The sequence below is a fragment of the Arachis hypogaea genome, chromosome 16, assembly GCF_003086295.3.
Source record: "Arachis hypogaea cultivar Tifrunner chromosome 16, arahy.Tifrunner.gnm2.J5K5, whole genome shotgun sequence".
NCBI classification, from domain to species: Eukaryota; Viridiplantae; Streptophyta; class Magnoliopsida; order Fabales; family Fabaceae; genus Arachis; species Arachis hypogaea.
The window spans coordinates 23,506,607-23,576,782 of NC_092051.1; the positions used below are offsets into that span (position 1 = coordinate 23,506,607).

General features: G+C 35.1%; 7 protein-coding genes and 1 long non-coding RNA gene across 23 annotated transcripts in view; 1 reads left to right on the top strand and 7 right to left on the bottom strand.

The window, feature by feature from the left end:
* Positions 1 to 3,409: 3,409 nt before the first annotated feature.
* Positions 3,410 to 7,221, bottom strand: LOC112758517 (SKP1-like protein 11). Of its 6 annotated transcripts, none has more exons than XM_029294054.2 (6): positions 6,769 to 7,063; positions 6,300 to 6,360; positions 6,117 to 6,182; positions 5,614 to 5,689; positions 4,731 to 5,029; positions 3,410 to 3,871 (listed from the first exon to the last, which is right to left on the bottom strand). In XM_029294054.2, the coding sequence occupies exons 3-6, from the start codon at positions 6,147 to 6,149 to the stop codon at positions 3,698 to 3,700; spliced, it is 582 nt and encodes a 193-aa protein (XP_029149887.1). In that variant the 5' UTR covers positions 6,150 to 6,182; positions 6,300 to 6,360; positions 6,769 to 7,063; the 3' UTR covers positions 3,410 to 3,697. The 6 variants fall into 6 exon arrangements, with proteins under 6 accessions (XP_029149887.1, XP_072076154.1, XP_025663000.1 ...); XM_072220053.1 differs by having other exon boundaries at positions 5,614 to 5,694; positions 6,769 to 7,055; XM_025807215.3 differs by having other exon boundaries at positions 6,304 to 6,360; positions 6,769 to 7,046.
* A 544-nt stretch (positions 7,222 to 7,765) lies between these two features.
* On the top strand, positions 7,766 to 14,543 carry LOC112758520 (pentatricopeptide repeat-containing protein At5g04780, mitochondrial). Of its 6 annotated transcripts, none has more exons than XR_011874037.1 (5): positions 7,766 to 8,143; positions 9,402 to 9,587; positions 9,797 to 12,955; positions 13,261 to 13,340; positions 13,437 to 13,939. XR_011874037.1 is itself a non-coding variant. In XM_072220051.1 (3 exons), exon 3 carries the CDS (start codon positions 10,040 to 10,042, stop codon positions 12,833 to 12,835), a length of 2,796 nt encoding a protein of 931 aa, XP_072076152.1. In that variant the 5' UTR covers positions 7,766 to 8,143; positions 9,402 to 9,587; positions 9,797 to 10,039; the 3' UTR covers positions 12,836 to 13,939. The 6 variants fall into 6 exon arrangements, 1 of the variants encoding a protein (XP_072076152.1); XR_011874039.1 differs by lacking the exon at positions 13,261 to 13,340 and adding an exon at positions 13,341 to 13,382 and having other exon boundaries at positions 13,518 to 13,649; XR_011874040.1 differs by lacking the exons at positions 13,261 to 13,340; positions 13,437 to 13,939 and adding an exon at positions 14,178 to 14,543.
* Positions 14,544 to 19,135: 4,592 nt separating this feature from the next.
* LOC140180061 (uncharacterized) lies at positions 19,136 to 20,191 on the bottom strand. The gene is made up of 2 exons (XM_072220452.1): positions 20,086 to 20,191; positions 19,136 to 19,536 (listed from the first exon to the last, which is right to left on the bottom strand). The coding sequence occupies exons 1-2, from the start codon at positions 20,189 to 20,191 to the stop codon at positions 19,136 to 19,138; spliced, it is 507 nt and encodes a 168-aa protein (XP_072076553.1).
* Positions 20,192 to 22,849: 2,658 nt separating this feature from the next.
* LOC140180062 (uncharacterized) lies at positions 22,850 to 24,235 on the bottom strand. Its single transcript, XM_072220453.1, has 2 exons — positions 23,848 to 24,235; positions 22,850 to 23,730 (listed from the first exon to the last, which is right to left on the bottom strand). The coding sequence occupies exons 1-2, from the start codon at positions 24,233 to 24,235 to the stop codon at positions 22,850 to 22,852; spliced, it is 1,269 nt and encodes a 422-aa protein (XP_072076554.1).
* A 10,291-nt stretch (positions 24,236 to 34,526) lies between these two features.
* On the bottom strand, positions 34,527 to 38,028 carry LOC112754067 (uncharacterized). Of its 5 annotated transcripts, none has more exons than XR_011874032.1 (9): positions 37,715 to 37,982; positions 36,818 to 36,969; positions 36,578 to 36,666; positions 36,421 to 36,494; positions 36,296 to 36,346; positions 35,990 to 36,195; positions 35,538 to 35,633; positions 35,047 to 35,137; positions 34,527 to 34,777 (listed from the first exon to the last, which is right to left on the bottom strand). It is a non-coding gene; the product is annotated as an uncharacterized lncRNA (long non-coding RNA). The 5 variants fall into 5 exon arrangements; XR_011874033.1 differs by having other exon boundaries at positions 35,538 to 35,659; XR_003178355.3 differs by lacking the exons at positions 34,527 to 34,777; positions 35,047 to 35,137 and having other exon boundaries at positions 35,312 to 35,633; positions 36,879 to 36,969; positions 37,715 to 38,028.
* Positions 38,029 to 45,134: 7,106 nt separating this feature from the next.
* Positions 45,135 to 46,665, bottom strand: LOC112756869 (SKP1-like protein 11). Its single transcript, XM_025805480.2, has 2 exons — positions 46,305 to 46,665; positions 45,135 to 45,369 (listed from the first exon to the last, which is right to left on the bottom strand). The coding sequence occupies exons 1-2, from the start codon at positions 46,599 to 46,601 to the stop codon at positions 45,196 to 45,198; spliced, it is 471 nt and encodes a 156-aa protein (XP_025661265.1). The 5' UTR covers positions 46,602 to 46,665; the 3' UTR covers positions 45,135 to 45,195.
* A 6,594-nt stretch (positions 46,666 to 53,259) lies between these two features.
* Positions 53,260 to 56,388, bottom strand: LOC112758790 (uncharacterized). Of its 2 annotated transcripts, none has more exons than XM_025807546.3 (4): positions 55,842 to 56,388; positions 54,959 to 55,076; positions 54,583 to 54,857; positions 53,260 to 53,624 (listed from the first exon to the last, which is right to left on the bottom strand). In XM_025807546.3, exons 1-4 carry the CDS (start codon positions 55,991 to 55,993, stop codon positions 53,603 to 53,605), a joined length of 567 nt encoding a protein of 188 aa, XP_025663331.1. In that variant the 5' UTR covers positions 55,994 to 56,388; the 3' UTR covers positions 53,260 to 53,602. The 2 variants fall into 2 exon arrangements, with proteins under 2 accessions (XP_025663331.1, XP_025663332.1); XM_025807547.3 differs by having other exon boundaries at positions 54,626 to 54,857; positions 55,842 to 56,325.
* A 13,563-nt stretch (positions 56,389 to 69,951) lies between these two features.
* LOC112758235 (uncharacterized) overlaps positions 69,952 to 70,176 on the bottom strand; it is a 1,241-nt gene continuing 1,016 nt past the window's right edge. The window contains exon 3 of the mRNA XM_025806848.3: positions 69,952 to 70,176. This exon is cut by the window's right edge and continues 448 nt beyond it. Within this exon, the coding sequence (XP_025662633.1) occupies positions 70,157 to 70,176 (20 nt within the window). The 3' untranslated portion in view covers positions 69,952 to 70,156.

The window sequence follows — 70,176 nt, forward strand, 5'->3', positions numbered from 1 at the left end:
AAGGACATAGATCCAATCTCTCAAGAAGGCCATCGAAGCAATGAAATCAACACAATAAGCAAAACCATCAGAGTTCAGCCAGCTAAGCGTGGTGGACAAATCAGGTGAAGAAAAAATTTCAGAAAATAAAACAATTGCTGAAATCATTAAAAAATCCACCCAAGATAAAAAATATTATGTAATTTATAATGGCCCCATGAAAGGAGTATATGATGCCTGGGAAAAAACAGCACCATTCACACATCAATCAAGGATAATTCATAAAGGAGGGTTTCTAACACTGGAAGAGGCAAATGAATCCTTCAAGGAATATGAAGCTCTCCATCCAGAGCAAACCTTAAAAAGAGCAGATAAAGTTCCAGTTCAAACCCAGAGAACAGGGATAGTAAGAAACATTCCTACAAGGGCTGAAATCAAGGAAAAGAAAAGGGTCTGTAGATCAAATCTCAGAGAAACCCTTAACATAGTCCTGAATTGGACTGAAGAAAAAATGGCAATTTTGGGATATTATCCTATTGCCAAAGAACAGCTAACAAAGCTGGTTATATTCCCAGATGCTTCCCCATCTGACACTTATCAGTTTTTCCAATATGGATTAATTGATACAATTTTAATTTTCAATGATCTAAAAATTATTAGTGAGTTTCCTGCAGGATTCATTGATGCAGTAAAGAGATTTAAAAATATGATTGACAATGTAAATCCAAGGGATATATCCCTAAAATTTACAAACAGTCAACCTATTTTTAATGAAGAAGAAGAATGCTTGGTTCCAGCACACCAAGTAATATTCATGTCCGTCTTCCCAGGAAATTTTCAACCAATTGATCAGATTCAAGATTTAACAATTTACAGCCATGAAGGAAGGTTAGCCAGCACATTAGCAAGGGTCTTTGAAAGAACTCAAAAAATAACGAAGGAATCTCACACAAGGATTAATTATAAAAGTAGAAATACTCTGCTTGTGTCCAGTAAAAGAAATGAAATTGAAGAAAGAGAGATGAGACTCTTGGTGGAATTTGAATCAGCATTCTACAACTTATCTGGACTTTTAGAAAAGCTCCCCGAAGAGATAAAGAGGAATCTCTGCTATTTGATAAAAGACAGAGAATACCACAAGTGCCAGCTATGTGCCTCAGAGATATCTGAAGAAAGCAATAATGAAACGGAATCAACTCACATGATGAAGGAAGGAGACAATGCATCAGAGGGTCACATGATAAAAGAGGTGGACAGTGCATCTGAAGCATCTCTCAACATTGTTGCATAGTGACGTAAGCACTTAGGTCATAGAGTACCAACAATGTAGCTGGTGCAAAAGAACAAACAATGACGTAAGCAATAATGACGTCATAAGAAGGGTAAAGATGGGAATTGTCCATCAAACCCAACTATTATAAATAGGTTGCTTAGGCAATTGTAGAAGCATCAGACAATAGAAAGCAGGAGGCTAAGAGTACTCATATGATAGGAGGAAGCTGCCAAGGCGATTCTATAGTCTGAGGAAGAATTCCCTTAGGGAAAAATAATTCTAAACTCCCCTCTGGAGTTAGCATCTACAATCTCCTCTCTGGAGATAAAAACACCTTATGTAAAATATACTAAATAAATGAAGTTTTTCTCCAGAAAGGTACATCTTCATCTTAATCTTTAAATTATGAATTATTTAGAATGTTTAGAATTAACAGAAGAATCTGATTATTATAGATTAACTGCTTTATTAGATAATGAAAAACAGGCTGTTCTAAAAACAGAATTAAATCTCAAATCAAATGAAAACTTTAATAAACAAAATCTCTTAAAAGAAGTTTTTAATAGAAAAAATATAATATACTATGGAAAAATTCAACTTGAAGCCCCTATAAAGATAAAATCCGCCAATGGAGAACTTGAAATAGCTTTGATAAATGATGAAGAATTGAGTAAACAGATTGAGAAAATTAAGGATCAACAAAAAAGATCTAAAATTGGATGGATTCATATTAGTACTATACAAGTCTTAATCAAATCTACATATATGAAAGGAATTAATTCACCAATAAGCTTAGCAATCTGTGACAAAAGAATTACTGATGATCCAATAGATCAAATAATTGAAATTGTTCATGGAAACTTGGCAAACGTAAATGTTAAATTCAATGCTCATCTTGGATATGCTATACCTTTATCAACTGAAAATCTTGGAAGATCTATAAGTTTAGCTTATAAATTTCACAGAAAGAATCTAATGGAACAAGACGATGAACCATTTTCAATTACATATACAATAAATTATGCTTTAACAAATAGCCATCATAGTATAATATTTAAAAACAGAGAAAGAATTTATGTCGATGAATTATTTCAGAAAATTGTAAAAACAGAAATACCAAAATATAAAGCTATTGAAAACCCAATTCTATTATTAAAAGAACCATAAGGAAAATTAGTTTCATCGAATTTCCAAATAAGAGAATCTAAAATTAATAGTCCTTTAAGTTTATCTAAGTTAAAAATTAAAGAAGAAAATTCTGAAATAAAAGAATTAACAAAAAAGGTCGAAAAGTTAAATGAAACCCTAAACACTAAATTATGACAATAAATAAAGAAGAAATATATGTAACTTATCAAGACAAGAAACAAGAATTCTTTGAAAGAGAAAATCGTTTAAATTATTTACAGTTTTCTGGAATAAATCAAAGGGCATTTGAAGCTCTAAAAATAATTTATGACAAGTTGAAAAGAGAAGTTAAAGAGCTAGAGAAATTAATAGAATCTCTGGAAAATAGTGATGAATCGATGATAGAGTTTGCAGAAATTCTAAAATAAATAATGAAGCATAAAAAAATTGAAAAACCAGAAAATAAAATAAAAAGAAAAAGGGCGGAAAAATTAAAAAGTAAAATAAAGGAATATAAAAGGGAATTAAATAATCTTCAGATCGAAATTGATGACCTTATAATAAAAATGATAGAAATAAGAATAAATATAAACAAGTTGGAATTAAACTTAAAAAATTTATAAATGCCTGGAAAACCATATTATGACTTAAAAGAATTAAAACTGTTGAAAGAAAAAATGGAGAATGAAGTTGAAAAATTAAAAAGATATTTAGAAACAACAGAAAGTGTAGAAATAAAAGAAGTTCTTGAAGATTTGAGAAATTATATTAAAGAAAAAGACAAACAGATAAAAGATTTTATATACAATAATCCATGCAAAAAAAAATATTATAAACTAAAACAAGATTGAAAAAACTATAAAAATAAGAATCAAGGACTAATAATAAATAATCACACAAGAGAAATAATAGAAATGGTCAATACTTTAGATTATAAATTTACACCACCAATTGAATCTATACAAATTATAATCTTATTTGAAGTAAAATATGAAGAATTAATTTCGAAAAAGAAAGAAAAGTCAAATGTTAAAAATTGGTATCAGAGCCAAGTTAACGATTAAGGGTAACACTTTCTCTTTAAGTAACACTTTTAGTGACACGCTTTTAAATCAATAAACAACCAAATAAAAACAAAAATCTGTAAATCTGTACCAAACTACATCTGTACACTAGATGGACCCTTTAACTAAATATACAATTGAAAAGAAAATGGTACGATATCAAAAGAGCCAAAACACTTTCTTACATCCCCATGTTGAATACTAGGTGTTGATCATCATATAGAATAAAATTAAAGAGTAGACAAGATTTGTTCTAATAAAAATGTGGGTACTCCTTGCGATTTTGTTCTTCCTCTTCAGGAGTGAAGCCATGATCTTTGATGTTGAAGATTCTGCGTATCTCATCTATTTTCTTTCCCTTTATCATATTTTTTATAGTTCCGTATATCAGATCCAAGAGATTTCTAATCTCAAGATAATTTGCTGCCTAAATTTACAATAAAGAAATCAATACAAATATACCAAAATTAATTTACAATGGGTACTAATTAATGCTATTTTATGTTTGTTCTACAAATGCTGCCAATAAATCTAAGAGGGTAATGTGATCAACATTAACATTAACAATAAAGGAAAGAGCAAAATATAGTAGAAGACTAGAACTCTAGAAGTATATACTATTATATATAAGAAACTTTTTTAAAAGTTAGTATATGATGAAAACCAATCAATTAAAAAATTTTTTATTTTAAATTCTAAATTTTAAATTCTAAATTCTAATAAAAATTAATTAAAAATATAATATTACTATTAAAAAATTTGGTAATATCAAATAATAAAAAATTAATCTCTATACTTATTAAAAAATCTAAAAGTTTTAAAAATTAACTACGAACATAAGATGTGAAATTTTTTTTTTCTTAAATTCTAACCAAAAACGCTAAATTCTAAAAAATTGAGATTTATTTTAAAATTACTACTAACTAAAAATTAATTTTTTACCCTAATTCTAAATACCACAATCCACTCACATTACACACTCACCCATACAACAATAAAAGGCTATATTCAACACTTGACACATTTATCAAAGTTTGAACCCAGAAAGCGGTTTTGTTCAGAAAGACCAAAAGCTGTGGGAAAAAGAATATTTTTTCTTTTTTGTTTTTAATTAATTTTCAGTGGAAAGACAAAAAAAAATGGCGATTATAAAAATTGAAGAGAGATCAAAAGCAGTTTTTATTTTTTTTTCAGTCATCTTCGTCAATATATCATAGTATATCTATATTCATAACATGCATGTGCAGTAGTGTATGAGAAAAAAAGAGAATAAGAGGATTAATCACCATCAACAAATCATAAAGGCCGTTAGAATCAACATTGAGAAATTGAGCATCCCAAGCCTCAAGATCTTCTTGGTTGTCGTTGTGGTGGTGAGTGTGATGTGTACAATAATCGATGACCTTCTTGAGAGTCTTGGAGTCAACGCAATCCAATGGAATCTTGCTCTCTTCATGGTTGTACGACCCATCTTCGATCATGTTGTTTATGATCACCGAATGTTGCACCATCACTTGTTCTTCCACACTGAAAATCTCCTTTTCCGAACTGCATAGCATGATCTTCTTCACCGGCGAACCCATCACTAACAATAATAATAATGTATTGCTTCAACTATTTGATTAATCAGAAAACCAAAAATGTTTGGAGTTCAAAGACTATGTGTATAGTGTATACACTGACTCGTGAGTTTGTGTTGTATTTATATGATGTAGATAACAGCCACGACTCTCTTATTTTTTGGTTTATATCTCTTATTTACAAATTATAAATATAATAATTTCGGGTATTATCTTATCTTATCTTATTCAAGAGATATAATCTTTGAAGATCTTTATAAATCTTTTACTACTATGAAATCTTTGCGGCCAAAGTAACCGATTCTGTTAATTTGTTATATTTTTAAATTTAAAAGTACCACTTTTTTTTTTAAAAGAAAAATATAGTGTTTTCTGAAAATTGGACCGATCTAGTCACTAGTTTACTGGTTTAATCAGTCTAACTATGGTTCAACAGAAAAAAATTGTTCCATAATAAAATAAAATAACAATAAGAATAAAATAAATAAATAACAATAAGAATCTGTTTAAAATTCTATTTCTTTTGAAAAAAATAAAATAAAATGAAAAATTAATATTCTGAAATTGAAATTTAGACTCATGTACTTACAGGCTAATAAGAAATATTCTGGTTCCTGCCTAACAAGTGCTCCACCAACAGGTTTTATGCACCATGCACTAAGCCACTTTTCTTTAATTGACATAATTTCAATTAGTAAATCAAGAATTAGAATGCAGAAAAATAGGGCTAATGTCACATATGATGTACACTTAAAAGAATAATTCAATATAGCTCCTCTATCATCTTAAACCAGAGTTAGTTGGTGGTATACAGTTACCAAAGTTCTTAAACACACCAACGCAAGATGTACTTCAAAATTAAGCAATTTCAAGTGGAAAAACAATTTTTATGAAGAGATAATTCAAGCTTACATTAATTATTGTATATATCTAACTATGAAATTTTCTGTTTGTCATTTATATATTTACAGTCTGTATATGAAATCAACAAAGAGGTCAGCATCCAATTCATTATAAATCAATCCATTATTTCTGGAAAAAAAAATACAGTAATAATTTTCAATATAAGTTGTAAATTATAATTCCTCTTACATGGTAGACAGAGAGATGGTCCAACTGGGTCATAGTTAATCATCAAAGCAGCTTTTAAAGAATAGCCTAGAAGATGCAAGAGCCATATAAATTACTTAGTGAATAATCTGTATTATGAATCAATTATTTGATTTATTTCAATATAATAAAATAGAATAACAGCTTTAAACAATTTAAACTCACTCACGGTTGGAAGAAGGCCACTTATCCATTGTTTGATGCACAAAAGCTCCATCCGTTTTCCCTGGCAAGGAATATACACCAACATATCAACACATTTACGTTTAAATTTCATTGCAATTTATACGTGATAAAAACACATATCAAAATCATAGTTGATGATGATATGCAGAATATTGTAATTATATTAAAACAGGATAGAGAATCGTTTATAGTTTCTATTGTTTATTGGAAATTTCGCTATTAATCGTTTATGATTTCAACAAAAACACAAAGCAGCAGCAGCACAGCGGAGCCACAAAACACATAACAGCACACCAGAACCCACAGCAGCAAGCCAAAGCCAGAGCAAATCAATGATTTCAACAAAAACACAAAACCCTATAATCATTCAATGATTTGTTGATTTCAGAACAGAGAGTCAGAGAATAAAACGAAAAATGAAGAACAAGTGCACACCAAAGCCACTGACCTTTGAGAGGGCGACGAGACGACGACGACGGTGACAGGACGACCGCGAGCAGGACGAATCCGATGGAGGATGGGCCGAGCGAGGAAGAAGACAGCGAACAAGGGGTTTGACTTGGATAACGCCGACAGTACGAAGAAAGACTCCTCGGACAGCCACGAACGTCGGCAGTGGATCACCGCATTCGGCGGTGGTGAAGGCTAGCTAGGGTTTTTCCATTTTGTTTTCTTTGAGTGAAGGAATGAATGAAAGTAACGAAGACCAGCAACGCGTTCTTCTTCTTCTTCCCCCCTTTCTCTCTCTCTCTCGAAACTACGTCGCATTAGGAAAACCGGCCGGTTTAACGGTTTTCCTCCGGTTCTGTCATGAGCGGTTTTTAATAATGAACCGAATCACTTATACTACCGGTTCCCATCTTAAATGACACCGTTTTGATATTTAATTAAAAAAAAAAAAGGAAAAGGGTTCTGCCGTTCTGAGTTTCAGTCTTTCACTCTCCTCTCCCTCACGCAGCTCTTCCAAGTTCCAAAGGTCTTCCATCGCGCCGCTGTTCGTCTCACCCTAGCCGCCCGTCGCGCCGCCCTCCTGTCTCACCTGGTCGTTCGCTAATCCTCTTGGTTCGTCGTGCTCGAAGATCCCCCCTTAGTTCGCCAACGCGAGCATCTCCAGGTCCTGCTCCGCAGCTCTTGCCCGTCGTCCGTCCGTCGTGTGCCTTGGCAGCTCGCCAGTGTTCTTCGCCAGCTCGCCGTCGTCGTCACCAGCTCTTAGTTTTTATAATTTTGGTTTTTCTATATATTTTTTTGAGTATATACTATAGTTCTAAAAACCAGATCAGACCGATTAGTCGGACCGTGAACCGATGGTATTACCCCATTCGGTCTTCCAAAAGAAACCGTCAATGAAAAAACCATGCTAAAACTGTTGACCTGGATGGTTCTCGGTCGGTTGAACCGAACCGATACCCATCTTAAATGACACCGTTTTGATATTTAATTAAAAAAAAAAGGGAAAGGGTTTGCCGTTCTGAGTTCAGTCTTTCACTCTCCTCTCCCTCACGCAGCTCTTCCAAGTTCCAAAGGTCTTCCATCGCGCCGCCGTTCGTCTCACCCTAGCCGCCCGTCGCGCCGCCCTCCTGTCTCACCCGGTCATTCGCTAATCCTCTTGGTTCGTCGTGCTCGAAGATCCTCCCTTAGTTCGCCAACGTGAGCATCTCCAGGTCCTGCTCCGCAGCTCTTGCCCGTCGTCCGTCCGTCGTGTGCGTTGGCAGCTTGCCAGTGTTCGTCGCCAGCTCCCCATCGTCCGTCGCCAGCTCGCCAGTGTTTATCGCCAGCTTCCCGACGTCCGGCGCTCTCCCTCAAACCTACTACCCACTCCGGAGGTAATGCCTCGAATGCTCAGTCAGTGGCTCAGTTCTCAGTGTTTGTTCTTGGTTGATTGGCTTTGCTGAGTTTGCTCCCTGATGATATTTTATTCGATAACTCTGTTACTGTCTTGATGCTTGATGATAATTTGATAACTTTGTTACTGATTCACTTCTCAATCTTGATTTTTTTTTTCTTTCGTTGTTAAATTTTCTTGATGATCAATTTTGTCCTCGTTCAGACATTCAGTGCTTTTTTCTGTTCTTAATCATTGTGCTGAGTTTGTTAAAATTGGGAAACTTTGTTAATTGTTGTACTTGCCTTGTTAAAAACTTAAAATTATGTTAAAAACTTTGTTAATCTATGTTAAATCTTGTCAGTTTTTGTCAAAGTTGTTAATTGTTGTGCTAACATAAATTGGCCAGTTTTGAAGTTAATTCAATAAAGAAAAGCATAAATTGAATTAGTTAGTTAATTCAATGAATTTTTCTTTCAATCATGGATGATAGGGTCAACCAAAAAACACTCATTTGTGCATCTTTTGATTCTTCTGTATAAGTTTTTGCGGATTTTTTATGATTGATGAGAAATTTTCACGTTGACATTTTATATTTGGATATTTTCTTTTGTTATTTGACTTTTGAGTTTGTACTTTGATAACATCATAAGACATTGGTTGTTATAATACTTTAAATTTGAATGATATTTTAAGATTTATGTTAGACTATAATTATATTTTAATGTATTTATTTATATTCTATTTATTATTTTATTATAAAATAGTTATACCAGTTGAATTACGGCTGAACTAATAAACCGATAAATTAATAACAAAAACGGTTCAATTTTGAGAACCTTGGTATATACCCAAATAAGTCCCTAAAGAATTTTGTGTTGGATTTTGTTGTCTCTAAAATTTTTTTATTGCATTGAGATCTCTTAACTTTAGAAAAGTAAAATACATAAGTCTCATCTTAATTTTTATTTGGACAAATAAATTCTTAAAAGAATATTGAAAGAACCTATATATCTTACTTTTATAAACTTCAAGAACCTCACTTCAACGTAACGACCTAAAACTTTTTAGGATCTATTTGGGTAAATGCTCTTTTTTTCCCCCTCTCCATAGTCCATAGAAACGAAGCGTCCCCTCCCTCCCGGCCTGAGCAGTCACACTCACTCAGTCTGAGGCTGAGTCTCCCTTCCCTCCTTGCAGCCGCCCATCTCTCAACCTTTAGCTTCCTTTTTTTCCTGACTTTTGCTTCTCTTTAACAGTGACGCCCGTCTGCCAGTGTTTTGCTGCCCTGAACTGCATCAACATAATTAGCATGCCCATTGTTGCGTGTTCTGCTACTTTGCCGATACCCTTGAACTTGGTGGTGCTCTTCAATCTGGAAAACAAAATAAAAAATAAAAATAAAGTGGCCAGGCCGCACCTCAAGTTTTCATCTTTGCTTTCCTGTAAGCCAATTTACCCAATATTTGATATTGAAGTTCGTGTTTGGCATTCATTCATACTGTTTTATCTGAAAGTGATTCGTTTTCTGACCCAACCCAACATTTGATTTTTCTTTTTGTTAAAACCATATCAATTCTATTAATACACAGGGTTGAGGATTGGAATTGTGGTTTTTGTGTGCATCTTGATGAATGTGATTGTGTTGGTGTAGGATAAGGAAGAAGAAGAATTATAATTCAGAAGAGGAATTTGAGAAGAAAATAGTTCATTTCATCACTTTTCGTGAAATTGTAACGCTAGTGTTTACTCTTATTTATACTATGTTTACTTAGAGGTAATCTTATTGTTGTAACTAGGCCTTGCCCAATTATACTAATTACACCATCACCATTTTGGTTAGTTAGACACCAACAACTACCTTGTAGGTTTACAACATTCATGGAACAGTGTTACTATGGTGTCAATGAACAGAACCCGTCTAAGGCTTTGGTATATTAAATTTTTGCCTCACTCAATTTTCCAACGCTTGTACCTCCCGTTCAAGAACCCAACCATTCAAACCTTTGTTTCACAAGCCGCTGTAGATTTAACATCTCAATACTCCACACAACCCTCAATATCCTACTCCAACCTGTTGTCTCAATGTGTTGCCACTAAGTCCCTCCATTTAGGCATGGTGGTCCATGCCCATATGATCAAATTTGGGTTTTCCAACAACCAAAGCCTAAAGAACCACCTTGTGACAATGTATTCCAAGTGTCACCATTTTGGGGTTGCCCGTAAGTTGGTTGATCAAAGTGCTGAACCAGATTTGGTTTCTTGGTCTGCTTTAATATCTGGGTTTGTGCAGAATGGGCTTGTTAATGAAGCTCTTTCAGCCTTGAGTGACATGTGCATGTTGGGTGTTAAGTGCAATGAGTTCACATTCCCTAGCGTCCTTAAGGCATGCTCCATCAAGAAGGACTTGAACATGGGCAAGAAGGTTCATGGGATGACTGTGGTGACAGGTTTTGATTCTGATGGCTTTGTTGCTAATGCTTTGGTTGTTATGTATGCCAAGTGTGGGCAGCTAGGTGAGTCTAGGAGATTATTTGGCACAATAGAGGAAAGAAATGTTGTTTTGTGGAATGCCTTGTTCTCCTGTTATATGCAGAGTGATTTCTATGTCGAAGCAGTGGATTTGTTCAGGGACATGGTTCAGAGAGGAGTGAGGCCTAATGAATTTAGCCTTTCGATCATATTGAATGCCTGTGCTGGACTGCGGGATGGTGGTCTAGGAAGGATGCTTCATGGGATTTTGCTGAAGTTGGGACACGATTCAGATCAATTTTCCAAAAATGCATTAGTTGACATGTATGCAAAAGCTGGGGAGAGTAAAGATGCTGTTGCTGTTTTTCGAGAAATTAAGCACCCTGATATTGTGTCTTGGAATGCAGTTATTGCTGGTTGTGTTCTTCATGAGTGTAATGATTTAGCTTTGATGCTTTTGGATGAGATGAAAAGCTCTGGAACTTGTCCTAATTTGTTTACCTTCTCGAGTGCTCTAAAGTGCTGTGCTGCAATGGGGTTGAAGGATTTGGGCAGGCAGTTACATTCTAGTTTGTTAAAGATAGATACTAATTCAGATTTATTTTCTGCAGTTGGGCTAATAGACATGTATTCAAAATGTGAAATGATGGATGATGCTAGAAGAGCTTTTGAACTGATGCCAAAGAAGGATATCATTGCATGGAATGCTTTGATTTCTGGTTACTCACTTTGTGGTGATGACTTAGAAGCAGTCTCCCTTTTTGCTAAATTGCATCATGAGGATACAGATTTCAACCAAACTACTTTATCAACTGTTCTCAAATCCGTTGCCAGCTTGATGGCAATTAAGATGTGCAAGCAACTTCATGCACTTTCCATCAAATATGGAATTTATTCTGATTTCTATGTAATAAACAGCCTACTAGATGGATACGGAAAGTGTAACTACATAGGTGAAGCTTCAAAAATATTTGAAGAACGAACTTGGGAAGATTTGGTGGCTTACACATCAATGATAACAGCATATTCTCAATATGGGGATGGAGAGGAGGCTTTGAAGCTATATCTGCAAATGCAACATGCAGATATCAAGCCAGATGCATTTGTCTGCAGTTCTCTTTTAAATGCTTGTTCAAATCTGTCTGCGTATGAACAAGGGAAACAATTACATGTCCATACCATCAAGTTTGGATTTATGTCTGATATTTTTGCAAGCAATTCCCTGGTTAATATGTATGCAAAATGTGGAAGCATAGAGGATGCTGGTCGCGCCTTTTCTGAGATACCAAAGAGAGGAATAGTCTCATGGTCTGCAATGATTGGGGGGTTGGCTCAACATGGCCAAGGTAAACAGGCTCTTCAGTTGTTCAGTCAAATGCTTGAAGATGGTGTGCCGCCCAATCATATTACTTTAGTAAGTGTTCTTTATGCATGTAATCATTGTGGGTTGGTAAATGAGGGAAAGCAGTATTTTGAAACAATGGAAGAAAAATTTGGTATTAAACCTACACAAGAGCATTATGCTTGTATGATTGATCTACTTGGACGATCAGGGAAATTGAATGAAGCAATGGAACTCGTAAATTCCATTTCATTTGAAGCTGATGCCTCAGTTTGGGGGGCGCTTCTTGGAGCAGCAAGAATCCATAAAAACGTAGAAGTTGGTCAGAAAGCTGCAGAGATGCTTTTTGGTCTTGAGCCAGAGAAATCCGGTACCCATGTTCTCCTTGCAAATATATATGCATCAGCAGGAATGTGGGAAAATGTTGCAAAGGTTAGAAAACTTATGAAGGAGAGCAATGTAAAGAAGGAGCCTGGAATGAGTTGGCTTGAGGTCAAAGACAAGGTATATACGTTCATTGTTGGAGACAGAAGTCATTCTAGAAGTGATGAAATATATGAAAAACTAGATGAATTGAGTGATCTTCTAAGTAAAGTTGGATATAGGCCCATCATAGACATCGATTTACATAACGTGAACCAAAGTGAAAAGGAGAAGCTATTATATCACCATAGTGAGAAACTTGCTGTAGCCTTTGGTTTAATTGCTACATCACCTGGAGCCCCGATAAGGGTGAAGAAGAATCTACGAGTTTGTGTTGATTGCCACACCTTTTTCAAATTTGTATGCAAAATTGTGTCGCGGGAAATTATTGTCAGAGATATTAATAGATTCCACCATTTTAAAGATGGATCATGTTCTTGTGGTGATTATTGGTAATATCACTAAAACGACTCATTCTTCCATTGTCACAAGATTCACGGATTCTTTACATACGCTTCTGCTATTGTTTTATAACCAAGATAGATGCGCCAATTGAAACAGCAGAGATGATATAAGGTATCTTATTCTCATCATATCCTTCTTAATTTTAGGATTAGTGTTTTCCATAGTTTTAGCTAATCACCTACTGTAATGCCTCTATGAAGAGGAGGAATCCCTGTATATTTGTAGCAAATCGATCATATTTTTCATTATTCCATCTCATATTGATTAATGACTTGACTTTCATCCTTGTTTCTGTTGTTCACATGGAAGCAACTTAGACATTTTTTTTTTCTTTTTTTATTTCTGCTAAATTGATTCTCTATGTTATTCAAATTACTTAATTTTCAGTGTTCAATGAACTTGACACCATTTTGCAGCTTGAATTTTTGAGCGTGTTCGGTTGCCTTGCTAGAATTGCTTTGCTGGTCTTAATAGTTCATTATTTGCTTATGGACAGGTTTCCCTCCATTAACATTCTTCTCCCTTGTTTTCTGTTCTGGTTCGTTTTTTTGCCCGCTATAGTTATGATTTTGTTTTGCATTAAACTTATTAGACATATCATAGGAAGACCTGTACATTATACAATATGGCATCCTGCTGCCCAAGTGAAACCTCATGCATTTTACCATCATAGAGAGAAGACCCACCTGACAAGACCAAAGGGCCAATTTTTATCTAGGAGCTGCATCAAAAACCAAATGTCGATGTGGTCATGACTCATGAAAAGGGGCTGCGTTGGTGCAAAGGCTGGCTATGGGTTCACACATCAAGGAATTGTGGCAGTGAGAAGTGGCTATGATGGAGGTGAGATTGAAGGAGGTGGAGGCCAGAAAGCCACTGGCAAAATGCTCTCATGATGAGGATATGTGAGCATTGGCCTGTTTTTCCGTTTTGGGGGGTTATTTTACTAATTATAATGTTGGATATGAGACGATCAAAATTTCAAAAACAGTTGTGGGCCATGATGAATGTCTACAAGGATTGTTGGTTTCTTTTTTTATTTTGTTCCTTAAAAAAGTATACTTATGATAAAATGAAAACACAAGTAATTCCTCATCTGTCTTAGTTGGAACTCTATTCTGAAAATATAGCATTGGTTTATTCAGGAAAAATGGCTTCTTTCTTCGGTTGCTAGTGGCTTGTCGTATTTCATTTGGAGTTACCGAGTTAGAGAGATCAGGAAGGGGGAACCCAAAATCTTACTTTTGAAATATTTAGAATGTGTTTTAGTGAGGATTCAAGTAGGAGGGAGAAATGCTAACTGATTGTGGTGTTGTCAAACATATGTTTTCAGGTTGGATATGCTACGCAGAGAAGCTTGGGTCGTTTCTTTTACCAAATATTTCAGAATGATTCCTCCAGTTATGAGACCTGGATTTATGATCCGAGATGTAGACTTCAGATGAGTGACATAAATAGAATAGAAGAGCAATGGGGAAGCCTACATTGAATACAAAAAATCATCTAATATGCAAAGTTAATTTGGAAAACAAAAAGCAAAATTTACAGATATATCTTAGACCATCTCCAATAAGGAACTTATTTCAGTTCCTATTTATGGCCTGTCATAAAAAATAACTTTACATCACCTTTTACGTCATAAACAGTAAATAAGAATTCAAAAAAACTTTCTCTTCTCCATTAGGAGGAACTAATTTTAGTCTCTGTTATGGTCCTACTTAATTAATTAATTAAAATATTTAAAATTAATGTAATTATTTGTTTTCAAAAATATTATTTAAATTTATAAATTTAAAAATAATTCACTATTAAAAGATATTAATATTAAAAAAATTCATATATAACAATGATATACAATATATAATTTGGAATTATACTAATTTGTAAAATTACTTAATACAAAGAAAAACATAACTAAGGTCTATAATTGATGACAAGAATTGTAAAATTGGCATGTGTTCAATCAATTCCTCTTTCAACTGTCTATGGTGATGTCTATTTTAAAGTTGGGCATTTTTTAAAAAAAATTAATGGTATAGTACAAAATCTCTCTTCTAGTTGAGGTTGTGATAAAAATATTAATTATAATTTAATATTTCTTCGTTAGGTGTAAAAATATTAATTTATTTTTTATGTAAATAAAAATAATTAATTATAATTTAATATAATAATATACATAATATTTAGAATAATTACCCAAATCAGTCCCCAAGAATTTTAGAATCGGACATTTTAGTCCCCAAGAAAAATTAATACACAGATGACAGATCAATCCCCAAGGTTTTACTTCGACAGACAGTCCCAGTTCATTTTTTGGCAGAGTAATTACCCAGATCAGTTCCCAAAGATTTTAAAAACGGACATTTTAGTCCACAAGAAAAACTAATGTACAAATCAATCCTCAACGTTTCTCTCTGTTAGACATAATAGTGATTCGTCCAAAAATAAAATAAAATAATAATTATTATTAATTACACAATAATATTGTACATATTTTTTGTATTTTTTTGACAAAAATAATGATAAATTTATTCATTAAATATATATATATATATATAGTCACTCAATAATAATAATAATAATAATAATAATAATAATAATAATAATAATAATAATAATAATAATAATAATAAAGATTATTTTACAAAAGATTCAAGGTTAAAACCATTTGATATTTTTGTATTTAATATAATCAAAAGATGTCATATGTAAAAAAAATATATATGTTTGTATTAAAAAATATGTATTAAAAGAAAATATTTTAATTTAGATTTATATTAAATACATATTTTTTAAAATAGTATATCTTTTGATTATATTAAATACAAAAATATCAAATAGTTTTAACCTTAAATTTCTTGTAAAATAATCTCTAATAATTTTATTTATTATTATTATTATTATTATTATTATTATTATTATTAATTACATAATAATACTGTACTATAATTTTTTGTATTTTTTAAATAAAAATAATAATAAATTTATTCATTAGATTCTTATATATATATATATATAGTCACTTAATAATAATAATAATAATAATAATTGATTCGTCCTTGTACTGGAGTGGCCGAGGTTTAGCGATTCTAAGCAGGCGACTGTCGGAGAGGAAGGGCTACACGTCGGCTGGATCGAACACCGCGGCAGGAATACCTGCAAAAGATACTCCGACGCTCAAGTCAATAATGATCTTCAGTGAATCAGTTAAGTAAAGAATAGAAGATTGAGAATGGAACCTGTCCTTTAGCCGAGAATATTAGTTCGGCTTTATAGAAGTTGTTTTACCCGTTTACTGTGGATAAGTCCGAGTTTGTAGGTTGGTTATCATATTCTGTTTTGGTGATTAGGTTTGTTGAGCACGTTTCCTATTTTCAAATGAGTGAGGCCGATCTTATCTGTTCACGTGCCGAGCTTTCCGGGCGGCCGAGGATAGTGGTGATGTATCATAGCCCCCAAGCTTGCCTTGGTTTGGACAGGACTAAGGCGAGCTTTCGAATCAGGGATGTCACAAGCCTCGGCCGCTGAATCGTTGCCGTGTATGTTCCTTACAGCCCCCAAGCTCGACCTGGTTCTGTGCAGAATGTAAAACGTTTTCGTATGTAGTAATGGCTTCGTTCTTCGCGCCATTATGACACGATTGATGTGAAACGTGCTCCGTTTTCCGAGGCACCCCTGTCCGTTGGATTTCTCAGTGAGTTAATGCTTCTCTTTTTTAACAATCTGGATTGAATGCAAGGGGTTTAATAACCGTTTGTTTTATAGAGGTTATCTTTTGTTGTACTTCTCTTTTCTTTCAAACTGCTGGGTTTTGGAAAAAAGTTTATTTCTCTTCCTGTCTGAAAATGAGTAAGCAAGGTCAGTGTTGATTCTTCCCTGCTTTTCTTCTTTGCTTTCTTGCTTTCTCTTTCGTTGCCCTTGATGGAGAACTGTAATGTGGGTGACCCATATGGTTGGGTTGATGCTAGGGTAAAAGAGCGTGTGTCTCAGTTCGATGATGAGGAGTCGGTGAGGCTGTTGGGGTCGAATATTTGGGTCAGAGATGGTAGTAACGTTAGGATAGAGTTATTACCTTGCGGGAGGGATGACCGGGTCTGTGACCGATTAAATGATTGGTCCTTCTTCTACATGTATAGCTGTCTGTTCACTGAGCTGGGCGTGAAGCTTCCCTTTACCGAGTTTGAGTGTGGGGTTTTGTATTGGTTAAATTGCGCCCCAACCCAGCTCCACCCTAATTCTTGGGGTTTCGTTCGGGCGTTCGAGATATTGATGGAACTGTTAGATCAGCCGCCGTCTTTCAGGCTATTTTTCTCTTTATTTCAAGCGAAAAGGGTGAGTCGGGGTTTGTGGATGAACCTTAGTAGCTATCCTCGTCGGGCTATATTCGGTTTATATAAATCTTCGTTTAAAGATTTCAAATCCATGTTTGTAAAGGTTAGAAGTGTTCCTGAGGAATTCCCCTTTTATTTGAACGAGCACTTAGTCGAAAGGTTCCCTTTATTTTGGTGTCCCGAGCCATATCAAGCACTGGACGTAGATGATAGGCTTCTTGACGATGATATCGTGATGGATTTCTTGTTTAAGTCTTTGGGTCCAAAAGGTTTGTTGTCGGTTGCTGAAATGTTGAAATGGGATACTGATAGGCAGGCTGTGTATGAGCACATAGGTAATTTGTTTTACTATGTTTGTTTTACTTTTTTATTTTGACATGTCCCTCCTGATTTGATTATTATTGATTTGCAGCCGAGAAAGCTCCTGCTGTTACCACTGCGGGTTTGAAGTCTTACTTCAACCAACACAAGAAAAGTGAGAAGGAAGTTTAGGTCCTACTGCTGCGATGGTTCAATATGGCCCCGTGCAGAAGTCTAAACGGAAGAGAGGACAGGTGAAAGGTGGTCTCGCCGAGGTATTGGACAGTAAAAGAGAGTCTTCAATGATACTGCAAATGGTTGAGTCTACGTATGAATCGCAGAAAAGGCTTTATGGATATGATGAAAATGAGCATGCTAGATCTTTATGGGCAAAGATTTACCCTTTTAGTACTATGGCTGACGAGCTTTGCTATTTTCCGGATGACATGAAGATGATTGATGAAGTGGGTCGAGCTGGTGTTAGCCGGTTTCTTCAGGTATAACTAACTGTTGCAGTGTTGTGCATGGTGTTCTTGTGATGTTGTTATTAATTGTTTTCTTTTTGTAGGTGATTGGTGCTCGTATTGTGGCTATTGGTAGGGCACAGGAGCTCGCTTTGGGTTGGGAAGAGAAGGAAGCTTCCCGTGTTGAGGAGCTGTCTGGAATCATCCAGGAAAAGGAGGGAAAAATTGCTGAGCTATCTTCTTCCATAGAGAAGAAATAGCTGGAATTGGCTGAGGAGAGGCGGCTGCATCAGGCGTCTTCTGAACGATTGAAGACTATGGGGTCTGAGAATGATCAACTTTCTGCTCGGATTAAAGAGTTAGAGAGTGGAATTTATGAGGCTTTTGCTCAAGGTTTTGAGCGTGCTGTTTCTCAGGTTAAGGTGCTCTACTCGGAAGCCGATGCTTCGAGGCTTGATGTTATGAAGGTGGTCGTGAATGGCCAGCTTGTGGATGACGAGGCTGCTGCTGGAAGTGATAGTGAGGAGTCCAGCATTGGTGATAAGGCAGATTAGGCCTTTATTTATGCTTTATTTTGTAAGCTCTATATATGGCACTTTGGCCTTAGAACTTGTATTTAACTTGTTTGTTTTGCATTTTGGATAATTCCGAGTATTATTCTCGGTTGTGATTTTTTGGTTTCCGAGTATGGAGCTCGGTTTTATGGTGACTGTTTAGCCTTTTATAAGATATGATATTTTGGCAAAGTTATGATAACAGTAAGGTTTTGTTTTGCAATAGCAATGGTGTTTACGTAATGAAGATGGTCGTCGACGGCCATTTTTTTGATGATGAGGTTATCAATAAGGAGAGTGGTGGCTCTAGTATAGGTGATAAGGCGGAGTAAGCCCTTACAATTTGTTGTAAAAACTTGATTTGCTTTTGTTGTTTGGATTTTTCCGAGTACTATGCTCGGCGTACATTTTTTTTAGTTTCCGAGTATGAAGCTCGGATTATTTTGACTGTTATTGACTGAAATATCTGCTAGCTATTATGATAACATAAATGTTTTGCTTGCAATATAAGTGACATTTATATAATGATTTGTGGCGTCCGGCCTCGTTAAAACCCTCTCCGAGTAAAACCCATGTGTTTTGGGAAAAAACCTTCGAAGGGAAAAAAGAGTACCATCATTCGCGGATTTACAGCATGTGTCATTATTGATATTCCCTTAGTGAGGAGACATTCCATGTTCCTGGAAGTTGATCTCCTTTAAGAGTTTCTAGTTTGTAAGCCCCCTTTCCGAGATTCTGGAGAACTCGGAAAGGTCCCTCCCAATTTGCTGCTAATTTGCCATGTGCTGGAGTTTTCCGAACTTCTTCTGTTCGCCTGAGTACAAGGTCTCCTTTATTGAAGGACCTATGAACTACTCTTTTGTTTTGTCTTCGCTCTATGAACTGTTTCCTGGCTCGTTGCTTTATGGCTGAGATGTCTCTTTCTTCTTCCACAAGATCCAGCTCGGCTGTTCGAGCTTGCAAGTCGTTCGATTGATCATAAAGCTCGGCCCTTAAAGTTGGGACGCTGACCTCTACCGGGATCAGTGCTTCTGCACCATATACTAGTTTGAAGGGAGTTTCTCATGTAGCAGATTGGATGCTGGTATTATGACTCCATAGGATTTCTGGAATGAGGTCAGCTCATTCTCCTTTGGCCTCGCCGAGCTTTTTCTTTAAGCCTTGTAAGATAATTCTGTTAGCTGATTCAACTTGCTCGTTAGTTTACGGGTGCTTGACTGAGCTGAAATGATGTTTAATGCTAAAATTTGTTAAAAAGGCAGCAAATTTATGGTCTGTAAATTGTCTTCCATTATCCGAGATTATCTCTCTTGGGATACCATATCTACATATAATGTTTTTCCATAGGAAAGATCGCACTTTTTCTGCCGTTATATGTGCTAGTGGTTGTGCTTCTATTCACTTAGAGAAATAGTCTATTGATACTAAAAGGAACTTTACCTGGCCTGGCGCTTTCGGAAAAGGTCCGAGGATATCCAATCCCCACCTATCAAAAGGCCAGCTTACCTCTATGGTGTGGAGTTCTTCGACCGGGATCTCTGAGAGGGTGGCGTGCTTTTAACAATTATCACATGCCTTGACTTTCGAAATACAGTCCATTTTTATCGTCGGCCAATAGTATCCTGTTCGCAATATCTTCGCTGCCAGTGCTTGGCCGCCGATGTGGTTTCCACAAACCCCTTCGTGCATTTCTGCCATAACGTCTTTGGCCTCATCGTTGCTGATGCATTTGAGAAGTGGTTGGGAGTGTCTTCGCCTGTACAGGGTATTTTCGAGTACTGTGTAGAAGCTTGCTCTTCTTCGGAAGAGCGCTAAGTTCGACTCCTCGTTTGGTATAGCACCTGTGTTGATGTAATTGAGAAAAGGTGTTCTCTAGTCTGGTTCCTGCATGATGCTTAATATTGTGTCCTGCTCAAATCTTGGCTTGTTAAGTGTTAGTTGGGACAAGGCCGGTGTGTTTTCCGCCTGCCTTGTTGTGGCTAGCTTGGATAACACATCGGCTCTGGTGTTTTGTTCTCGGTTTACATGAATAATATCAAATTTACTAAACTTTGAGATAAGATCCTTTGTTATGAGCCAATATTTCTCTAGCAAAGGATCTTTTACCTGGTACTCGCCCTTGATTTGATGTACTACCAGTGAGGAGTCGCAGTAGACTGTTATTTGAGGTATCCTGAGTTGTTGGGCGAGCTTCAGTCCTGCTAGCAGAGCTTCATATTCCGCTTGGTTGTTACTCGCATTGAAGCGAAACTGTAGTGATTGCTCGGCTATCACTTTCTCTCCCTCTTTTAGCAGTACCCCAGCTCTGCTTCCTTCTATGTTTGATGCTCCATCTACATGTATACTCCAATTGGCTTCTGTGTGTTGTGTTTCATTAGTCATTTCTGATACGAAGCCGGTGAGTACTTGTGACTTCAGGATTTTTCTCGACTCGTACTGAATGTCGAACTCGGAGAGTTCGATTGACCACTTTATTAATCGTCCGACAAGCTCGGGTCTGGTTAATATCTGCCTTAATGGTTGGTCTGTTCGTACTATGATTGTGTGGCTTTGAAAGTAATGTCGCAGTCTTCTTGCCGTAGTGATAAGTGCCAATGCTAGCTGCTCTATCTTCGGATACCTTGTTTCTGTTGGTTGTAGTACCTTACTAATGAAGTATACTGGATTTTGCTTTTTTCCTATTTCCATCACTAGGACCAAGCTTATGGCATGGTTAGATACTGATAAATACAAATACAACGGCTTACCTGCCTTTGGTCTCTGGAGTATTGGTGGTGATGTTAAGAGCTGTTTGAGTTCCATAAAGGAGTTTTCACATTCCTCCGTCCATGTGAATTTCTTGCCCTTAGAGAATGTCTAGAAGAAATGATAAGATCGGTTTGCCACTGTAGGTAGGAAACGTGATAGGGCGGCTACCCTCCCTGCTAATTGCTGGATTTCTTTTACTATCTTTGGGCTTGTCATGCTCAGGACTGCATTGCATTTCTCTGGGTTGGCTTCTATACCTCGTGAGGTTAGTATGAAGCCGAGGAATTTCCCCCCGTGAACTCCAAAGGCACATTTGTCCGGGTTGAGCCGCATGTTATAAGCTCGGATCTGGTTGAAGACTTCTACCAGGTCGTCACAATGTGATCCTTGTGCAGGTGTTTTTGCCACCATATCATCGACGTAAATTTCCATATTCCGACCTATTTGATGTTGGAATACTTTGTCTATTAGCCTTTGGTAAGTTGCTCCTGCATTCTTTAAAACAAAAGGCATCACCTTGTAACAAAAATTTCCATGTTGTGTTATAAAGGCTGTTTTGCTTTGGTCGTCTGGGTGCATTAGAATCTGGTTGTAGCCAGAATATGCATCCATAAAACTCAAACTTTTGAAACCGGAAGCATTATCAACTAATTTATCAATGCAAGGTAAAGGGTAAGCATATTTAGGGCAAGCTTTGTTTAGATTTGTAAAGTCGACGCACATACACCATTTACCTGAGTTTTTCCTTACCATTACCACATTTGAGAGCCATGTGGTGAAGCGGATTTCTCTTATGAAACCTGCGCTGAGGAGTTTCTTGGTTTCTTCTAGTGCTGCTTGTTTTTTCTCTTCTCCGAGGTTTCTTTTCTTTTGTGCCACTGGTCGGACTGCCTTGTCAATTGCTAAGTTGTGGTAGATGACTTCTGGGCTTATTCCAGGCATGTCGTCCGGTGTCCATGCAAATAGGTCGGCATTCTGGCACAGTAAACTTATAAGCTTTGTGCGCTCCTCTCCTTCTAGTGCTTCACCAATGTGTGTATATTGTTTGTCATCCGATGTTAATATTACTCGGTGGAGGTTATCCATTGGCTGGGGTCTCTCGCCGAGGTCTTCTCTTGGGTCGAGCTCGGCCAACGTGAGGATCTCTGCAGTGTCGTGTATTGCTTGAACTTGTGGCCGAGCTGTCATGTTTGCTGGGCTTTGTTTCAGACTGACATTGTAGCACTGCCGAGCTTCCTGGTGGTCGGCGTACACTGTTGCTATCCTATTTTCCTGTACTGGAAACTTAACACACAAGTGTAACATGGACACTACCGCTTTGAATATATTCAAGGCGGGTCTCCCAATAATAATATTATAAGGGCTATAACAGTCTACTATTAGGTACTGAATACCAATAGATTTTGACATAGGGATCTCTCCCATCGTGGTCGTTAGCCATATGTATCCCATGATGGGGACCCTTTCTCCGGAGAACCCAATTAGCTCTCCAAAAGAAGGCTGTATTGTTTTTTCTGATAACTTCATCTTTTTAAAGGTAGAATAAAACAAAACATCAGCACTACTACCTGGGTTTAGTAGTGTTTTTCTTACCAATAGCTCTCCAACCTATATGGAGATTACTACTGGGTCGTCGAGGTTAGGGCTTGCTGATCTGAAGTCTAATTGATTGAAGGATATTGTGACATCTGGGTCCTTCTCCTTCTTTGGCTGCAATATTCCCTCGATTGCCAGCATCGCCCTATAGCTTCGTTTTCTGGCCGAGTTTGTTTCACCTCCGCCTGCGTATCCTCCTGAGATGTGGCTGATGATTCCTCTTGGCGGATCAGGAGTTGTCTGATCTTTTTTGTTCTTATCTGTCACTGCTTGTTTGTGCTCGTTCCTGTCCGAGTTTGTCCTTCTGGCTTTCTGACCTTCGATATATTTGTCTAAGAGCCCTTGGCGTGCCAGTCTTTCGAGCAGGTCTTTTGCCACGATGCAGTCATCCGTGGTATGGCCAAACTTCTGGTGGAAGGCGCAATGCTTGCTTCTATCCACGAACCTTTGGTCTTGGTAGTTCCCTGTTCGAGCTAGTGGCTTCACGATTTTGGCATTTAGAATCACTTTGATGATGTTTTCTCTCTTGGTATTGAATCTGGTATACGTGTTATATTTTGATGTGAGCTTGAAGGGCCTCTTTGTATCCTTGTTGCCTGGTGATCTGAAAGCTTTTTCCTCATCTTTCCGCTGTGGTTTTTTGTCCGGCTTTTGGGCCTCGCGGAGTTCTTCAATCTCCATTTGACCTGCAGCCCTTTCTCGGAACTCCTCTAGTATTTTTGGTTTTGTTATCGTAATGGTCTCCTGGAATTTGCCAGGTCTGAGGCCAGCTTTGAGGGCATGCAAGTGGACAGCTGGATCCAAGTCTTGGATCTCCATAGTAGCCTCAGCGAACCTGGTCATGTAGTCCTTTAAGCTCTCATATTGGCCTTGCTTGATTGTTCCCAGGTAGTCTGATCCATGGACATATATTCTCGATGTCGCAAATTAATCAATAAAAGATCTCGCCAGCTCCTCAAAAGAGGAAATGAAACTTGCAGATATTTTAGAAAATCACACTAATGTAGTACCATCAAGATAAGTGGAAAAAGCTCGGCAAATCACTGGTTCGTTATTAGCGTCATTAAAGAACATCATGGATTGAAATTTCTTGACGTGAGCTCGGGGGTCACCGAACCCCTTATATGGTTCCAGTGCCGTGGGTAGCACAAAATTTTTTGGCATCTGAAACTTAATGATCTCTTCAGAAAAGGAGTTTTCAAGGGTGAGCTTCTCCTTAGGTGGAGTGATGTTCAGGGGATCTATGTTGCCCTGTGCCGAGCTTTTGGAGGTTTCTCCTTCATGCTTTCCATTGTTCTGTGCGGACAGTTCAGCTATCCTCCGCACCTCTGCCTGGAGTTCGGCTATTTGAGCTAGGAGCTTTGCCTGTGTGGGTTGAGGGTTCTCATTGTCAGCCATGTCCGAGGATCGAGAATCCTGCAAAACAAGGTAAGAAACTAAATAAAATGGATGGTGAGATTAGATATATTCCGGGCCCGCGGTGAGCGCCAAGTGATTCGTCCTGGTACTGGGGTGGCCAAGGTTTAGCAATTCTGAGCAGGCGGTTGTCGGAGAGGAAGGGCTACACGTCGGCCTGGATCGAACACCGCGGCGGGAATACCTGCAAAAGATACTCCGACGCTCAAGTCAATAATGATCTTCAATGAATCAGTTAAGTAAAAAATAGAAGACTGAGAATGGAACATGTCCTTTAGCCGAGAATATGAGTTCGGCTTTATAGAAGTTGTTTTACCCGTTTACTATGGATAAGTCCGAGTTTGTAGGTTGGTTATCATATTCTGTTTTGGTAATTAGATTTGTTGAGCACGTTTCCTATTTTCAAATGAGTGAGGCCGATCTTATCTGTTCACGTGCCGAACTTTTCGGGCGGCCGAGGACATTGGTGACGTATCAACAACAACAACAACAACAACAATAATAATAATAATAATAATAATAATTGTTCCTGTCTAGTAATATAAATCGAGGTACAACTCCTTCTTCCGTGTGTATGGAGCTTTTTAGACGCCGAGCTATACTTCAGCCGTCAAGGAACACCGGAGGAGGTTGGGACCTGCAAAGAAACTCCAACGCTCAAGTTAATAAGAGTAGAAGATGAATATTAAATTACTCAGAATGAATAGTGTACCTCTTTCATGTCAGGAGTGGATGTATTTATAGAATTGTTGTGTGGTTACTTAGTGGGTCTAATATTGTGGTAATTGCTCTTTAGTGAGCTTGTTTAGAGAGATTTACGGAGAGATTCTGTGCCAATTTGGGTTGGCACATAGTTGTTTAATTTGATAGGATAAAGACCAAAATACGTACTTTCCACGTACTCCCCATAAAACACGTGTTTATTTAGTTTTGATCATATTTCGATTTATAATTTTACCTGAGTCGAGTTATAGCTACCGGACAGATCAATAATAATAATAATAATAATAATAATAATAATAATAATAATAATAATAATAATAATAATAATAATAATCAATAAAATTATTAGAGATTATTTTACAAGAAATTCAAGGTTAAAACCATTTGATATTTTTATATTTAATATAATAAAAAAATGTCCTATTTTAAAAAATATGTTTGTATTAAAAAAAAGTATGTATTTAATATAAATCTAAATTAAAATATTTTCTTTTAATACATATTTTTTAATACAAACATTTTTTTTACATAGCACATCTTTTAATTGTATTAAATACAAAAATATCAAATAATTTTAACATTGAATTTCTTGTAGAATGATCTCTAATAATTTTTTTTGTTATTATTATTATTATTATTGAGTGACTATATATATAAGAATCTAATGAATAAATTTATTATTATTTTGTCAAAAAAATACAAAAAAATATAGTACAGTATTATTGTACAATTAATAATAATAATAATAATAATAATAATAATAATAATAATAATAATAATAATAATAATAATAATAATAATAATAATAATAATACTTGTTGTTGTTGTTGTTGTTGTTGTTGTTGTTGTTGTTGTTGTTGTTGTTGTTGTTGTTGGATGGATGGAGGATTGCTATGTCTAATAGAGAGAAATGTTGGGGATTAATTTGTACATTAATTTTTTGGGACCAAAATGTCTATTTTTTATATCTTTGGGGACTGATCTGGGTAATTATTTTGCCGAAAAATAAACTGGGGACTAATTTGTTTGCCGGAGTAAAACCTTGAAAATTGATATGTGTATTAATTTTTCTTGTGGACTAAAATATCTGATTTTAAAATCTTTGGAAACTGATTTAGATAATTACTCTAATATTTAATAATGATTTAATATAATTATTTATATTAATTATGATTTAAATAAAAATATAATTATTTAATTAATTATAATTTAATATAATCATTATTTTAAAGATATACAGAGTCCTGAGGAGAAACTAAGGTTTCTCGAAAGGGAAAGTATGAGGAGCCAATAGAAGTTTTGTATAGGATGTACAATGGAGGTTTAGAGAGTATTAGAGATATAACCATTAGTGTTACCTTTTCTCATCAGCTAAAACTTTTGGGATGAGTGGTATCATGACATGATATTAGAACTCTAGATTCAAAAAGTCAAGAGTTTGATTCTTGGTGAACCCCAAAATCAATTTAAATTTTTGGGAAGATGTTTATTATCCTTAGTATGGGGATGTTCATTTTGTAACTCAATAACTCATTGTACGCATAAATCCTTCTGGCACTACACAGGGCTTCAAATTTTCTCTCATTGGAGATGCTCTTACAACTTGAGCCATTAGAGCATCTCCAACCGGAGAAAATTTGAAGCGCATTTACTGTAGTATCAGAGGGATTCATGCGTTGGAGAGGAGAGAAGAAGAAGAGGATGTTCCTCTACAGAGGGACCTTGTATATCTAATGATAATTTGTCATGTGACAAGTTATCTTTAAAATAAATAATTATATTAAATTATAATTAATTAAATAATTAAATCATATTTATAATTAATGAATAATTATTTAATATAATTATTAATAAATTAATTATAATTTAATTATTTAATTAATTATTATTTAAATAATTATATTAAATTTTAATTAATATTATTTAAATAATTAATCATAATTAATTATACTTAATTATTTTTATTTACATAAAAAATAAATTAATATTTTCACACTTTACAAAATAATTTTTAGTTGGGTTGTTTATTTTTATTTATAAAATTTAAAATGTTAACCACCTTACAAAATTAACTGTTGTGATGTAATATGTTTTATTCGTTTGTGATATATAACTTTTAAAATTAGTCAATATTATTATGCCGTTATTGTTTATGAAAGTAACTGTTATAAAATTAGCTGTTATAAATTTTTTTCTTGAATATTAATATCTTTTAATAGTAAATTATTTTTGAATTTATAAATTTAAATAATATTATTGAAAAAAATAGTAACTACATTAATTTTAATAACTTTAATTAACTAATTAAGTGGGACCACAATAGAGACTAAAGTTAGTTTTTCCTAATGGAGAAGAGATGGATGCTTTGAGTTTCTATTTACTGTTTATGATGCAAAAGCGGGTGTGAAACTACTTTTTATGATAGGTGGGATATAAATAGGGATTGGGAAGAGTTTCCTATTGGAGATGGTCTTAGGAGAATATAATTATTACCTCAATCTTATTCAAAATATATTTGAATAATTCTCCACATACAAGCGTTTTTCCATACAAGTCATTTATATTGACGCGCTTCGAGCCGTTACTGCACGTTCTTCTTCTTCTTCTTACTGCACGTTCTTCTTCCTCTTCTTTTTCCTCCTCCTCATCCTCCTCCTCCTCCTCCTCTTCTTCTTCTTCTTCTTCTTCTTCTTCTTCTTCTTCTTCTCTTTCGTTATCATCGTCACCAACACCACCACTTCCTCCTCGTCCTCTTCCTCCTTCTTTTTCATTGAAATTTTTTCTAGTTATTTTTTCTGTTAGTAGTTTATGATTCTGTAGGTGAATAATGTTTCATTATTGATGGTTTGAATTGAATATAATGTAAAAGTTATGCATTAAAAAAATATATTTTCTGTATTTGCAGTAAATTTGGGTGTAACACGAAGATATTTGGGTGTAACATGAAGATATTTTGGTGTATTTTAAGAATTTTTTGCTGATTTTCACAATTTGAGACAAAACGGCACTGTTTGATTCATTAGAAAAGAAAAAAGAAAACAAAATGTAAAACCTAATTCGATTTGCCCTAAGCTCAGCACTCAGCATCAATGTTCTTCTTCTTCTCGAGTTCTCTTCCTCTCTCACTCCCTCAGCAAAAGAAAAATTCATCACTTGCTCTGTCTAGCTTGTAGCTACCCCTGTGTAACCGCTGCGTCGCTGTTGCAACTTCTTGAAGCCGCCGTCCCTAGTCCCTACTGTGTTCGTCTTCTGTATCGCTCGAAACTGCCATCTGCACTGCAACTCATTTCGTGTCGTTCCTCAGTCGCGTAGCCTCTGTTTTCCCATGCTGGCTTTGTTCCACTGCGCTCCACTCCTTCTCTGCTCTAGTTCCGTCACGCTTCACCCTCCTTTGCTATAGTTTCTCCACGCTCCATCCTCTGCTACTCTAGTTTTGCTGCGCTCCACCCTCCTCGGCTCTAGTTCTGTGGCGGTCCAAGCCACCTCTTCTTCAGTTCTGTCGTGTCTAGCCTTCGGTCGTGCTCCTTCACCTCTGTGTTCTAGAAGGTATTTTTACCGTAATTATTGTTTTAATTGGTTTAGTATTGTTGATTTGTGTTTTTTCTTCTTCATTATTGTTGTTGTCACTGTGGTTTAGGGTTGTTAATTATATTCTTGATTCTGTTATGCTGTTGTTGTTCTGTTGTCTTTAATTTTTTCTAAAACTGTGATTTTTTGTTCTTGAACTTGTTAAGTTGTTAATTTGTTAAATTGTTAGTCTGCTATGTTTTAATTTGCTAAACTGTTTGGTTCCTATGATTTTCTAATTTGCTGTGATTTATATTTTATTATAAAACGATTATTCTGATTAAATAACGATTGAATCAATGAACCAATAGCTAGAATGGTTTGATGATCGGTTCGATTTTTATAATTTTGGTTTTTCTATATATTTTTTTGAGTATATACTATAGTTCTAAAAACCAGATCAGACCGATTAGTCGGACCGTGAACCGATGGTATTACCCCATTCGGTCTTCCGAAAGAAACCGTCAATGAAAAAACCATGCTAAAACTGTTGACCTGGATGGTTCTCGGTCGGTTGAACCGAACCGATACCCATCTTAAATGACACCGTTTTGATATTTAATTAAAAAAAAAAAGGGAAAGGGTTTGCCGTTCTGAGTTCAGTCTTTCACTCTCCTCTCCCTCACGCAGCTCTTCCAAGTTCCAAAGGTCTTCCATCGCGCCGCCGTTCGTCTCACCCTAGCCGCCCGTCGCGCCGCCCTCCTGTCTCACCCGGTCATTCGCTAATCCTCTTGGTTCGTCGTGCTCGAAGATCCTCCCTTAGTTCGCCAACGTGAGCATCTCCAGGTCCTGCTCCGCAGCTCTTGCCCGTCGTCCGTCCGTCGTGTGCGTTGGCAGCTTGCCAGTGTTCGTCGCCAGCTCCCCATCGTCCGTCGCCAGCTCGCCAGTGTTTTTCTCCAGCTTTCTGTCGTCCGTCGCTGTCCCTCAAACCTACTACCCACTCCGGAGGTAATGCCTCGAATGCTCAGTCAGTGGCTCAGTTCTCAGTGTTTGTTCTTGGTTGATTGGCTTTCCTTACAATTATTCAATCATACTCATGAGGGAGACAGAGACATGCAACAGTTATTCAATCAAACAATCATATCTAAAAAAAATTACCTGAAAGTTCGCAGACGCTTTTAGCAGAGCATAAAAGAGGGAGATAGAGACACCGAGTGACCAAGACAGGGAGCAGGGGTGGAGCACTTTCGAATGGGACCAAAACCTAATGTTCTATGCATAATCTTACTCGCTTGGAATGCAATATGCTACTCTTTCCCTTTTCTATTGTTCTTGTTGCTTTGTTGCATTGTCCCTTTAATTAGTAGCCTCCTTGGTTACAACATGAACATGGGATCTAATGCTAAGGGTGCTTCTGACGATCAAATCTCACAGATTCCAAGTTGGAGATATAAACAAGTTCATGATTATCATGCCTTGGATCATTACAATCATGATGATTGTTCTCAAACATTCATCAATGAGGATCAAGTAAGGAATAATGAATTTATTAACTTACCTCTTCTATACATATACATTAAAAGGAACATGTTACAATGCAACTATCTTTTTAGTGTCTTTCACTCAATTGAATAGTTTTTTAAGTTCACTAATAAGTAATTTATAAGAGACATGCTACACATACAAGTCTTATTGGCATACAAGTTTATATAAGTTAACTCTAATTTAATAAAATTCACTTTTATAATGCAAGAAAGAAGAGGAAGAGTTTTGAATTATACAAAACTTATCAATACACATACACAAAAAATTTTTAAACAATACAATATAAATGACTTGTATGTGTAAATAACTTATATATAAAGAATAATTCAATTTATAAATTTTAAAATCCAGATTTTAACTATAAGATTCTATTGGAAAGAGTCCATATTTTTCCTATAATTTTATATATTATATTTTTAAAGTTGGATTTAATAAATTATATTTCTAAAAAAGAAAAAAAATTATCTAATGCTTATATTGAACGTTGGTATTCATTATTAATAAGTAATGAATCAATTTTTTTAGTGTTTATTTTTTTTTTATTTTATAGATTTAATTTCAATACATTAATAATGTAAATATGTTTATCAAAATAATTTATATGTTGATAATAGATAAAAAATAAATTATTATTAATCCTATTCCCATCTATATTATTATTAATTTTGTAATATAAAGTAACAAATTAGTTATGGTCGGTGACTTGGTGTGATGACAGGAGTGTTGCATTTGCTTGAACAGGTACAAAAAAACAAAGAAGAAGTTAGGCAACTGCCCTGTATCCATCTCTTCCATAAAAAATGTGTGGATCAATGGCTAAGAATTATATCATGCTGCCCTCTTTGTAAACAAGGATTACAAAGGAAGCAATAATAGCAGCAGAAACAAATCAAACAAAATTCACCAAGAGAATTTTTAATAATTTTATTCCATATATTAGTTCTTTATTTATTTTTGTTGGTCATATATATGTACACACTTTACACACACGGGTTACTTGAGTGAGAATTTACATGTACAGAACACGCCGCCACCAGTAATTCATATTAAATTGAATATTTAAAAATTGAGATTGCAAGCATAAAACTTCTTGTCTTTTTTTTTTCTCTTTAATTTCACCAAACATATTGTACAAGCATGGGTGAGTTTTAGGATGCGCCTGCCCAGTTCAAGCGCTCAAGATGCCGATAGCTTTTTGTCGTGTTGGAGGTTGGTTTGAGTATTAACCACGTGTACACTCAATTGACGTTGATGGTAAAGGACGTGTTGTTTCTAACCTGCACAGAGTTAGAACGGGTTTATAATATTTACAAATGTATCTATTGTGTCTTAGGTGAGAACATAATATATATATTTATGGGAAGTCAATATTAAATATTTGCTTTCATCAGGTTGAATAGACAATGGAGTGATTAGACTGTGTTTGTTTTTAAATTTGTAAAGGTGTGATATTAATTTTTGTGTATAATTATAAAACGGTGGTAATATATTTTTTTATGGCTGTATATATATTTGATTTTGGACTTGTTCCAAAAAAAAAATTGATTTGGACAAAACAAAACACTAGCTTAATTTAAATCAATCCGAAATTCAAGAAATAAGTGTGCCTATAAACTGTTAGTTTCGAAAAAAAAAAATTATTGTTACAAGTTATAAAGTTAATTTATAGAACTTAACGTTATAGTTAGTAATTGATGTATGTTTATGAAATGAGAATTATTGTTATAGTATTGTAATGAATTATTGATTAGGTGACTATGGAATAGAAAAGAAAGAGTTGACACATTGATAATTATTTTTACATTAGCTAATGAACTGCTTACCTTAGCTAATGAACTGCTTACCTTTTTGTAGCTCATATTTTTTTTTTAATTTTCATTTTCAACTCAAACGTAAACTAATTATCAAAATAAAAATTACTAATATCTAATAACAATTCATAATAAGTCAAAGTTAAAATAATTTAATTTGTACAAATAAAAAATGTTTCTAGTTATTAGACAAAAACAACTTTTGCATAATAATTTATAATTATTAGCTCAAATAAAATATTTTTATTTTTTCTATAAGAAAATGAAGTACTAACTTTTCAAACGGTTCTCCTTGCGAAATGAGAATGGCATTTCAAAGTCAAAGAATGTTAGAATTTTTCCATGCTCATTTACATTTACAGAAGCAGCAACTTTTCTCAAATTTTTTTATATTAAATTTTCCCAAATTTTTTTTTATCTTGCCCAGACTTTCACTTCATAACAGTATTCATCCTTTTATGAGTGTGGGTTTTTTAGTCTAAGTTTCAAGATTTTTTTCATAATTTAACAAGTATTCAAGTAAAGTTTTGACCCATCTTTTTATAGGTGTTATTTACTTGTCTGGATCTTTTATGAGCCAATTAACATAAAAAAAAAAAAAAAAGGAAAAAATGAAAATATATTAAGCATCAAAGACTACTATATAATATATCTTCTTAGCTAGGGTCAAAATGAAATTTTAAAGAAGACCCGCTAACAAAGCAGCAACTTCGACCAGAGAACAGGCTAATGTTGCGCCTCATTGTGACAGACCGACAGCACTTCTTAAAACTCACCTACAAGCATGAAGCATATCTTTGTATTGAATAATGAATCCTTCTTATCCATGCAACTAGTAAAAGAGATTTCTCCAAAATCATTTGGATTTTATTCATGATAAGGTTTAACTTAGATTCTTAAAGTTTTACTTTATATTATTAAAAAATAAAATATTATTTAATTCTTAATATTCCAGTTAAATCTTAATTATAAATTTAATATTTAAACTATTTTATTTTTATCTCAAATATTTTATTTTTTATTTCTGTTCTTTGATGAAAATAAATTTTTTTATCTATTATTATCTTATTCTTTCTCTTGTTCTTTTGATGTCACTCTTGAATTACTACAACTACAATTGTTATCATGGTCTAGAAAAAGATGATAATGAAAAAAAAAGTATATTTGAAAGAAATAAAGTTTGATCAAAAGATTAAAATAAAATAAGATGTTTATAACAAAAATAGGATATTTCCAAACAAAATTGTTAAGTTACAACCTCAAACCTACAAAAAGAATAAAGTTCGATGAATGACTTTTGATCAATTAAAGATTCTTTTGACATTATCATTAAGAATAAGTAATTTACAGCAAAAACCATAACAAATACACAAAAAGAAAACATAAACACAATCACACAAGCATAACACCCAAAATGCAAAGAAAGCACCACAACCAAAAATAAAGAAATAATAATCCCAGACTAGAGAGGCACCAGCTGCATGATAACATGTCCAAGCACACCATCACAATAATTCCATTCTCCAGAACCACCTAAGCTTCCATAAATAGACCCACCAAAAATTCATGCTACACCAAACCTCCATGCAAAAAGTACTCCTATATTGTATGATAATAATCTCTAACAAGTAGCTAGGCACCAATAAATCAATAATTGTCCATTGGCCCCATTCGAGCACTACTCATCATATATAAATGCAATGAATCCAATTTACTAATTGTTAGACTACTATCGAACCATATAGCAAAAATGATAGAGATATTATATTCTTGGTCCTGTAAAAACAAAACGCACCAACCCCTTACCATCAACTTCTATCTATACCACATTATTATTCTTTCAGCCTGTGTTGTTATTAAATTAATTTCACCAAAAATAAGTGGCGATTTTGTCCAACAATCATATTAGATGTATCAAAAAATCAATCACCAGTATAAATATATGTTAAAATATAAAATATATATAAAAATAAGTTAAAATAAATTAAATATATAGCGATTAATTTTTAATATATACATAATAATTTAATTTACTCTAATATATACATAACAATTTTTAATATATAAAACTGAATGTTGTATGCATAATGTTGCTCTCTTGGAATGCAATATGCTACTCTTTCCCTTTCCTATTGTTCTTGTTACTTTGTTGCATTGTCCCTTTGATTAGTATCTTCCTTGGTTATAACATGAACATGGAATCTAATGCTAAGGGTCACTACAAAGTTTTTGTTTATTTGTGGATTTTTTTTTATTTGTGGAGATTTATAACCCCACCAAATGGTTGAGGGATTTCTAAAATTCCGAAAATTTGAGGTGCCACGAAGTCTTTTGTGGGAGTTTAGTGGAGGAGGGGTGTCACTGTTTTGTATATGTTTAGTGGAGGTTTTATACTAGACTTTTGTGGTAATTTTAAATCATTTTTCTGGCAGTTTGAAACCCCCCACAAACTGATTTTTTAATTTAACAAAAATTAATTATTTTGTGAGATTTTCAAACATTTACAAATCCTATAATTATTTATTTATTTTTAATTTCAAATTACTCATTAATCTCATCTCATTTACATACTATCAAATTAGAAATTTATTTGTTAATATCAAAATTTAAAAAGTAAATCTTTTATAATACAATTCTTCAATATAAGACAAAATTCTATATATATAAAAAAAAATTCTCAATGTCAATAGTTCCAAACATAATTGCATATTGTATTGTTTTACATAACTATTACTGTTTTCTTTAAAAAGTAAAATAAAACAATTTCAATATTTCAATATCATCTAATTACATAAAAGTCTCAAATATACAATCCAGATCCAAGAATGAAAAAATATTCTATGAACTACACAACTTTAAGAACATGTCCAAAATTCCAAACCTATAAAACATTTTGCCAAAGAAACTACCAGCAATTCAGCTTCCTTAGTGTCCCAAGCTTTATCAGCATTGAACAAGACAAATAACATTCACCACTCAAATTGAGAATAAGGCAGAGAGTACAAAAGAAACACTGCATAGTTTCCATACTAATTGTACATCAATCTTAGCACATAAAAAGTTCTCAAACATGTTTTATTTAAATCTTCTAGCTTAACTAAATCATTAGCCCTGACATTCATCGAAATATAAATAAATAAAGTGATGATACAAAATAATAACCATGTGATAATAAGAGTAAAATTAGCCATTGATGGTGGTGGGTACCTTAATTTATCAAGTGGAGAACAACCCAAGTCAGCATTGCATACTGGACAATGCTTTAATTACTCATCTATTAGCTTCTTATCTATGCAAACTGTTATTCAACAAACACAGATTCAACTCACATTACATGCTGCATGGAACATACTCACAGTGACACACAGCTAAAAATGAATCAAAATATATGAGGTGATAGATACAAATATTTTCCACAGAATTGATTAGAAAAGTACTAAAACATGACAGTAACAAATAATGTATCAAAGAGTGAACAAAATAAAAAAAAATTGTACCAAAAGATGATCGTAACAGATACAAAGAATTAATAATGTATCAAAGAACAACCATAATAAATAAAAATTGTATTGAATTTACCAAGACAACAAGGCCAAATAAAAGAAAATTAAATCCGATCGAAACTAAAAATAAAAAGAAAAAAGAGAAAGAAAGATAAGAAAGAAAGATAAAAAAGCAAGAAGGAGGAGGAGGTGTACTGTAACAATTTATTGCACAAAGGACATGTTAAGCATGCCTCAAGCTTGGCTCTATTCAGCTTCAGGGCTTGCCCTTCAAGATTTACTCTTTTGTACCTGAAATCACGACAATCACGAACATCCTGTTAAAAAATAAAAAAGGTAAAATAAATTAAAAAGCGAAACATTTATCTAAAGTGATTCCACTGGCATAATTATTCACCTTATTATTATTGGTATTATTATTACTGTAGAGTGTAGAATACTTTATAAACAAAGACATTTGAGACTAGAGTGTAAGCCATAAATAAGAGTATAACACAATAATCATCACTACCAAACGAAAGCAAGTTCAATTTTCTGCATTATGAAATTATTAAAATCAAACAACAATTGACTCAAATACTTGCCAATACAAACCAATGCATTGGGTTCTACAAAGTCAACTCTCTTAGGTATGAAACAGGACTTACTTCACACCCTTTGTCTTCAAACCTTTATTTACTGTATCAGGTGTAGCTTTAGTCTGAAGATTTCTTGGCACAATATCTTCAAACGGGTTCCATAATACCTACCAAGAAGAAACTGTGGAGGTGAAATTCTTAAAGTGCCAAGGTACAGGTCTTTGTTTCCGGCTACTCTGCCTATTCTTGCCTGCCATCGCCCATGCTGGTGGTGCCTTAAACAACACATGCAATTTCATCATTTTCACACACTCAAATTAAATGTGGCCACATAAAGTACAATATGCATAGATAGATGTGATAGATATATTATACCTAGTTACTCCTCTGTATAGAGACGCCCCCCTAGAGAATCCACTGCTCTTCCTATTAACAAAATAAATTATATCTCAAAAATAGAAATAGTGTGAAATATATTATTAGTAGAAATTATTAAATACCTTCTTAGAGAAGCAACAAAGTCTTGTCATGTCATGTTTTTCACTTCCTCTAGCTCCTTCTCATAGTTGGAAACCTGTATGTAAAAAGAAAAATGATTAAAAAAGAGGGGGGTGTTGTGTAATGAAAGGGGATCCTTAATTATAGTAAAGTAGTTACCGGAAAGTTGGTGGTAGTGGTTGGATCCCAGTATTTGAAAGCAGCGAGATCATAAGCTCTGGCCGCTTTCTCTTCCTTGTCATAGCCACCTACATTATTAGAGAAAAATCATTCAACTTAGACAAGAATCTGAATCTCAATACACGGGAGGGTGGGGGAATATACTTCACACTTGAGCACAGTAAAGTAAATCAAAATGCATCATGTGGTCAAAGTATATAAAAAAAAGAGGGAACTCACCCAAATAAACTGAGAAATTAAGGCATAATGAGAAACACGAATCCACGGTCAGTCAATGTACCTGTGAGTCACCACACTCTCCATAGATATCACCAATCCCACAACAGAGAACAGATGCTTCCTTCAAAGGGTATGTCTAAAAGATCTAAAAACTGTGTTACACAAGAAAGAGAGATCAGCCAATGTGCATAATTGCAAGCTTTGAATTTTCAAGCTAGTGTAGGGCTAAGCTAATCCTTCTAAGGTATCTGACATATTTTGGACTCTGATAGTGAAATTCAAACCTTGGTTCTGAAAGAACAATTAACATAACTTCATTTTTATATTGCTTTTAGGTAACATATATTTAGAAAATCATCATCCTTAATTTCTAACCATTGAATACAGCATCTTTTATCAAGTAAACAGAAATACATTATAAAATGAAAGCTTTCTGCCGGCAGATTCCAACATCAATGCAAAGATATCCACAATTGTCTTAGGAAAAAACCTAAGCATCATGTGATAATCATCTTCATTCAGCAGAGGAGATGCAAGTTTATGTGATCATAGCCAATCTGAGATTTAACAAACACCTCATACAATATAGCTGTTTCTAAATAAAATCAATTTATCAGGATTTCAAATATATACATTAGTATCAAAATTAAAGAGTTTCATGAAATCAAAATTCAAAAATTAGCAAATCAATTTATCAGAATTTCAATTAAGAGAATAAACAATTCATCAAACACTTAGAGTGCTTGAGAATTTGAAACAATGTTATCTATTAAGAGATAATAAAACTCATCGAATGTTATATCACATAGCAAAGTATTCATAATCTACGAACGAAAAAAAACGAGGAAAAAGAGAAGGAGAACCAGAAACTAAGAATGAGTGGAAAGAAGAACATACGGAAGGGATAGAATGCCGATGGAGAATACGAGCGTCATTGGCGGAGAAGAGTTGACCGAAGAGGCACTTTCTCTCAATCTCAAATGCTTTGCGATTAGATCTGGAAACGCGTTGATGAAGGAGGTGCCTTGGCTCGATCTCAATAGCTTTATGGCAAAAGCAGAAAGGAGATGAACTCTAGCGACGGCGACGGCGGCAATGGCAGGATGGAGATGTCTATCGCAAGTTTAGGGTTTCGATAAGCTCTCCCTCTTCGGTTCTCTCTTCCGGTTTTTTTTTTTTTGTGACTTAAAAGAAAATAAACAAAAATGAAGAAAGAAAAAAAAACAAGAAATTGCATAAGAAAGACAGTCTCGCTGAATACTACTCTCAAACTCCTTCCAAGGCAATGGAAGCTCTACTTGGGGAGAAATAGTCCTCATTGCAGTCTTTGCCATGATGTCTGCTACTGTATTTGCATCTCTCAAGATCAGCACGCCATTTTCAAGACATGATATCTCGGATTTTTAACACTAAAGGATCAATAAACCCAGAGCAATCTTGTAAATTATTGACAATAGTAAAAGCCTCCACACAGTCTGTCTCACATATAATGTCTCTTTGTCCCGAGTCCCATGCTAAAAGAAAGCCTCTCCAAATAGCAAACAACTCCTTGCAAAATGCTACGACTCTCAATTGTTCCCAGACAGCCTCGTTGCCACCTTCCCTTCCAATCTCTGCTAACACAAGCAAAACCAACTCGAGCACCACTGCCAGGATAGCTAGCATCACAATTAATCTTAAAGGTACCCACTAAGGGAGGGAATCCAAGAGCCACTAATGGTTGAGAGGATAGATAGTCGTTGCAACTCAAAAATATTTCGGAGCTCCTTTTCTAAGGACAAAGCCATACCAATCACCTTATTTGTGGTCCAATGCTCATGAGGATGAAAGATCTCGTTATTTCTCGAACACCAAATCCACCAGAGACCAGAAAAGAATCTAAAGGGGCGCTGTTTGCTATTATGTAAGAACCAACTCATCAAATCCACTGGTTGATCGGAGATCCCTAAGGCTTGCCAAACAAGTTGGGCTTTTAGACAATCCCGAATACAATGTAAAACCGATTCCTGACCTGAGAAACATCGTGGACAGCTATCCACGTGCGAAATGCCCCTCCTAAAATGAAATGCAGCAGTAGGAAGAGCCTCTCGAAGACATAGCCAGGCCAAAAATTTGTGCTTTTCCGGAACATGTTGACACCAAAGCCAAAGTCAATTACCCATATCCTCCCAACTAAACATCTTCTTACTGAGTCACAAATAACCACTATGAGCATCATAAACCTTTGAGGCCGCACCAGTCCAACACCAACCAACTTCTGAACCAGCTTGAACATCTGGGTTGTAAGAGTTAATGTTGCTTTGCAGAGACTGATTTAGAGGAGAATAGATATTCTCAAGGTTCCACTATCCAGATGACCAAAGGTCCAAGATCCTGAGATCCGAATCAGAAATGTGAACATAATCCATCTCCTGACACAGTCGCCCCTCTCTTCTCCATTTAGAAAACTAAAAGTTCTGTTCCAAATCCCCAATGCACCAACTAAAACCTTCCTTCAGGATATCCCAAACTCGACATATACTCTTTCAAACATAAGATCCCCTTCCTCGAGACCGACTAAAACAATCATCCTTAGAAGAATGGTATTTCTCCGTCAACAGTTGAACCCATAGCTTGTCGCGATGGTGAAAAAGTTGCCAAAACTAGTTTTTCAAGAAGAGCAATATTGGCACAAAAAGGATCTCTAATTCCCAGACCTCCAAACTTCTTAGGAGTGACCAACACTTTCCAGTTAACTAGATTCAGGCCTCTACCATCAGCTTGACCCTTCCATAGAAAGTTTCGCATCATGGATTCTATCTTATTAGTTACCCCTTTAGGGAAGAGAGATACTTACATGCGATAAGTAGGAATCGCAGTCACTACCGAGTTGAGCAAACAGAGTCTGCCTGCCTTATTAAGCAATCTCCCTTTCCAGCTGGCTAGCCTTCCCCGAATCTTGTCCAAAATATCGTTGAAAGTTGCGAGTGTCACCCGAGAGTGATTAAGGTTCACCCCTAAATACTTGCCCAAGTTCTGGATGAATCTGATGGAGGAGACTCCAGTGAAAATCTCTTTTCTTGTCGCTGAAATATTCCTGGAGCATAGCGCTTTAGATTTTTCCACATCAACCTTCATCCCAGAGGCTCTGCAGAAATTTTCCAAAGCTACCATTACAGTTTGAACTTGCTGTTTTTCAGCTTTACAGAAAAGAAGCAAATCATCGGCAAACATCAAATGAGAAATTCTTGGACCCCCTCTAGAAACCGAAACCGGCTTCCACAAGCCCTTATCAGCTTACTGATTAATAGAACAGGACAATCTCTCCATACACAACACAAACAAATACAGTGATATAGGATCTCCTTGCCTAAGACCCCTGCTCAGAGTAAAGCTATTTAATCTATCCCTATTCCAGAGGATAGACAGTGAGAAAGCAGTGACACAACGCATAATCAGATTGACTGTCGGAGGAGGACAGCCAAAACTCACCAGGGTTTGTTTTAGAAATCCCCAATCCACTCTATCGTACGCTTTCTCCAAATCAATCTTAAAGGCTAGGGTGCCTTTCTTTGACTTTGTCTTCTTCATGAAATGGAGAACCTCTTGTGCTACAATGATGTGGTCTGGGGTTCCTCTTCCTGGGATAAACCCTCCTTGAAGGGACCCAATAATCTCTTTGAGATGGGGACGAAGTCTATTGACCAGGACCTTCGTTATAACTTTGTAAACCACATTACAGAGACTAATTGGTCAGAAATCCTTCATGGAAACCGGGTTTTCTACCTTCCGAATAAGAACCACAAGAGTTTCCATCATCCTTGGATCTATATCCAAACCAGAGAACGCATGACGAACCATAGTCCAAACATCAAAACTAACAATCTTCCAGTATTCTTTAAAGAAGAAAGCCTGAAACCCATCAGGGCCCGGCGCCTTAAAAGAATGCATACTGAAAACAGCCGACTTAACTTCTTCCAGAGTAACTGGCACTGTGAGGCTACAACATGCTTCATCATTCAGGAAAGGCAGCGGCACATCACCAAGACAACCTAAGTCTACATCCTCCGACTGGCAGAATAGGCGTTTATAGAAGGATTCAGCTTCCCTTCTAAGGACATCCGGGTCCGTTTCCCACACCCCATCTTGAAGAAAGAGACCATGAATCTTATTATGCTTTCTCCGCACAAGAGTCTGGACATGAAAGAACTTAGTATTTCTATCCCCAAATTTTACCCACTGCTCTCTGGATTTTTGAAACCATAGAAGTTTCTCCTGCACAAGCGTGTTATTAAATTCCTCAATCAGCTGTTTTTCTTTTTGCCGCATAGACAAATCTTCCATTACTTCAAGTCGCTTCTGAAGGAAATTAATCTGTCTCTCCAATTTGCATTTCCTAACGAAAATATTGCCGAACACTTTAGAATTAAACTCCAAAGAGTTCTTCTGCACTTCTGAAAGCTTGCCATGCATCTCTCTGTAGCCAGCCTGCCATGACTGGTTCACAATATCTCTGTACCTCGGATGAGTTGCCCAAGCTGCAATAAACCGAAAAGGTCTATTCTTTTTCGGTTGGGGACGACCTGTACAGCATACTAGGATAGGACAATGATCAGACTGAAGCCTATTTAAAATTTCTGCGTAAGCCTCTGGAAAGAGAGATAGCCAGCCACTATTGATACAAACCCGGTCAAATTTTTTCGCCACCTCAACACCATTTTTAACCCTTCTGTACCAAGAAAACTGTCTTCCAATAGTCTTCAAGTCAAACAGATTACTATCCCCTAGAGAAGCAGCAAGCCAATCTGCATGACGACTCGAGAAGAGGCAACCCTTAGATTCATGAAAGAATAGTACTTCATTAAAATCACCAAGAGCAATCCATGGCCCGCAGAAAGACGAAGAGTGAGTAACAAGATAATCCCATAGCAGAACTCTGGTATTAAATTGAGGACTACCATAGATACCACTGCACCTCCAAATCACATTATTTACCTGAACCTCAACTGTAACACACTGATCGAAAGCATCAACCCATTTGCAGTGAACACTCTGTATTGCAGAAAGGAACCAGATACCCCCCTTATGTCCTGACGCCTCCACTATACCAATAGGGTGATAATCAAGTCTTTTCCAGAACAGTTTCAAGTGTTGAAAAGGACAGTGAGTTTCAACCACAATAAAAATTACAGGTTTAAATTTTCTAACCAGCTCTTTACAATTCACCCGGGCTAACTTATTAGAAGCACCCCTAATATTCCAAGCTATTATATTTAAACTATCCATAATATAAAATATAAAAATATAAAACAAGGAAATCAAAGTACTTCACCAACCTCAAACCGAGGCTTGTCCAGCGGAAGTGACTCCCGTGACCTTCAGGTTTGCCGGATCTCCATGGAATATCTCTTTAATCTCGCCTACCGACGTAGTAACAGTCGGCAATGCACCTTCCTTCTCCAATGGAACCGCCACGGTAACACCCTCCTTCACGGTTGCAGGAAGACATGACGATGCTTCCACCACCGTGCCTCCATTCTTCTCAACTGGCAAGCTCTGTAGGGACCCCGGCCTTGGTCGTTTCTGGAGAGAGGACCCGCAAGACACTGGGGTGTGTCGGGTTGAGGAGATCGACGTCTCACCAACACGGAAAGCGCTGTGTCCGACCTTGACTCGTGACCCGACCCTAGCGCGATAGGAGCTGGATCCATTTGTGTGAGAGAAGTGAATGGTGGACCTGATTACTCTACCCGAATCGGTTCTGGATTGAATGCCTCTTTGGACCTTGTTAGATTGCTTCTGACCCAGCTTGGTTTTACCTTTCCTCACAACTTGCTCCCAGCCTGGTTCATCATGCATGCAAGCCTCCTCAACATTATTTCCTTCCAAATTATTAGCCTCCAAATCCTCTTGCAAATTCGATGCAGGATTCTCGCCAGTAACGCCACCTACCACATTAGGTTATACTTCATTTGAATTGTGAATTTTGGTCTCAGGATGTGGCACTGCCTTTGTACCGTCCCGTAGCTTGGTGGCATCGGAATCAGCACTCTTTCCTTCCCTAGAGTCTCTACCTAAACACTGTGCCATATCGTGACCATAACGTGCACAAGAGTTACAAATTAAATTTAAATTTTTATACTCCACTACATGAGTTACGCCTTCCACAATGATATGCTTGATCACTGGCAGTCCTAAATTTATTTGAACACATACTCGGGCATATCGTCCTCTCTCAGCCAACTTAGTGGCTAAGTCCACTTTGATGGAAACTCCTATTGCAGAAGCAATACGCATCATGGCCTGTTCCTGATAGCACCAGATTGGGAGCCCCAAAATTCGAACCCATAGTGCCCCTCAATCAACCACGGGCCACCAAGCATGACCTTCTCACGATTTTCACATGCATCGAATTTTACCATGAAGTACCCAAACCCCACATCAAGCAGATCAAAGCCACTTTTGATGCGCCAAACCATCCGAAACTTGTGTGAAAGAGCTGTGTAACTATAATTTTTATCAAGAACCTTGATCACTAAAGCTTCTCGATAAGGCTCTGCCAAACAAAGCTTGGCTTCTTCAGTGAAGTTTACACATGGAGGTTGGAAATCGCCCTGCTTGCCCACCACCGTGGCTATGCTATCCCCAGATAAAGATCCTGCAAGTGCAAACGCCTTCGATTTCTCTGGACCAATGACTTTATCTTTAAGGGAGATCTTTGTAGGATTTGAAAAACCCTCTCATGAAAAACCCTCCTTGGCACCGGATGCACCCCCATCCACACTCTCCCCCTTATTTCTTTCGACGGCATGGCCGCCATCCTCACTGTGTTTCGCCTTCAAACACTCGTTCCCGCTCTCTCCTTCTCTCTCTCCTTCTCTCATTCTCTTTGAGTACGGAGTACGTACTCGTTTCTGGTGTTTTATTTAATTTTAAAGTAGTTTTAATTATTAGGTAATTATAACAGTGGAGTTTATTGTTAGTTTGTGGGAGTTTATCAAAATATCATATATCAAATATATTGTGAAAATTTTTAAAAACTTCCCTTAAAAAATACCCACAGATATATATAAATGTTGCAGTGGGTGTCTGATATTCCGAATTGGAGACCTAAACAAGTTCATGATCATCATGCCTTGGATCATTGCAATCATAATAATTGTTCTCGAATATTCATCAATCAAAATCAAGTAAGTAATAATGAATTTATTAATTTATCTACTCTGTACATATAAATAAAAAGAAAGATATTATAATATAACTATTTTTTTTTTACAAAACTAGTATGTGAATACTAAAATCAGTAATCAAATAAGTTATTATATATTTATGTATAAATATATATTATTTAACTTATTTTTAATATATATTCTATACACATAGTTGATTTTTGTATGTACAATTAGTATGATTGATTTTTTTTATTGTCTTTCATTCAATTAAATAGCTTTTTTAAATTTACTAATAATGAATTTATAAATTTTACAATTCAGATTTTAACTAAAAGATTTTATTAGAAAGACGAGAATAAAAAATATTCTAGATGTGTTTATTTTTTCTATAATTATATATATTATATTTTTTAAAATTAGATTTAATAATAAGTAATAAATTTAATTTCTTTTAATGTTTATTTTATTTTTAACTTATTGATTTAATTTTAATACATTAATAATGTAACAAATATATTTACGTGATGATAATATATAAAAAATAAATTATTATTAATAATCCTGATCCCATCTATATTATTAGTAATTTTGTAATATTAAATTAAAGCAACAAATTAGTTATGGTTGGTGTGATAATAGGAGTGCTGCATTTACTTGAACAAGTACAAAAGCAAAGAGAAAGTTAGACATGTTCCCATCTCTTCCATAAAAAATGTGTGGATCAATGGGCAAGAAAAAATTGCATGTCTAAGTACTACAGAATTTATTATTTTTAACTAATATTTTTAATTATTAATCTAATTTATTTAATTTAATAATATAATAATATATTTTTAGTGTATATTATTTTTAAATATAATTGACTAATTATTAATAAAAAATAATAAATTTTGTTAGCTATTTAATATTTTTTGGGCTAAGAATAATATTACATCGTTCACATGTAAAAAGTAGTACTTGAACTAAAACTATGCAATATGCATGTTATCCATATAGAATAGGTCAACGGATTTAAATTTTAGATTAAAGAAAAATAAAACTAAATTAAGTACTAATAAAATGATGACAATAAAAGAGGTTTAACTAAATATACAATTGAAAAGAAAATTGTACAATATTAAAAGAGCCAAAACACTCTCTAACATCCCCATGTTGAATACCAGGTGTTGATCATCATATAGAAAAAATTTTAAAACAAATAAAATTAAAGAGTAGACAAGATTTGTTCTAATAAAAATGTGGGTACTCCTTGCGATTTTGTTCTTCCTCTTCAGGAGTGAAGCCATGATCTTTGATGTTGAGGATTCTGCGTATCTCATCTATTTTCTTTCCCTTTATCATATTTTTTATAGTTCCGTATATCAGATCCAAGAGATTTCTGATCTCAAGGTAATTTGCTGCCTAAATTTACAGTAAAGAAATCAATACATATATACCAAAATTAATTTACAATGGGCACTAATTAATGCTATTTTATGTTTGTTCTACAAATTAATTTACAATGGGCACTAATTAATGCTATTTTATGTCTGTTCTACAAATGCTGCCAATAAATCTAAGAGGGTAATCGGTAATGTGATCAACATTAACATTAACAATAAAGGAAAGAACAAAATATAGTAGAAGACTAGAACTCCAGAAGTATATACTATTATATATAAGAAACTTTTTTAAAAGTTAGTATATGATGAAAATCAATCTATTAAAAAAATTTTATTTTAAATTCTAAATTTTAAATTTTAAATTCTAATAAAAATTAATTAAAAATATAATCTTACGATTAAAAAATTTGGTAATATTAAATAATAAAAAATTAATCTCTATACTTAGTAAAAATTTAAAAGTTTTAAAAATTAACTACGAACATAAGATGTGAAAAAAAAACCTTTTCTTAAATTCTAACCATAAATGCTAAATTCTAAAAAATTGAGATTAATTTTAAAATTACTACTAACTAAAGATTAATTTTTTTGTCCTTATTAATTTTTTACCCTAATTCTAAGTAGTAAGTATCACAACACACTCACATTACACATTCACCCACAAGTAATAAAGGGCTATATTCAACACTTGACACATTTACCAAAGTTTGTATCGGGATAGGCGGTTTTGTTGTTCAGAAAGACCAAAAGCTGTGGGAAAAAGAATTTTTTTTTGTTTTTAATTAATTTTCAGTGGAAAGACAAAAAAAATGGCGATTATAAAAATTGAAGAGAGATCAAAAGCAGTTTTTATTTTTTTCAGTCATCTTCGTCAATATATAATAGTATATCTATATTCATAACATGCATGTGCAGTAGTGTATGAGAAAAAAAGAGAATGAGAGGATTAATCACCATCAACAAATCATAAAGGCCGTTAGAATCAACATTGAGAAATTGAGCATCCCAAGCCTCAAGATCTTCTTGGTTGTCGTTGTGGTGGTGAGTGTGATGTGTACAATAATCGATGACCTTCTTGAGAGTCTTGGAGTCAACGCAATCCAATGGAATCTTGCTCTCTTCATGGTTGTACGATCCATCTTCCATCATGTTGTTTATGATCACCGAATGTTGCACCATCACTTGTTCTTCCACACTGAAAATCTCCTTTTCCGAACTGCATAGCATGATCTTCTTCAACGGCGAACCCATCACTAACAATAATAATAATGTATTGCTTCAACTATTTGATTAATCAGAAAACCAAAAGTGTTTGGAGTTCAAGGACTATGCCTGTATAGTGTATACACTGACTCAAGGGCTTGTGTTGTATTTATATGACGCAGATAACAGCACAAACTCTCTTATTTTTTGGTTTAAATCTTTTATTTACAAATTATAAATATAATAATTTCGGGTATTATCTTATCTTATCTTATTTATGAAATATAATCTTTGAAGATCTTTACAAATCTTTCACTACTATGAAATCTTTGCGGCCAAAGTAACTGTTAATTTGTTATATTTTTAAATTTAAAAGTACCACCTTTTTTAAAAGAAAAATATAGTGTTTTTAAAAATCGGATTAATCATCAAATCGTTCTAGTAACTAATTTATTGGTTCAATTGGACTAACTATGGTTTAACCGAAAAAAATCGTTTTATAATAAAATAAAATAACAATAAGAATAAAATAAATAAATAAAAATAAGAATCTGTTTAAAATTCTATTTCTTTTGAAAAAAATAAAATAAAACGAAAAATTAATATTCTAAAATTGAAATTTAGACTCATGTACTTACAGGGTAATAAGATATATGCATCATGCACTAAGTCACTTTTCTTTAATTGACATAATTTCAAATAGTAAATTAAGAATTAGAATGCAGAAAAATAGGGCTAATGTCACATATGATGTACACTTAAAAGAATAATTCAATATAGCTCCTCTATCATCTTAAACCAGAGTTAGTTGATGGTATACAGTTACCAAAGTTCTTAAACACACCAACGCAAGATGTACTTCAAAATTAAGCAATTTCAAGTGGAAAAAACAATTTTTATATAAATTTTTTTATTTTTTTCTTCGTAATATTAAATTTGAAATATTTTTTTATACTACTAATTTAATAGAAATATAATTGACAAACAAAAAATTAGTAATTGTATCTATTCTTCTTAAAAAAGTTTTGAATAAAATTATCTCTCTCCTTTAATTCTTCTCAAAATCTCTCTTATTCTTTTCTATTCTAAAACTTTTTTCTTACATTATTACATTTTGCTGGAATATATATATATACTCAAAATTGAAATATGTATATTTGTTAACCTAAACAAAGTTATATGTTCAAAATCAAAATTTATGTATGTTAACCTAAACAAAGTTATACCACTATTTTTTTCTATTACATCTTTTTTTTCATTACAGTATTACTTACATATAGAATATAATGGTAGTGATACTTAGAGTCAAAATTCAAGAAGATCCACAAATTTTGCTTCAATTCCAAACTTTACAAAATATTAAAAATTTGTTACTTAATTATTATTATTATTATTATTATTATTATTATTATTATTATTATTATGCTAAACGAATTGCTTCTTAAGCGTAATACGTGCAAAGATCATAATAAATTTTTGTGTGTTTCATATGTTTGAGATAGATTATATAATTTTTCTTTTAATTTCATAAATCAATGAGATAAAATGAAATAGGAAACATTATACATATGCATAACACAGGCTACTACGCACTAATACATTATATAAATAGATATGTTTTGTATTAAAATAAATTTTTTTTATTTTAAATAAAATATTTAAAAAATTATATTAGAATATTAAGATTCAAAAAGTGATTCCACAAATCAGTTTTTCAATTATTGAGTTTTATTATATAAATTAAATAATAATAAAAATTATAATTTTAAAAAATTTTAAAAATTTAAAATTTTAAAATAATTACTATATTATTTAATAAAATTTAAAATATTAAATTTTTAAATATATAATCAACAATAATTTGATAAACTCATTTAAATAAAAAGAATTCACATAAAAAAAATTACAATTTGAAAATGTAAAATTTTAAAATATAAATGACAAAATAACTTTATAAAAATTTAATTATTTTTATTATTTTATGTAAAGAGAATTTTGTTTATTAAAGTTTAAAAAATGATATTAAAATTAGTAGTATCAAAAAATATTTTAAATTTAATATTATAAAAAATTATATAAGGACTAGTTTGATTAATTTTTAAAATTTTAGGAATGAAAATGACTTACGTCTGGACTTTTAATGATTATTTTGATTATAAAAAACTTTTTTACATGTTAAGTGACGCGTCAATCCATTATTTTGTGACACGTGACATGTTATTATGCCAAGTGGCACTTAACGTGATACATTATCATCTAATTGACAGAATGACTAATTTGACTTATATTTTATTTTTTAAAAATTAATATGACTAAAAAAATTATTTATGAACTAATTTAAAAAATGAGTGATTTTTAGTGACGAATTTCACCTAATAATGTCATTGCATCTTAGCACTGTCAAAGTTGCTGTCAACACTAAAAGTAGGTTCCACGTGTTATATGACCTAGATGTTTCCTTGGGATAAAATAAAGCAAGTTAGGCTTATGGCAGAACACGACTTAAAATTTGGGGGAATGTGACAAAAAATCGATGTTGTAATTTTCGAAACAATACTTTTAGTTGATTTAGAGGTTTTATAGTTTTATTAAATTTATAAATAAATTTTTATACTACACAAGTTTATAATTAAGTGTTCATACTTTGTAAAGAAAATTTAATTATGTCCTTATTATTACAAAAAAGTTAAAAGAAGAAAAAATCCTACTATATACCTGTAAGAATTAAATTAATATATATATATATATATATATATATATATATATATATATATATATATATATATATATATATATATATATATATATATGGGTTACACATTCATATATTTTTTATTCAAGTTCATTCAAGCTGTCTCAATACTAAAAAACTTAATCCCATTAAATAAGTATGTATTTATGCATCCAAACTTCCAAAACGTTTAACATTCATTTGTGTCTTCATTACGAAAAAATATTCATTCTTCAACCTCGAAATCGCCACTGGAGAAGTTCAAATTTTTTTCAAAATCTCTTAAACTTCCATCGTGTTCTTTGTGGAAACTGCTCCTACTTCAGAATTGCATTAAACTTTCGAAAGGAAGAAGAAAAAATAAACAAAAACAAGAACAGAGACTCCACAAAGTATGAAAAAAACTGTCGTTATTATGTTCATTTGATTCATTTGATTAAAATGTGCATGTTTATGCTTGTCAGTGTATTGAGTGAATTATTGACCAAATTTTTTTGTCCTTACAGCAAAAATGAAGAAGACAATGGTGATAAAGAAAGAGAAGCCGCGCTTTAACGTAAGCATATGTACACATTAAATATATTTATCGCCTTTCATTCGAATAAAGTCTATTTTGTAATGAAATTGCAAAAATAAAAAATAAAATAATGGTTAATTTCTTATGCAACTGATACGATTGATGCAGCCCCTTTACTCTCTACTGCTGCAGCCTCTTTACTCTCTATTGCTGCTAGATCTGCAAGATGTGTTGCGAGCTAATGAAATTCAGAAGGAATTGTACAATATTTGCATATTATTAATATTAGCAACGACCGCATAAGTTTGAGAATTTTATTTTTAGTGGCTTTAACATACATACGTTTGTTTTGTATCTCTACTTTGTAATTTTATCTCTGTTGTAATTAGTTTATATTCATCTTTTACTATACTTGTTGCTTAACATCTTATTGTTGTGTTACCAAGAAAACTACATTTCTCGGGTTTTTACTATTTTATTTTATTTTATTTTACCAATAAAATTATTTTAGGATAAATTGTTCATCCACAACACATCTGGTCTGCAGAATGAACCGAACATGTTATTAAGGTAAAACAATTATATATATAGTATTAAATGAACGGAACATTATTCATTATATAAAATCAAATTCAAAAAAGTTTTCTACATAATGAATCAAACATGTTATTAAGGTGAATCAACTATATAGTACTAAATGAACAGAACATTATCCATTATATAAAATCAAATTCAAAACAGCTTTCTGCAGGATGAACCGAACATGTTATTAAGGTGAAATAATTGTATAGTACTAAATGAATGGAACATTATTCATTATATAAAATCAAATTCAAAACAGCTTTTTGCATAATGAACCAAAGACGTTAATAAGGTGAATCAACTGTATAATACTAAATGAACGGAACATTATCCATTATATAAAATCAAATTCAAAACACCTGTGTCTACAATTTAGAAATTATCAATTCAATTCAATTCAATTCAAAACACCTGCGTGCATTCAATTCAATTCAATTTAGCAATTGTATTCCATTCAATTCGATTAAAAAAATAATCCAAGCCTCGTCCGCTTGATTCGTTTCAGAAGAATAATCCAAATCGTTCTCATTCAACTGATTTGAAGTTAAATCATTCATTGTTTTGATAGAATATTGAAATCTGAAAACGAAGAAGATAAATTCACAAATCAAAGAAGAAAACAAAGAAGATTAGAAAGAAGAAGGACAAGCAGCAGAGAAGAACAACAAATATAAGAGAAGAAAAAAAGAAGAAGAACGATGAGCAGTAGAGATTGCAGATCCAAATCGTTAACGTTAAAAAATGTTTACGTTTGAAGAAGAGATTTACGTAATTCTATTACGTTAATAGGAGAGAGAGGAACGCGTGTGTATTTCACGTAATTTGGGGAGAGGGGGGAGACGCGTTAACAAAAAATTACTTGGATGACTTCGTTAGGTTTTTTATATGGATGTGGAGTATTATTGTATACGATAAAAACTTAATTACAAACTAGATTTATTGTCATATATCAATCTTTTTTTAAATTCAAAAAATTCTAATTGTTTGTTCTTTGCCGTTACAAAAAGTATAGAAGACATTTATTTTTTTTCTAAAACAAATTTTGGAAACAATTGCTTTATAATTGTTTTACATGTATTGGATTATAAAGTATTATTGATTAATAGTTCTAATTTATCTTTCTAACTATTCTTAAAATTCTTAAATGCTTAGAATTCATAATATATATATATATATATATATATATATATATATATATATATAAAAAGAAATTTAGAAAATAATTAGAAAAATAATGTAAGATTTTCTAATTATTTTTCTTAAATATAACAATGAACTAAATAAAGATAACATATTATCTTTTTAGTAGATTAATGAAAATATTTTAATTTATGTGCAATCAAAACTTTTTTACTTGTAATTAAGTAATTATTATTTATAGAAAATTCAATTAAGTTTCCAAAAATGTATACCTAAAAATATAATATTTTTTTAGGTGAAGACTTACAAACAATTATTTTTATATAAAGTTAATAGTTGAGAATCATTAGATAATGATTTAATCAAATTTGTTTAAACAAATTTGTCAAATTATTTAACAATTCTTAAATATCAACTTCACATAAAGACAACAACTACATGTGAGTTTCTACTATGAATAAAGTGCTACATCCAAGCAAAATCCTTATTCAAGTTGTTGTAACAAATTTTTAAATCACGCGCTCCTTTGCACACGCAAACTTTTCTTCTTTTCTTCTTTTCTTTTTCTTCTTCTTCTCTTTCTTCTCCTCCTCTTAGAGATTATCAATTCAATTCAATTCAAAACACGTGCGTCCATTCAATTCAATTCAATTCATAATGAACTGAACATGTTATTAAGGTGAAACAATTGTATAGTACTAAATGAACGGAACATTATCCATTATATAAAATCAAATTCAAAACAACTTTCTGCATAATAAACTGAACACGTTATTAAAGTGAAACAATTGTATAATACTAAATGAACGGAACATTATCCCATTATATAAAATCAAATACAAAACACCTGTGTCTACAATTTAGAGATTATCAATTCAATTCAATTCAGAACACCCACGTCCATTCAATTCAATTCAATTTATAATGAACCGAACATGTTATTAAGGTTAAACAATTGTATAGTACTAAATGAAGGAACATTATCCATTATATAAAATAAAATTCAGAACAGCTTTTTGCATAATAAACCGAACACGTTATTAAGGTGAAACAATTGTATAGTACTAAATGAACGGAATATTATCCATTACATAAAATCAAATTCAAAACAGTTTTCTGCATAATGATCCGAACACGTTATTAAGGTGAAACAATTGTATAGTATTAAATGAACGGAACATTATCCATTATATAAAATCAAATTCAAAACACCTGTGTCTACAATTTAGAGATTATCAATTCAATTCAATTAAATTCAATTCAGAACACCTGCGTTCATTTAATTCAATTCAATTCAATTTAGCAATTGCATTTCATTCTATTCAATTCGATTGAAAAATAATCCATTAGCAAAATGTTGGGAATGTTGATATTGTTGGTGATGATGATAACGAAAGAGGAGAAGAAGAAGAAGGGAACATATGCGTGTATTTGAAAGAAGAAGGAAAAAAAAAAAAGAAAAAGCGCGTGTAATAACGCTTTTTTAATGAGAGTAGTTTTTATTGGTATTGGATAAACTTAAATGAAAAAATACTTGGATGTATAGCATTTTATTCTACTATTTTTTAACATTTTTTGTAACTACGACTTAATTATAAACTTTTATAAAATTTGAAGATTCAACTACAGGATTTTAAAGCATAATAACTTATTTATAAATTTAGTAAACTTATAGAAATTTCTAGATTAATTAACTTATTGCCAAATCAGTAAAATGATAGAAACTTACAAATTAATTAAACCTATACTTTTAAGTATAAATTAGCAATTACACGAGTAGTTTTAGTAAATATCATTCCAACAAAATCACTTTATTGAACTTAGTTAGAAGAAAATGTCTCCCAAAATTTTGCCTAAAATCAACTCTCTAGAATTACATGCAATCTCCATAAAATCTTCTTCGTCTGAACAAAAAGTCCTTGTTTAAGAACACACTTCCTCAACACCCCATCCTGTTCAACAAATCCAATATTTGATAATACAAAGATGGCAAATAAATATCCTTACTCCCGCAAAGGAACTTGCAGATATTGTAAGCTCTCACTTCCATCACTAACATAACTGTGAACTCATCAAGCTTTAATACGGATGGTAAATGCACCTGCAGAATTATTTGAAAAAGCATACCGATTATAAACAAGGAAAATTTTCAGAAACAAACATTAAACATTACTTCCCTATTTTCACATTGAGCAAAGATAAATGCTTTGGAACTACATCTTTAAGATGAACCAAAGAAATAAACAAACTGCAATGCCAATAGTTTTCCATAAATAAACAGAACAAAACATGCATTGCTAGCAATGCCAATGACAGCATCAAATATTCCACACAAAAAAATATAAATAAATTTATCCAATGATGTTAATATCTCTGATTAAGTACACCTACAATAGTTTCTCATTTTTGGGGTCTAATGGATTTAGTAACAACAAAGAACCTGCTAATCTTACATGCTTTTTTCGATATAAACAAGGAAGGCAAGCTCAAATAAACCTCAATTTTGATGTCCATTGTCAATACACGTGACAGATATTTTGAAACAAGGAGAGTACTTATTAAGTAACAATACCCTCATATTCTTAAATATCCAACTAAGAGCGATTAGAAAGATCCAGTAGGCTGTAATGAGTACAATTGGGTTTTAATGAGTATCATTGGACTTGGCCTAATTAATAGAAATAGGTTTGAATATTAGATATAATTAGTGGTATATAAAGGAGTATTAGACTCATTGGCCAGCGACAAACCCTTAAAGGGAGCTCAGACCTGTGATGAGTTAGTCTTTAACTTGTCGGGGTGGGGATTCCGTGGGAAACCAAGAAATATAAAGGAGTATTAGAAATTGTAATAGGGGAATGAGGAAAATTGTAAAATGTCTTTTGACATCTCTTCTTCTCTCTGAATTTCTTCTTTTTCTAATAAATTTTCTTCCTTCCTATCCCTAATTCTTCTATACCCTTACATAGGCTACACTTTTTTTAACCATATTCAAACAGATGGAGTGATTTCACATAACAATCTCACCCCCTATGTCAGATAATCATTACTTGACTTACAAGGTTATCTCTGTATATGTGTGTGAGAGAGAGAAGTACGCACATGTTGGAAGGGTTAATATATCTGCAGAAACTGCACAAAGAATTCCCAAGTTTGAAAGAAATCCCCTAAGGATGCCACACGGGAAATAAAGATGCATCTTCATTGCATGTGTTGCCTTGTTTCCAGCTGTAGGAGAGGTAATATCTTCGGGTGACTTACCACTATCAGCTAATGGATCAATTGACATGCGTGCAAGCCAGCAAAATTTATTATCTTGCAATACAAAGGTACCCTGCATCAATTAAGTAGCAAATCAAATGACAAACCATTCCAATCTAAATTGATATGACGAGTTGTCTGCGAATTATGAATTCATCTGTGATGATAACACACCCTATGGTTTGTCCTCAAGTTGTCTACATGCTTCTTAAAGAGCTCAAGCCAAAAATCCTTGCAAATGAACTTGATGGCTTCCAGATGATCATTGAATCGTGGCCGCTCCATGGTGTACCTGACCCGAGTTTGTTAAGAACACATGCACATTTTTGCCCAATTCATTAATATTTCAGGATTAACAACTGCAAAGAGACATTGTGTAGAATAGATATAGAAGAAGCACATTGAAATGACTTTAAAGGCTTAATTTTGCATTTCATAGTTATCATGGCGCCATTTGTTTTTGCATCTTCATTTGGAGGCTAACCCTTTGGGGAAGTGGTCCTACTTATTAAAAGCATAAACAGATTGATAAACCAACTTATGCTCTCCAAAATTAAAAGTGAAACATAACTCTCTAAAATATCTATGTTTCTTATAGTCATTTGAGATCTAAAGCACAATTTTACCAAACACTATATTTGTGCCTTTTGCAAATTGTGATAAACTTTTGCTTTGTTTTTTGAATTTAATTTTGATACACTGTCAGTGTAAAATCATTTTACATGTGCATCCAATTACATAAGGCCACCTTACCAAAAATAACTACCTTTTACATTGACTGCTTAAATGGTCATCCAAGAGAATGATTGTCCTCGCACGAACTCTGTATAAAATGTTTTACACTATCTATGCATCAAAATTAAACTCTTTGTCTTTTTACCAAACAAAACAACCATAACTTTTGAAGAGCAGTTTTATAAAGATAAAAGGGTTCAACAACTTTCTAAGAATCACAACAATACCAAACCCAATTGATAACAGATCTGCAGGCACAAATTCTAGTACAAACAAACAATAGTTTTAAGGTAAGGAAATTGAAACCATCGAACTCTTTTACCTTTCAGAGAGCTGGTGACCAACCTGGTATCCAATAGCCTCGATCCTGCGAGCAGCAAGATCATGCTTATTAGGGTAGAATCGGTTGCAATAGCACGAAACCACCTCCGTCAACAGGCTATCCAAACAACTCTCTGAAACTTCTCTAACCATTCTCAGTCTTTAACTCGCAGGAATGGAAGAACCAGATTCACTATGCACCCTCAATCTAATTTGTGCTTTGCTTCCCTATTGGTGAACCTTGAACACCAAGGCGTATGGAAAAGAATTGAGGTTGCAAATGTATTACATTAACTGCTAATGTGCCAAGCACAATGCACAATTAGAGAAGGTCAGATGAAGTAGAGAAAGAATTAAGTGACAACTGTTAGAATCATTCTTTCTAATCATCTAACGTGCCAAGAATTAAGCACATAAATCATTCAAGCATTATTATTAATTAAAAAAAACACAGATGTATAAAGGTAATATTTCTTTTCCATTATGGTTTAGAACTTGATTTGCTTTTTTCTTTCATTTACATTCTGTGATTGAAAGTTCTATGATCCAGTTCTTTTCATAGTAAAAATTATAATAATAATAATTTGAGAAAAATTATAAAAAATTTATTTAATTTATTTAATTTATAAAAATTTAATTTATTTTTATTTTTTTAATTCAAAAAATTTGAGAAAAAATATAATAATAATAAAATGTAATTATGAAAAATTAACAAAAATAATAAAAAAAATAAAAATAACTCGTGTCCTTTAATAGTGTCTCTATGTCCTTAGTGTCAAGATAAACACAAAATACACTAATTTAATATCTCTAAACACAATATCTCTATGTCCTGTCTTGTCTCGTCTCAGTGTCTTTATAAACAAAGACCTAGGCATAGAAGAAGACATAACATAATTTAGAATTTCTTTAAGCAATTACTTCTAAACAACATGATGAAATTGTGCCACGATTTTTTTTGTCCATTAATCATCTTTTAAGAATTTATATATATTCTGTTCTAATTTGAAGTAACAGACATGTATTCTATTTTAAATTGCATTAAACACCAAATACAAATTGTATCATCTTATACAACTAAAATGTGGCACAAATGCAATGAAGCAAAGTCTCAATTTTGATTTCCAAACTAGGAATTAGCACTAACTAACTTGAACAAAAAAAAAAACCATGAATTGATTTGTCACAAGGTGAAAAACAAGCAGAACAGCAATCATAAGAGGGCAAAGAGGGCAAGTTTAACAACCATTCTTTCCGCAAAAGGAAGATTCCAATATACGCACAAGCAGAATATAAGAATAATCGCAAAAGATGAATATCCAAGAGAATAAATAAAACAACAAATCATGAATCAAATAATAGCCCAAGAGTGGGCGGGCGATTGATTTGTTTACGTAGGAGAAAATGTGCGTCGAAACCGTGTCTGAATTGCTACGAAATGCCCGGTCCCAATGGGGCGAGAAAGTGTCTTGTCTTCTCTCTTCGCAGTTACGTCGTCTTTTATGTGTGTGCTCTTTGGGAACTATTTGTTTTTTTCGTTCTCTCTCATTTAGGCGAATCCTTATACCTTCTTTGTCAGATTAGGAGTTCTGCACTCTAGGAGTGTTATCGGTTTGGTTTGGTTTTGAACCAAAAATCAACCGAATTAATCTATTCGATTTTCACAGAGTATTAATTAATTGGTTTATTGTATGTGCAACAACCGAATCGAATCGAACTGAACCAAAAGCGATTTGGTTCGGTTAGTTTTTTCGATTTTTAAATCTTAACTAATAGAAAATTAATTTAAGTAAAATGATATTCAAAACAATTAATAAACTGAAATAACATTACATTACATTCAAATTCAACACAAATTCAACTCATTCCAACAACTAAACATAAAACAAACACATTTGTTAAGTCTCAAATTTTCATTTCAATGCATTATTAAGCCACTTCTTCGGTTCGGTTTGATTTCTGTCGAGCCAACCGAAAACCGAACCGAACCGATCGGTTTAATTCGAAAAAAACTCGATTTTTTCGGTTTTCTATTCAGTTGTTGTAAATTTCGGCTCGATTTTACGGTAAATTTCAGTTCGATTCGATAACTTACACCCCTACTGCACTCTTGTTAAATTTAATAAATTTCAATTCTTCGTTTATTATATTTTTTAAATTATTAAAAATGAACCTAACAAATAATTATTCTATTTAATTTGTTTTTATGATAAAAAAATAAAAAAATATATGTAAAATAATATTTTATTCACTTATTATAATTTACTAAGATAAAATTATTTATTTTTTTAACATTAGTAATTTATTTTACGTATAATATAAAAATAAATAAATATTATATGAGTAAAATACATATATAAACTGTTACGATGGGTAACCGGAGATGGTGGGCTGGACTCGCTAGGTTGGCCCAATCGTCTGAGGAAGGAAGCCTTCGAGCGGGTCTGCGCCTTGGGGGCCTCCGTCCGACTTGTGAGTATGAACGAGTGGGGGGTGGTACCTGCAAAGACACTCCGATGCCTAAGTCAGCAAGGGTGTGAGCAGGTCTAGAGAGTATTGGGTCTTAGAGATACCTGAGAGGTGTCAGTGTATTTATAGTGGTGAACCAATAACCACCGTTGAAGTAGTGCCACTTTTTTAGGGTGATAACCGTCCCTTTATCTTAGGGAGGTTAAGATATGGCTCCTGGAAGTGGTTAGAGAGATCCTAGGGGCAGCTACTCATTTAAACGAGTGATTATCTGCCAGCTAACCCTCGTCCCCGACTTCTTTAGGGTAAGTCTGATAAGAACCGACTTCGCAGGAGGAAGGTCGGTACTAGGCGAGGCTCAACCCTTCGGATTGGGCCTTTTATTTGGACCTGGGCCTTATCATTGGGCCAGGGTATGAACAGTGCCCCTACTCGAGCCCAATTTCTTTTAAGATTTGGGTTCGAGTATTCTACTCGGGAACGCAGCCGACTTGGGAGGGAACCGACGTGTTTGTTTGGAACCGACGTGACTTTCGTGACTTTCGATTTTCACAGTTACGTCTAATCAAACGTCGCGTCTGTTAGATGTTCGCGTAGGTATTAATTACCTTGGTAACGGTGCACCTATTTATGACTGCCCCGTTTTTACCATTATGCCCCTAACGTGTTTATAAATACTTCCCCTCTCTTTCATTGTTTCGTTTCTGCGATTTTTCAAATTTCCTCTTCACCTGTTCGTGCAGCATTCTTGCGTTTGAAGGCTTTCATTTCCTCCAACCTTTTTCAGATAAAGGTTAGATTTTTCTTCTTCTCCTTTTGCAACATGCTTTCTGTTTGCATGCTTTTATTTTTCGGATGGATAGGTTGATTCGTAGGTTTTTGTTTGATTCCGTACTTCCCCCTTAGAGACCATGTTTTTTGATTTTCTTTTCTTTTTTTCCCTTTGTAGGTTTTACCAACCCTTTTTTAAAAGAAAGAAAATGTCTTATGTTGAAAGTCTTGCCCAGTGGGTTGATGTTACCGTCCTGGGGGAGGAACCTTTGGTTGACACCGAATTCATCACCAACCTTCGCACTCATCACCGAATTTGTACTTCCGAGGAGGATGAGCCGAAGTATGAGTTGGTGGTCCCGGGTCCGGAAGACCGGGTTTGCTTCGGGAGGGCCACTGAAGCGGCCCCTCATTTCTTCTTTATGTATGAGAGCATGGTTACCCCTTTGGGTGTCTTTCTTCCATTTTCTGATTTTGAGATGTCGGTGTTGCGTCACTGCCGAGTTGCTCCTACTCAACTTCACCCCAATTCCTGGGGTTTTTTGAAAATCTACCAATTTATCAGCCATGCTTTAGACTTTCCGACTTCTTTGAGAATTTTCTTTCATCTCTTCCATATGACCAAGCCCTTCAGTGGGCAAAATAATAAGCAACAATGGGTGTCTTTCCGGGCTATACAAGGTCGGAGAGTTTTCACCCATTTTGACGAATCCTTTCATGACTTCAAAAATTATTTTTTCAAAGTTCAAGGCGTAGAGGGTCACCACCCCTTTTTCTTGGATGAGAATTCTTCCCCTCGCTTTCCCTTATTCTGGTTAGAGGCTTCCCCCTGTGAGAAATATGGTTTGGAGGATCTGGATGAGGTGGAGGCAGCCATTGTGGGGTTCCTCCGAGAAGTATGGGGGAGGGCCCCATATCTGGATACCAAAAAATTTCTCCAGGGGTCGTCGTCTTTTGTCCAGACACAACTAGGTAGCCTTTATCTACTTTGTTTCCGACTTGTTTCTACCGACTTGAAGTTTACCGACTTGTTTTACTAATTGTTTTCTTTTACAGAGATGGCGAGGAAGAATTCCAATGAGTCTTACCAGAGAGTCCAGGAGGCCAAGGCGAGGTCTCACGCCAGAACCGGTGGTGCCAGGGTAACTAGCTCTCCTCTTCCTCTTCCTCCCCCTTCTTCCCGAAATTTGGGGACTCCTTCTCAACCCATTGTTATTCCTACTTCGGCTTCTTCTCAGCCGTCCCCTCCTCCCCGACCTTCTCTTGAGCCAGAAAAGAAGAAGCGCAAGGCTTTAGAGTCTGGCTCTTCTTTTGAAGGTGAGGCTAAGGTGGATGCTCCTGCATTTATCCGAAAGTTCATCTATCCCCATACCCGTATAGGTATGGATGATGTTTCTATTCGGAACCACCTCACTATTCTGGCTGAGGAGAGCATCAGGGCGGCGGAGATTTGTGCCAAGTTCCTTGATATTTTTGAGAAGACTTCTCTTAGCTCTCTGGGTTCAACCTCTAAGGTTGAAGAGTTGGAGGGAAGGCTTCTCATATATCAGGAACATGAGAAGGAGTTGAAGAAGGAGGTCGCCAAATTGAAGGAGGAGAGGGATGGCCTCCGAGAGAAGGAGAGCAAGTTACAAGCCCTATGTAACATGGAGGAGGGCTTGAGAAAAAAGGCGCAGGAGAGTTATCAGAGTTTATTTGAGGACCTTGTGGCCGTAAGGAGGGATTTGTTGAACTCTCGGACTGCCTATGCCGAGTTGGAGGACTCTATTGCTGAGGGGCGGAGGAGGCCTGGAGGATTTTTAAGGAGCAGGTCGGAGTCCTTGCTCCCGACCTGGATCTCTCTCCTTTGGATCCTGACAAGGTCGTTATTGATGGTGCCATAGTTTATCCCCCTGCTCCCGCGGTCGTCACCGAGTCAGATTTGAAGACTCGGGGGCAGAGGATCATTGAGTCCCCTCCTCGTCGAAAGGATGTTCCAAGTTCCTCCCGACCTCTCGGCACCTCTTCTCCGACTCCTATGGACACTTCTCTCCCTGGTCCTGATGGCGCTCCGACTTCTCTTCCCGACTCTGGTGGTGATGCTCTTTAAAAATTTGTTGGCTATATGGGGGCCCGGCCTGTGGGTCCCCTCTTTTTTAAACTCTTTATATTTGTGATGGTGGTATGTTGACATTTGCCTTGGCCTTTTATGGCCGTAAACAAAAATATTTATAATTGCCCTTTTTTGGATAAGGGTTTTATTTAACAAAAATACCCTTTTTGGTATAAGGGTTTCAGCTACCTTTTTGTGTGCATGCTTTTTTATTTTGATTTTTCGAAGTCCCTTTAATCTTTTTTGAAAACCTTTTGCTTGTCTGTCCTTCTAAGCCTTTTCGCTTTAAGGGCTTTAGGACATTCTTTAAGCTTTTTCCTAGGTTTTTCGATCTCTTTCTTGTTATTCCTTACACTCAACTTTGTTTTATTGAGTTCTATGACTTAGGTTATTTTTGCGATGCGTTTTCTTTTCTACTCGGTTTTTCATTTTGACTTATGAGTCGGAATGTCTCCGAGTTTCTCACGATCAACTTTTATAACCTCTTTACACCGACTTGTACCTCGTCGTTTTATCCTGACGACCATCTAGGTTGGTTCATGGGATTTTCACGTTTTGTCGAGCTTAAGTCGGCGCGTTTCGTAGGAAGAAAAATAAACGAGAAGGAATTTATAAGAGATATTGTAAAAGATCTTTATTAATTTGGGAAGGTACTTTACTGCTACTAAGAGCTTTTAATAATCTTTTTCCCCTTAGCCACTACTATGATGCCTCATTAAAAATCCTTCTTCAGAAAAAACCCTTTAATGTTTGGGAAAAAATCGTGAAGTTGGGAAAAGAGTACATCAGGGAGTAGAGTTCGCTTTTAACTATAATACCTTTTCATATTACAAGCATGCCACGATATTGGTAACTCGGCGCCGCTTAGGTCGGTCACCTTATAATAACCTTTTCCTAAGACCTCGCTAACTTTGTAGGGTCCTTTCCAATTGGTAGCGAGTTTTCCTTCCCTCGATTTGTTGACTCCTATGTCGTTTCTGATTAGGACCAGATCGCTTAGTGTGAAACTTCTTCGAATGACTTTCTTTTTGTATCTGGTAGCCATCCTTTGCTTCAGCACTGCTTCTCTTATCTGGGCTTGTTCTCGGACTTCGGGGAGCAACTCTAGCTCCTCTTTGTGCCCCTGTATGTTTCCGATTTCATCATGGAGAATCACTCTTGGGCTTTGCTCACTGATTTCTACTGGTATCATGGCTTCTACCCCATAGACAAGTCGGAAGGGTGTTTCTCCAGTAGCAGATTGTGGCGTCGTCCGATAAGCCCACAACACCTGTGGGAGCTCTTCTGTCCAGGCTCCCTTTGCTTCTTGTAGTCTTTTCTTCAGCCCTGCCAGTATGACTTTGTTGGCTGCCTCGGCTTGTCCATTGGCTTGTGGGTGTTCCACCGAGGTGAACTGGTGTTTGATTTTCATACTGGCCACCAGGCTTCTGAAGGTAGAGTCGGTGAACTGGGTTCCATTATCTGTAGTGATGGAATAAGGTATTCCATACCTTGTGATGATATTTTTGTAGAGGAACCTCCGACTTCTTTGAGCTGTGATGGTAGCCAGTGGTTCTGCTTCTATCCACTTTGTGAAGTAGTCTATCCCCACGATCAAATATTTGACTTGTCCTGGCACCTGGGGAAAAGGACCTAGCAAATCCATTCCCCATTTTGCGAAGGGCCATGGAGAAGTTATACTGATGAGTTCTTCGGGGGGAGCTACGTGGAAATTTGCATGCATCTGGCATGGCTGACATTTTTTCACAAACTCGGTGGCATCTTTTTGCAAGGTCGGCCAGTAGAGTCCAGCTCGGATGACCTTCCTGGCTAGCGATCTTGCTCCGAGATGATTTCTGCAAATCCCATTGTGAACCTTCTCTAGCACTTCAGTAGTCCTTGAGGTCGGTACGCACTTCAACAATGGTGTCGATATTCCCCTTTTATAAAGGATATTTTTCACCAAAGTGTAATGTTGTGCTTCCCTCCGAATTTTCTTGGCCTCTTTTTCCTCCTTAGGGAGGACGTCGAATTTTAGTTATTCGACCAGAGGATTCATCCATCCGAGGTTTAGCCCAGATACCTCAAGGACATCTTGTTTGCCCTCTGCTTTCACTACCGAGGGTTCTTGGAGAGTTTCCTGGATCAGGCTTCTATTGTTCCCTCCTGGTTTGGTACTTGCTAACTTGGAGAGGGTGTCTGCTCTGCTATTGAGATCCCGAGTTATGTGTTTGACCTCGGTTTCCGCAAAGCGCCCGAGGTACTCCAAAGTTTTTTCCAAGTATCTCTTCATATTTGGATCTTTTGCCTGATACTCTTCGTTTATCTGGGAGGTCACCACTTGGGAGTCGCTGTATATCATCACTTTTGTTGCACCGACTTCTTCTGCCAGCTTTAATCCAGCGATCAAGGCTTCGTATTCTGCCTGATTATTTGAAGCTGGGAATTCAAATTTGAGGGAAACCTCTATTTGGGTTCCCCTTTTATCAACCAATATTATGCCTACGCCGCTTCCTGCCTTGTTTGAGGATCCATCTACATAGAGTTCCCATGTGGTTGGCTTTTCCTCTTGGTCTCCTGCATATTCCGCTATGAAGTCGGTAAGGCATTGGGCTTTGATTGTCGTCCGAGTTTCATATCTCACGTCGAACTCGGAGAGTTCTATTGCCCATTGAATCATTCTCCCAGCAACATCCGTCTTTTGGAGGATTTGCTTCATGGGTTGGTTCGTGCGGACTCTTATTGTATGAGCTTGAAAGTAAGGTCGTAGCCTTCGTGAGGCTATTACTAAGGAGTAAGCAAACTTCTCTAGTTTGTGATACCTTAGCTCGGGGCCCTGTAGAACTTTGCTGATGAAGTAAACTGGATGCTACCCGGCCTCGTCCTCCCTTATCAGGGCTGATGCAACAGCTTTGTCTGCTATGGACAAATAAAGGACGAGACCTTCCCCGACTAGAGGTCGGGTTAGGATTGGTGGTTGACTCAAGAACCTTTTGAACTCCTGGAATGCTCCTTCGCATTCTGGAGTCCATTCAAACTGGCATCCCTTTTTTAATAAAGAAAATAGTGGAAGGGATTTGAGTTCTGATCCTGCTAAGAACCTGGAGAGGGCTGCGAGTCGGCCATTCAATTGTTGAACCTCTCTTAGGCAAGTCGGGTTCTTCATTTCCAGGATAGCTTTACACTTATCGGGATTTGCTTCAATCCCTTTCTGTGTCAGCATAAAACCCAGGAATTTTCCAACTTCTACCGCGAAGGCACATTTTGCGGGATTTAGTCTCATCCCGTGTAACCTTATGGTGTCGAAGACTTGCGAGAGGTCTGACAAGAGGTCGACTTCTTCCTTGGTTTTTACCAGCATGTCGTCGACGTAGACTTCCATTAGGCTCCCAAGGTGAGAAGCGAACACCTTGTTCATCAGTCTCTGATATGTGGCCCCTGCATTTTTCAATCCAAATGGCATGACCACGTAACAGAAATTAGCTCTGGGCGTGATGAATGATGTTTTCTCCTGGTCCGGCTCATACATTGGGATTTGGTTATACCGCGAGTAGGCATCCATGAACGACAAGTATTGATATCCCGAGCTAGAGTCTACTAGGGTATCAATACTTGGTAGTGGATAAGGTTCCTTGGGACATGCCTTATTTAAGTCGGTGTAGTCGACACACATTCTCCATTTGCCATTTTGCTTCTTGACTAGCACTACATTGGCTAGCCATGTTGGATATTTGACTTCTCTGATGAAGCCGGCTTCTAAGAGTGCTTGTACTTGTTCTTCTACTACTAGGGCTCGTTCCGGGCCGAGCTTGCGTCTTCTTTGTTGTACAGGTCGGGACCCTGGGTATACCGAGAGCTTGTGGGACATGAGCTCGGGATCTATCCCGGGCATGTCGGAGGCTTTCCAGGCAAAGAGGTCGGAATTGTCTCTTAGGAGTTTAGTCAACCCTTGTTTTAGGGTTTCCTCTAAGTTGGCTCCTATGTTGGTATTTTTCCTTCCTCTTGGCCGACCTGTATTTCTTCGGTTTTTCCTCCCGGCTGTGGTCGCAGCTCTTCTCTGGCCCTTGCACCGTCGAGCTCTATGGTGTGAACTTCTTTGCCTTTTCCCCTTAGGTTCAGGCTTTCGTTGTAGCATTTCCTTGCCAATTTCTGATCTCCCATCACCGTTGCTATTCCCGCTGAGGTCAGGAATTTCATGCAAAGGTGGGGAGTGGACACCACTGCTCTGAGTCGATTAAGGATAGCTCTGCCAATTAAAGCATTATATGCTGACCCTACATCGATGAATATGAAGTCTATACTCAGAGTTTTGGATTTTTCCCCTTTTCCAAAAGTGGTGTGAAGGGGTAGAAATTCCAGTGGTCTTATTGGCGTGTCGCCTAATCCGTACAAGGTGTCGGGGTAGGCTCTTAATTCTTTCTCATCTAACCCTAGTTTGTCAAAAGCGGGCTTAAAAAGGATGTCTGCTGAGCTTCCTTGATCTACTAGGGTTCTGTGGAGATGGGCATTTGCTAGGATCATGGTTATTACCATTGGATCGTCGTGTCCAGGGATTATTCCTTGCCCATCCTCCTTTGTGAATGATATGGTTGGAAGGTCGGGTGACTCGCTTCCGACTTGGTAGACTCGCTTGAGATGCCTTTTGTGAGAGGACTTGGTGAGTCCCCCTCCCGCAAACCCTCCTGAGATCATATGGATATGTCTCTCCGGAGTCTGCGGTGGTGGGTCTCTTCTATCCTCATCGTCTCGCTTTCTCTTCCCATGGCTGTCCGACCTTTCTATGAGATATCTGTCAAGCCGGCCTTCTCTAGCCAGCTTTTCTATCACATTTTTAAGGTCGTAACAGTCATTTGTTGAGTGGCCATATATTTTATGGTACTCACAGTAGTTGCTACGACTCCCCCCTTTTTTATTTTTAATAGGCCTGGGAGGTGGCAGCCTTTCAGTATTGCAAATCTCTCTGTATACATCCACTATAGAAACCTTTAGAGGAGTATAAGAGTGATATTTCCTTGGTCTATCGAGACCGAGTTCTTCCTTCTTCTTGGGCTCCCTATCCCTCTCTTTTGTTGAGGGAAGATGCCCGGGTCGCCAACTCGAATCTCTCAGTCTGGCATTCTCCTCCATGTTGATGTACTTTTCAGCTCTTTCCTGTACATCACTTAAGGAGGCGGGGTACCTTTTTGATATGGACTGTGAGAAAGGACCTTCTCTAAACCCATTGACTAACCCCATAATAACTGCCTCGGTGGGCAGGTCTTGGATTTCTAAACATGCTTTGTTGAACCTTTCCATATAGGCTCGTAAAGATTCTCCGACCTCCTACTTTATTCCCAGGAGGCTTGGCGCATGTTTTACTTTGTTCTTCTGGATAGAGAACCTCATCAATAATTTCCTTGAGAGGTCTTCGAAACTGGTGATTGACCTCGGGGGGAGGCTGTCGAACCACTTCATCGCTACTTTTGCCAGAGTGGTCGGGAAGGCTTTGCATCGCGTAGCGTCAGAAGCGTCGGCTAGATACATCCGTCTTTTGATATTTCTTAAGTGATGCTTCAGATCCGTGGTTTCCGTCGTAGAGGTCCATATCGGGGCTTTTGAAGTTCCTCGGAACTTTTGCCCTCATTATGTCCTCGCTGAAGGGGTCCTCCCCTCCTGGGGGCGACTCTTCTCGGTCGTCGCGGGAGTTTCGACTTTTGAGGGAGGATTCCAACTTCAAGAGTTTTCTTTCTAACTCTTTTCGTCGTTCCATCTCCTCTTTTAGATTCTTTTCTGTTTCCCTTTGTCGCTCCCGTTCCTGTTCCAGTTGTTCCAGGCGGCTTTGGTGGACATGGACTAATCCCATAAGTTCAGTTGCATGGGGTGGTCCATCCTTTTCCGATTCGCGCCCTTCTGAGGAATTTACCTTCGGATTTTTGACTCCAGAAGTACCCTCTCTATGCTGATCGTTAGTTCCTTGGTGGAGGGTTAAGTTTGTGTCATTGTCTCCAGTGTCCAGATTCTCTTGTTCGGAATCTGACTCCACATGACCCTCCTCAGGGGATCTGTCCGCCATCACTGGTTGATCTCTCGGGTCCCCGGCAATGGCGCCAATGTTACGATGGGTAACCAGAGATGGTGGGCTGGACTCGCTAGGTTGGCCCAATCGTCTGAGGAAGGAAGCCTTCGAGCGGGTCTGCACCTTGGGGGCCTCCGTCTGATTTGTGAGTATGAACGAGTGGGGGGTGGTACCTGCAAAGACACTCTGATGCCTAAGTCAGCAAGGGTGTGAGCAGGTCTAGAGAGTATTGGGTCTTAGAGATACCTGAGAGGTGTCAGTGTATTTATAGTGGTGAACCAATAACCACCGTTGAAGTAGTGCCACTTTTTTAGGGTGATAACCGTCCTTTTATCTTAGGGAGGTTAAGATATGGCTCCTGGAAGTGGTTAGAGAGATCCTAGGGGCAGTTACTCATTTAAACGAGTGATTATCTGCCAGCTAACCCTCATCCCCGACTTCTTTAGGGTAAGTCGTGATAAGAACCGACTTCGCAGGAGGAAGGTCGGTGCTAGGCAAGGCTCAACCCTTCGGATTGGGCCTTTTATTTGGACTTGGGCCTTATCATTGGGTCAGGGTATGAACATAAACCAAACCAATGTCAATATTACATGAATTTCTTTAAATAAATAACGTTAAGTGAATATCTTCAATCATACTTTTATATAATCAAATTCATTGGATTTAAATTACACATTATAGTACTAAATTGAAACAAATGTGTTCGAATTAATAAAAAACATCGTAAATCGATATAATTAGCTTCGATTTACATGCAAATTCACCTATAGTATTATGGCATATAGAAATTCGATATTGCTGCCCATGGTATTGTGTTCTATGATAAATTGAATGATATAAATTCGAATGACATCCTATAGTAATTCGAATGAATTCAATTCGATTTAATAATGGTGTTGTACTCATAGTAAATCAACATAGGTAAATTCGATTTAGCATAGGTTTTTCTATATATAAAATTTAAATTCACTTGTTTTGAATTATATTTCACCGTATTAAATCCAACCCAAAACGAAAAATCCAGAGTAATTTTGAAAATTTATATTAGAATATTCAAACTGCGAAAATGGAAGACGACCAAATCGAATTTATTGATTGGACGGAGTTATCCATATTACTGGTAGTGTTCATGAAGAGGTTAGTGAATGAAATTTATTTTACTTTATTTTTTTAAAGAAATAAAGAATTGTTAGTGATATTAAATTTCTTAGAACAGTCACCAAAAAAATTGCTTAGAACTCAATTATTAGAATTATTAGAATTTTTAAACCTCAAATAATAGTTAGAGTATTGATTTAAAGCGACAGCGTTTTTGTTTGGGAGGCAAGGACAGATCGACCCCTATCCATTTTTAAATTGACAGCTTGGTACTTCAAAGACACCTGACAGTCAACTCATCACCGTTAAGTGACACGTATGTTTATTCCGGTTGTTTTCAACGCCGGAAGGTACAGAAGGACCGCCATGTCTCACGGAATGCAAAGATTGGGGCCGGGACGTACCTTTTTTTTGGACAGGAATCGCTTTGTCCTTATAAAAATTGGATAGAGATCGGATTTGGTGTTTACTCTAATTTGTTAGAACATTGAAACCACAAATGCATGATAGATGCGGAATAACTAAGTGTGTTATATGACCGTTCTTAGCTCGTATCAAAGAAGCAAAGAGTTCATCTTCTGCACCTTCTCAAGCGCAGTAAGTCCATCTCCACACCAAGAAGATCTCGCTTTCTCCTCGACCTCACTATCTCCTTTGACTCTAAGATTGCAAATTTGAGTTATTGGTGGCAAGGGGCAAATTTGGGACTGTGATTTCAGTAAGCATCCATGAACCCAAATAATTCATCATACTATGAATTTTTTGCAAAATAGAAAACTCTCAATAACAGAAGCATTAGGCATCAAATTAACAAGAATAAAAAACAAAATGTAAAGGTTAAACTAAAGAGTAAAAATAGTGATGAATTGCAAATCTAATAAGAACAAAAGAATAAAATTGATTTTTTGTTTTTCAGTGGAATAATAAGTTAAACACTTAGATATTAGGATTGTTTTTCATAGCAACTCAGTAATATCAAAACAATTAAAAAAATTGACATGATCAAAACTTTGTTGTAGGATAACAAAAAATACTATTTAAACATAAATTGATGAGAACAAAATGCAGAAGTTGAACCCAAGAAAAAAAATGATGAACTACAAATTTGAAAAGTGGTTATCTTCGTTTGTTTGTTATCCTCTCCCTGTCGTAGCTGTCGTGGTTGCGTCTTAAGGTTGAAAAGGGGAAGAAGGTGAAGATTGAAGAAAAATTCTGTTTCTTTTTTGCAGATCTTGTTTTTTGACTTTTTTATTTTAAATTATTTAAATTTTAAAATCTAAAAAAAGTTTATTGAATTTTGATATTTGTTAAGTTTATAATAATGGTGTTCGTCTAAAATAAAATAAAGATGTATAAGTTTTTTTATAAAAATAAGTAAAAAGTTGTTTTTGTCTTTTCAAATTTTTATAAAGATATTTTAGTAAAAAATTTAAATACTGACGTGATAATAAAATTCATATATCATATTTAAATTTGTTCACATTTTTATTATATCAATACTCATAAATTATTATCATGCCGATATAAATTTGTTCACATTTTTATTAAAAATTGAATCTCAGTCAATTTTATTTGAAGTGAAACTACGTGTTTAAATTCCATCAAAATTAGAGTTGTTTCCAAATAGTCAAATACGATGACCAAAACTTAATTTTATACAGAAAATGAAAAGGAACCATATGATTAAGATTAGTAGTACTAACTATAGTACCGATATGAAAGTGTAATACCTTCCCTAATCCTATCCACAACTATAACATAGTCACGTCCAAATCATTCTTTGTTAAATGGTTACAGTAACTAAGCACTTGCTCTCTTTTAACATGAAGAATTTCCGGAGAAGGTGATAGATTCAGCAAGAAGAAGCAAGCG

What these genes read in the sequence shown, in the direction of transcription:
- LOC112758517 (XM_025807214.3), bottom strand. Translation starts at nt 6,351, where the DNA reads ATGGAGCTTTTGTGCATCAAACAATGGATAAGTGGCCTTCTTCCAACC. An exon ending in TGGCCTTCTTCCAACCGTGA is followed by an intron (nt 6,183 to 6,299) that starts GTGAGTTTAAAT and finishes TGCATCTTCTAG; the next exon opens with GCTATTCTTTAAAAGCTGCT. An exon ending in GCCTTTATGATTTGTTGATG is followed by an intron (nt 3,872 to 4,730) that starts GTGATTAATCCT and finishes TTGTAAATTTAG; the next exon opens with GCAGCAAATTATCTTGAGAT.
- LOC112758520 (XM_072220051.1), top strand. Translation starts at nt 10,040, where the DNA reads ATGGTGTCAATGAACAGAACCCGTCTAAGGCTTTGGTATATTAAATTT.
- LOC140180061 (XM_072220452.1), bottom strand. Translation starts at nt 20,191, where the DNA reads ATGGCAGAAATGCACGAAGGGGTTTGTGGAAACCACATCGGCGGCCAA. An exon ending in GCCGACGATAAAAATGGACT is followed by an intron (nt 19,537 to 20,085) that starts GTATTTCGAAAG and finishes CCTTCAAACTAG; the next exon opens with TATATGGTGCAGAAGCACTG.
- LOC140180062 (XM_072220453.1), bottom strand. Translation starts at nt 24,235, where the DNA reads ATGGCTGACAATGAGAACCCTCAACCCACACAGGCAAAGCTCCTAGCT. An exon ending in TTTTTCCACTTATCTTGATG is followed by an intron (nt 23,731 to 23,847) that starts GTACTACATTAG and finishes TCCATGGATCAG; the next exon opens with ACTACCTGGGAACAATCAAG.
- LOC112756869 (XM_025805480.2), bottom strand. Translation starts at nt 46,601, where the DNA reads ATGGGTTCGCCGTTGAAGAAGATCATGCTATGCAGTTCGGAAAAGGAG. An exon ending in GCCTTTATGATTTGTTGATG is followed by an intron (nt 45,370 to 46,304) that starts GTGATTAATCCT and finishes CTGTAAATTTAG; the next exon opens with GCAGCAAATTACCTTGAGAT.
- LOC112758790 (XM_025807546.3), bottom strand. Translation starts at nt 55,993, where the DNA reads ATGGTTAGAGAAGTTTCAGAGAGTTGTTTGGATAGCCTGTTGACGGAG. An exon ending in GGTCACCAGCTCTCTGAAAG is followed by an intron (nt 55,077 to 55,841) that starts GTAAAAGAGTTC and finishes AACTCGGGTCAG; the next exon opens with GTACACCATGGAGCGGCCAC. An exon ending in ACTTGAGGACAAACCATAGG is followed by an intron (nt 54,858 to 54,958) that starts GTGTGTTATCAT and finishes TAATTGATGCAG; the next exon opens with GGTACCTTTGTATTGCAAGA.